Raw genomic sequence first — 60,948 nt, 5'->3', positions numbered from 1 at the left:
CTTCGTATACTTTCTGGTTTCAAATGTTATGATTTGGGAACTTTATCAAGTGCACGCAACATTAGAGAAGCACCGAAGTGTGTGGTGAATGCACTGGCATATCCTTCCACCCCTAAAAAATGCAGCAATGCACACAGCAGTAATAAATAGATTCCTGGAAGAACTCAGTGGCATTGAAACCTGCTTGTGGCACTCAAGGAAAACTGCAAATTAATCACTTAAGATCATACCGAGGATGATTAGGCTCAGGCCATTCCCTTCACCAGCTTGGATACATGCACCACTGTTGGAAGACACGTTTTTGGTACTCGAGGACCGGATCTAAAAAGCCCTTTAGCAACACTCATAAAAACCAGCTCTTAGCATAAATACACAAATATTAACTCATGATGTCTCACTGATTCTTGGTATAAACCCACGCAGACAACTGTAGCTCTCCTGGGAGAGGACTTTGAACAACATGTTTAAATCATGGGAGTGATATCCACAGCTGCCAAAGGCTTTAAGACCGTTTTCATCATTAATCAGGCATAACAGAAGGATCCATAATGTCCTTGCAAATTGTCTCCTGGTGTTGGTTTCAATATGAAATCATCGGATGGGCTGCATTCTCCAGTGGGTCCATAGCTGTTCCTTGCCTTCAAAAGGCTGCATTGCCTCCAAGGACAACGAGAACTCTTACTAATGGGAGAGAGCTTAATCAGTATATTCATAACAAATACGGCATTGTGGCTTTCACTTCTTGTTTCTTGTTGATTTTTAATTAATTTTGACATTTATACATAAAATAGTTGGTTTTCAAAAGGCCACTTGGAAACCCTCTTGTGGATTACCTCATCTAAGCACATATTTTTTGTGTGCATATTTGTAATTGCTTGAAGGTTTTCCAAACATGTCCTAAAGTCTCGCTACAGTTTTAAAACACAATTTGAAGGGATTTTGGTTATGACATTTAAAAGAGAAAAAAAGAATTTTGCACAATAACGGTGCTTGGACTTTGTGATGGACACAAGAGATTGGAAAAATACTTAGGCCTGCATTCCATGAAAGGTCACATGGATTTAAGGATAGAAATGCACCTCGTGGACTTAGAGACATGTGTGTACAGTATATGTGTTTTTGGGGGATTGATGTGATCTCCTCAAAAGCTGATTGCTTTTTATAGTTTCAAATGTGACTTTCCATAAGGAAAGCAGAATTTCTAATGGTTTTAAAGCATCAATCCTTCCCTGAGAGGTTAGACAAAAAGAAAAGCATTTAAGAAATCAGGAGACCAAGCCTGCTCACAAAGAAACCAAGGTCAGAAATGGTCTCATTTCAACGGAACAGAATCTAGCAGTAAAATTTCTACTTTCCTCTTCAATATTACTCTTCCTTTCCTTTTCTTCTCATGTGTCTACCATAGCTCTCGTCTCCCCAGAAGCTGTGATCTGCTGCCAAGATTTGTTCTGCTCTCTGTGTTATTTATGACCCTGTCGTGCAGCTTATCCATCCACGCTTTCCCAGTGGCCGGGCTGAGGATACTGATGTACTGAAGTGCTGCTCACAGAGTGCAGGGGGGCGGGCTCTGGAGGGACAAAGCACAGCCCTAGTGCTATTCAGGTGACAGCTGAGGTTAATCAAACAGTGGAATTATGGCAGTGAGTAAAGCAAGAGGCTTTAATTAATCTTTGAAAGATCGGGATTAGAATTTCTTTGTCTTAAACATTTTTTTTGCTCTGCACAGATGCTCCATCTTCTGAAAAAATATCCTATCAAAGTTATGTTCCCCTCCTTACCTTCTTGTTTTCTCCTTCAGGTCTTTCCATATGAGAAACGTCTCAGGCTGTTATATTTGCCAGAGGAAAAAAGAGTAATTTTTAGAAGCTACGTTCCAGAAGAGACTGTCCAAAACATTATCCAAAGACAGCAAATGTACATACATCCTTTACAGTCTCCATTTCCACATCCCTAACCACCTATGAAACAACATAAGAAGAGTGAAGAGTCAGCCAGGAGAGAAATGCTCTGTGTAGGATTTACTTTCAGTGTTACACGTGACGTCTCTGATTACAAACTAATTGAAGAGACATTCTGTCAAAAACTTGCCCTTTATTTAATGGGGATATAATCTGCATTTGATACTAACGCACTGTATGGAAAATATGAATGCTGTTCCTGGAAAGTAAGTTATGATCTCTCTCCAAATTGTGAGTAAATTTAGAGAGTATAATCAAATGCAGAAGTAATGTGTATCTGCAGACTCTGAAGATTCTACCTGCTTCTACAGACAGACAAGTGTGTTTAAACGAATTTAGCCACAATACCCCAATTAGATGATGCGTATTTAAGTGATGTTTGTTTTAATTTCTGCATGATCTGGCTAAGGAAGAATGTGTCTTCAATAAATATGGCTGGCTTGGGACAAATTCAATGAGAACAAATGCCAGATGCATCATCAAGAGCTTTGGGATATTTGTTTTTAGCATATGACCACAAGATGTGATGCATCTTAGCAAAACTTCCTACTTCACTCAACAATTATGCTCAGCTCTTTTGGTGTTGAAAAAAGCCATTCTGGACAGCATAATGGGAAACTTTCCTCCTTAGACTTGTGTCAAGCTACTTCAGGTTTTCTTTCTTCTGAAACCCCCTTTTTGCTTCTGTTTCTGTTAATATTTATCCCACTCAGAACATAGAATAATGGAATCATAGAATCCTGGAATGGCCTGGGTTGAAAAGGACCACAGTGCTCAACTAGTTCCAACCCCCTGCTGTGTGCAGGTCACCAACCAGCAGCCCAGGCTGCCCAGAGTCACATCCAGCCTGGCCTTGAATGCCTCCAGGGATGGGGCATCCACAAGCTCTTTGGGCAAAAACCATCCTTAGATCAACGTGCTAACAAGCCCAGATGCTGCTCCTTTCACCTGCCTAAGTGTCTATCCAGTGACTGCTTCTGTGCCTGTCCAGGAGACGTGGAGGCAGGAGAGTGTGGGTTAAATTATGAGACCATCCCATCCCAACACACCAGTCAGAGGTGCTTCCTGGCCTTAGGAAGAGACTTCTGTAGGGACATGTCAGAATTGCTGCCTTTCTGAGCTATGATGGACAATCTGGAAAACACACTGACGCTTTGAAGTAGTACCTAAGCACTTGTAGGAGGTGAGAGGAGTTTCCGAAGCACTGGATGTCACTCCTTGTTCTGGGCAAAGCAATTCATTTTTACTTGTGAGATCCTAGCAGTTCTGTTGTAACGTATCTGCTAAACCAGCTGTATACATATCAGTGGCTAAATGCTACCAGCAACAAAACTTTTGCTTGCATATAGAAGCGCCTGTGCCTTGGCAGTATGAGCTCGATGCAGATGGCAGAAATATATAAAACAGTTCATGGGACAATTATCTACTTACTGTTACTGCAATAATTCATCATTTCAAGAGTGAGGAACACTTTAAATTCCACACATAGCGTTAGAAAGGTAAAAGAAATAAGTGGCGACTGTTGGAAAGCATCAGCTGCAAATCTGTATGACTTCATGGATATATAGTTCAGTACAGGCTAAAAATATGAATTCCAAGGCAGTCCAAAATGCAAAGCAACCCCAAAACCAGAACAAGGACTATAATCAAAAAACACATGCAGACCATTAACAGTTTTGAATGCCAGCAAAAATAAAAAATAAAAAAGTCCAGCTCACTGTAATCAACATTTGGAAGAAAGGAGTTGCTTGGAGGATTAATGACAGAGCAGAAATTGTGTGAGTCAGTACAGAAAGTCCTATACATGAGATCCAGCATTCAAACAGAGAAAATGGAGAAACGAACTGGATCCAGTACCATAAGTCACCATGCTTGTTCAAGAAAGCCAGAGAAGTAGCTTGACTTGGAGACTTATTTTGCAAAGCCTCTGAGACAAGGTCGGCTAAGCTTAGGTTAGCATGCCTCTAATAGAAGATATAGATTAACGAGGCAGAAGTCACAACAAATTGGGCAGGAGCAACCTTCTGGCTCCCTTTATGTGCAAGCAAATCAGCAGTTGTAAAATAAAAAAATAATCTAAGCACACTTAGGTTTTAACACAGAGCTGCACCAGAAACAGCCAAGCAGTGACTCCTTGGCTCTGAGTGAGCTCTGAATTCCTTGCACCGACCTGAAGTTAGCCACACACCAATCCACTGTGAGTGAGTGGAACTGACTGACAATGACACTCCAGTCCTGCTTCACTAACATTTCTTGTTAGAAGCAAGATAATGCAGCTTTGTCTTCCAGAAAGCGTTTGAGTAAGTCAGAAAGAGCCCTTCTTCCTCATTCTGGGCCTCTCTCTGGGCTGGATTCCCACCTACAGAAGAGCAATAGTTGGGAAGTCCCACAGGAGAAGTGACACTATTGCTGGGCCACAGGAAACGACCAAGTTAAAACAAATAAACCAGAACCAGGGAGCATCTTGCTATCCAGGAGATCTGGAATAGCAGAGGGGAGAGGGTGGAAGAATAGGGAAAAAGAAAATGACAATGAAGGCAGGGAGCGGACCCAAGATCTTCCCCAGAAGCTGGAAAGTAGAAAAAGCAGCCAACAAGAACTCCTGGTTAGGGCTGAAAAACAAGTGAAAGTGAGAGCTTTTCTCATCCTAGACTGCAGCCAAAACACCAGGTTACCAACAGTAAAAGAAAAAATTAAAAAACAAAACAAAACACTCAAAACCCTTCAAAATTGGCAGCAGAGAACTATCCACGCTCCTTGGCTCCATGTATGGCTGGGTGGAAGGGGTAAGAAGGAAACAGGGGACAAAGTGCAGCTTGGAGCCAAAATATTTTCCTTCTGAAAGCTGCTAGCTCAGTGCCTCTGTGACTCTCAAATTCAACCCGTTACGCACTCCCCCATATAATCATCATAATAAATAGCTGTTTGCTTGCTCAGTGTATTCAACTTCCTTGCAACAGGCCAAGCTCAACCCAGCACTAGCATTTCTTTCTGGGTTTTAACCAGGCTTGCCTAAAACCAAAGAAGCGTTGGTGTGATTTGTTGAGAAAGAATAAAAGCAAATGCACTCAAACCCCACAGTTTGTGGCTAAGTTCACCTCATGTTGCTGGTGGTGATATCACCATTACTTAACTTTTTTTAGGGCTTTCAAGATTGCTGTGGAAAAAGGATTTCAATTCTTCTGCTGGGCTTTAAGGGAGACACAAGTTATTCCAATAACATTGTCCTTCCATTAAAAGAGAAAATCCTTTGTTATTCAAAGATGAAATTGTTGTTAGAGTTCTGTAATGGCAAAGTAAAGGCAGCCACCATAATTAGGAGCCTTCCCCCGTTGCCAAAAACAGTGGGATTTTGGCCAAAACACAAAGATTACAAAGAAAATAACAGCCATGAGAAACTATGCTTTTCCAGCTGTCGTAACTTCTTTCCCTCCTTCATCCATGCCTTGCATGTATAGGTTTGCACAAGATCGTGGCCTCTCAGCAATCCTCTCTTTGGTGCGTTTTGTCCCAGTAGCCCCACTTCTGAGCCTTTTCAAGTTCTCTCATTTTTGATCTGGGAAAAAGCTGCAAGATCCCATTTCCTTCCACGTGAGGAGCATGACAAGTTGGAGGAAGATAGGAGGAGTGTCACTCATACTCTACAGCAGTCTTTGGGGACATCTTACCTCTAAAAGCAGGAAAATAAGTGAGACAAGCAGCCAATTAGAGGAGGATTTCCTTCAAGTGGAGTAGACATCAGCTGGAGAGATGGAACATCCCTCATAAAAACAAGACTGTTCCAGTGCTGCCGAAAATAACATCTCTTTCAAGAGATGGCAACACCACACTTCCTTTCCCAAGCCACATTCAGCAGTACTCATAGCTCATCCTGAAAGTGCAATCATATTTCCCGAGATGCTCTGAGAAGTTCCCCAGAAGTGCTACAGAAAATCCCCAGCAGGGGTTGACACTGGGATTTTCAAAGATTTAGGCAACTTGAATAGGATTTGAGTATCTTTGAAAATGTCTTCTTAGCATCTGAAAGCATTATTGGGACTCTCAAATGATCAAGTACCTGGAGTACTGTGTCTAGATGTGGAGTCCTCAGGAGACACAAGGACCTGTTGGATACTGTCCAGAGGAGGGCCAGTAGGATGATCCGAGGGCAGGCTGAGAGCTGGAGCTGTTCAGCATGGAGAAGACAAGGCTCTGTGGGGACCTGAGAGAAGCCTTTCAGTATCTAAATGGAGGCTACAAGAACTCTTTAGTGGGGTCTGATGTGACAGAACAAGGGGAAATGGTTTCAGACAAAAAGAGGGGAGATTTAGCCTGGATACAAGAAAGAAGTATTTTATGGTAAGAGCACTGGCACAGGTTGCTCAGGGAGGTGGTAGATACCTCCTCCCCAGAGAGACATTTGAGGTCAAGCTGAACGGGGCTCTGAGCACCTGACGGAGCTGTAGGGGTCCCTGTTCATTGCAGGGGAGTTGGACTAGATGGCCTTTAAGGGTCCCTTCCAATTCAGATGATTCTATAGAGAAGAAAAAGCACGGGAGAGCCTTTTCAGAAAGAGTGTTAATGCACTGGTACAGGATGCCCAGGGAAGTGGTAGAGTCACCACCCCTGGAGGTGTTCAAGAAACATGGGCACGCGACACTAGGATTTGGTGGGTATGGTGGGTACGGGTTGACAATGAGCTAGATGATCTCAGACATCTTTTCCAACCTTGATGATTCTGTGATGCTACAGTAAGTATTCAGCTCTTCTAAAGCTGGTATGAGCCAGCATAAGCTTGCTCTGTGGATGAGGGTCTGTCGTGTGCTGCTCGTCTGCCACATGGTCACAGGCCTCACAGAAGTTCTCATTTTCCTTGAAGTGCTGGCATCGGGAAGCACATCAGGCTCTCAGCTACCATTCTTGTATTGCTTCATATGTGATGTAAATCCTCCTTGCAGAATCAGAAAAACAAACTGAAACTTCAAAAGAAGCCTTGTAACTGAAAGAGAATGAAAATCTTGAATCCTGCCCCCGGGCTCCTCACCTGATTTTCCAGGGACAGAGTCGTGAATGGTTAAATGCCTGGAGCTGACTGTTCTGCAGAACCAGCTGCAAAGCAAGAGCCGTAGCTATGAACTTCTCACCACTGGTAAGCTACAGTAGTTCAGGTGACCAAGCAGAGTAACATAATCCACAGACAGCTACAGGAAGGAAACGCGTTTTTTGTGTTGATGACACCGAACGTTTAGTTATGAAAGACTGGGGAGGAGGGAGAAGAGCAGGGAATTTCCATCGAGAGTGCCAAGATGTAATGAATGCCATGTTAGGGACCATTTATACACGATGAAATTCATTCCTACACTGAGAGCTGGCATAAAGTTACATACCACTGAGTTTGCTGGTAAGCAGCAGAAGGAATGAATTTCATTTAAGGAGTGATGTTCCAGATTCCTGGATGCGACTCGCAGGACGGCTGCACTCAGGAGTGAATGAAGCACTGTGCAGCAGAACCTCAGCAAGCCTTGAAATGAATTCTGCTCTGACCTAACTCAAACCACAGACTTGAAATTCTGATGATTCAGAAATTTTCAGCTCGCACCAGGAGTTCTTGCAAAATATTTGGAAACTGCAGGAAGCGTTTAATGGTCTCCCTATGTGAAGGAAAGGAATCCTGACCTGTTGTCTTTATGATTCCTGTTCTTATGAGTGATAATTTTAGAAGGAGAGAATTAAGCCCATGTGGCCATTATTCTAAGGTTGCTAAAAGAATAATAAGTGACCTGGCTTGGTGCTTTCTGCGCTATCAGGACTTGCAGGAGAATGCTTTCAGGGCCAGACTGTCCTCCCAGGCATATCCACAGCCCCCCAAGCCTTGTGTGCAGTAGAGGAAATGAAGCCAACCCACTGGAGAAGCTTATCTGCAGAGCAATACATGGAACAAGAGAAGTCAGGACCTTATAAGGACATGTGCCTTTTCTAGCCAAGAGTGAAAAGTTAGGATTTCAAAAAAGACCAAGAACATGAATCAGAATTGAATCAGAATATCCATGGCTAAAGCAGAGGTTTAGAACGTCCCTGCTCCTTATTGGGATGCAAAAAGCATGGAAAGGTTGTTATAAATTCAGGGTGATCTCATCCTAAGAAAGACTTCAGGTGAATCTTTCTTTCATTGCTGTTAGCTCAAGGGATGAACGAACAGAAGGACAGACAAAAGAGTCACATCCATTTCCCAAAATAACTTAAGAGACATCTCAGAAAGTCTAACAGCATGCAATATAATGACTACTGCATGGTTGTGTCATAATTACTGTCAGAGATTCCTTTAGAAGTGAAACCAGACTGTTTCAAATTTTGTTGAAATACGACTCCTTGGATTATTTCTGGCTGCTAATAAATGATGGCTGTGCAAGAAACTAATTTGAGAATCACTGAAAATTATTACTTTGTTTTGTACGCTTCCAGTAATGTTTTCTTAAATAAGATTCTTACATTTGTTCCTCTATTTGTGTAAGCAGTGCTGTGGTAAGCATTAGACACAGTCACACACTTGTTAACACTATTTCTCAGTCTTCAGACTGAATAGCGTTTTCATTTTTGTGTAAGCACTCACATTGTCCTGGAAGACTTAGGTGCAATGCAGGATGACAAAAGACATAAATGAGGTCAACGCTTGACCATGCAGAGTGTCTCCAGTATATACACATTATGAATGCCATTATAAAAATAGTTTCTAAAAGCAGCAGGCTGGAAATTGGGTCATTAAAAGCAGCATGCTGGAAATGGATCTAGAAGTCGCATCTCTTTGGAACAGTGACTCTTTCCTTGTGCTTGAGGAGAGCTGGTAGGTGGCACGTACCTGGATCTTCAGAGGTCAGAAACACCCCAAAGTGCCCTTTGGTTCTGTTTGTACAGATCCTAGCACCAAGGGGGAGTCTTCCTCCACAGGGAAGACAGCTGGTTGCACCCACATGTTTGTTTGTTCCACCACAGCCAGTTCATTCTGGGTTACCTTCCACTTTAAGAGTATCTCCTGGAGTGAATTTTCTTCACCATAATCCTCCTGGGCTTGAAGGCTCCTCATCACCTTTTCCTCCATCACATCAGTTGTGCTTAATTAGCAGCTCTCAGCAATGGGACTTGCTCACACATCCTGTCCGTAAGAAGCACATCCCAGTTAGAAATGATCACAGCTTCTCACAGCGTTCTCCTCAGGGTGGGTTCATCAAGAATTCCAGAGCTGCTTTAAGCTGTCATTACAGGACAACACTTCCTATCTCCAGTCTCAAAAAAGCAGGAAAAACCTCTGAAAGCAGGTTCTCATTATGATGATGCGTTCCATTTCTAAAGCTCTCCCTTGCTATGGTGGCACTGGTTATGTGATTATTTTGAGGGGTAATGTGTCTCTGACAGCTAACAAAAATGCAACACGGTAGATTTAAAAATAAAAATTAGACAAGATGGGAACTGGCTCACCACAGCTCACCTCAATCACCACGTCAGGTTTCAATTTCCAGGAAGCTTTCAGCAGGGAAGCTTGTGTTAAAGAACCTGTGGACATTTGTCATGGAGAGGAATAGAAATTTCTTTGAGAACACACAACCTGCCATTCCAACTGAGGGCTTTCTGGGAACAAAGCACATGCTGGGGATGTGCTGCCTATTGAACATCTTCATCCCTATTGAACATCTTCATCCCAAGCAGATTATGACTTGCTTTTCAGTGCAGGTCATACAATCAGCATGCTTTAAGAGGAAGCTATTTCGAGCTCGGTGCCCATTGTGGTGAAGAACTTTCATGGAGATTCAGGAATGTTCAGTGCAAGACAGTACTTCATGTCCACGTTTGTCAGAGTTGTTTCAATAGGTTGGGAACCAGAGGAATATTCAGTGCAAGACATGTTTGTCAGAGTTGTTTCATTAGGTTGGGAACCAGAGCGGACTATTAGATCAGTAACCCCTTTGCAAAGACAGAGGGCATCACGAAAACAGTCAGCAGCACAATCTTTGTATATGATCTGAGCTTGAGCTCTGGTCCAAGCAGCGCACCAGGACAGGGTGTGTTGTAGTAGTGCCATGTGGTGCTCTCCCCACCAGCAGCTTCCTGCCTTTAGGGCCACAGTTGCACACTCTGCTTTGGGACTTCCCTTCGAAGCAGGGAAAAGAGACACTCCTTAACGCAGGAGAGATGGCAGTGGGAACGAGACGGGCAAAAGAGCGTGACAAAGTTTGTATGCGACTTGCTCAAGTGAGATTGTAACGGCGAAGACCCCGTGTAGTTCAAAGGGGTGTAAAACCTGGCTCTAACAAAAGAAAGGCTCTCAAAAAGAGGGGGGGGGGAAGCCATTTTGTCAGCGCAAACGCCCCGCAAAACGGCACGGCCGCTCCCCCTCTCCGCACCCCGACCCTTTGTGGCTGCCGGCGGGGCAGCGCCTCGTTCTGCTCGGCGGGGCGGTGGCGGTCCCCGTCCGTCCCCCGGCTGCTGCGAGGGCCAATGGGCTCCGGGGCGGCGGCGGCCGCTCACCCCCCCGCGCCGCCCGTCCTATATAGCGCCCGGGCGGCGGCGCTGCCCCGACCGTCGGGCTGCCTGCGAGCGGTCCCGTTCCCCACTCAGATCTCGGCGCCGATCCCCGCGCCGTTCTCCGAGCCGTGCCGAGGATGCCGGGCCGCGGCGGTTTGCGGCTGGCGCTGCTCGCCCTCTGCCTGGGGGCGGCGGCGGCGGCGGCTGCGGGAGGGGGCGAAAGGCAGCGGCGCGGAGGGAAGAACCGGCGGCAGGCGCAGACCGCCTCGGTGCCGCAAGCCACCCCCGCGCAGGGCAAGCGTGAGTACCGGCACGGGCTGCGGGGCTGGAGCGGGGGCTGGCCAGCTCCGTGTCCCCGACGCGGGTGGGGGTCCGCGGTGCTGCTTGGGCTGGTCGTGCCCTGCCCGCGCCCTCGGTGAGACCAAACTTTGCTTTCTTTCCCCTCCCTCCCCCCTCCGCAGAGACCTGCTTTGACAATGGACGGTACTACCAGATAAACCAGCAGTGGGAGCGCATTTACCTGGGGAACACGTTGGTCTGTACCTGCTACGGTGGAAGCAGAGGGTTTAACTGCGAAAGCAAACCCGAACGTAAGTTGGTGTTTTAGCTGCAGTGGCTTTTGGTGCAGATTGAGTTACAGCGAGCAGTCCGGGTTTGTAGCTGGAGTTTGGTCCTTAGGGTCAGCTAACGGATCTACTCTCAATTACACTGAAGATCTGGCTTGGGATTTTAAGAAATGCTTTTCATTAGAGATGGGCCTGCCACCAGAACCCCAAGCCAAACATCACTCATCTCTCTGGAGGATTGGATCTAAACATTAACTTTGGAGCCAACCTCTTCCTTATAATGAACTGAACCGACTCCGCTCGCACGGGGAAGCTCAAATCTGGAGTCGCTTTGCAGCTCTGGCTCCGTGCAGTTTGATCGCTTCACCCCAACTTCTCATAGCTGTGCGGTGTCGTCAGCCTGTTTAAAAATATTTCAGCTTACAACTTTCCACAGCCCCCCAGCCTGTGCTGTGAGAGCGTTCCATCATTGAGTGTAAAATGAGATTGTTTAGTCTTCTGCAGTAAAAGTTTAGGTAACTGAAAAAACTTTAAACGCGACGTCTGCTGGAAGATGCGTCTCTCTGGAATACAGCGTGGTTTAGGTAATCAGATGCGTGCTATCTGTATTTGGTCTCGAGCCATTGGTTTGCTGTAATTCCTTTATCTTGCTCTGGAGATGCAAGAGAGAAACTGGCTTCCTGGCTGATAACGTTCATGTAAGACAGATGGGAGCATCTCAGAGATCTGTTAGGCGAGACTTGAGCACTGCTAGGGTATTTCAAGGAGTGCTCAGTCCCCTTGCTCCTCCATAAAAAAAAGAGTTTATTCTACATTTTCTTCCTCCCCAGGTATTCCCAAGTTTTATGTTTCCAAAGTCCAGTAGCACACTTAGCTTTATTTGTCTGGTAGTGAGGTCCACAACATTGTTCTGTTGGAGACCTCAAGTTGTTTGACAGAGCTGCTACAACCCTTCGGTAATCACATAGGCTTGGGCAAGTGTGAACAGGTCACAAGCGGGCCCCTTTGACTTCCGCGGGGCTGCTGCAGAATTCAGGATTAATGCACTCAAAAGAAGTGGATTAGCATGTCAAAACCCACAGCTTCTGGGGAATACTTGCTCCCCTCTGAGTTCTGTACTGTTGCACTTCAAACAGTTGGGGTTGATCCTTTAGGGCGTGCCAGCCCAGGTGCCATGCTCAACCCCTGGCTCACTGTGGGAGGGAAGCTGTGGTTGTTCAGCAGCATGGAGACCCTGAGGGGGTTAATTTTGCCCCAGTTCCTTTCTGTTGTTCCACCACAAGAAGGAAGAGGAGGCTGATACTCCCCCAGCAAAAGAGAGCGTCCATGTGAGGAGGTGAAGAACATGCATTTTTGTTGACAGTACATGTTACTAGAGTGGTTTCATGAAGTTCATTTTACTTCTTTTATAGCTGAAGAGACTTGCTTTGACAAATACACTGGATCCACTTACCGAGTAGGGGAGACTTATGAGCGCCCCAAGGACTCCATGATCTGGGACTGTACTTGCATTGGAGCTGGACGTGGGAGAATCAGCTGCACCATTGCCAGTATGTAACCAAGAGCCTGTTACTAGAGCTCATTCCTTTTTGTCACATTTTCCAGAGCCATTTTCACAATTCTTCCAGTGCCTATTAGCTAGAGTTAGGGGGATTTGATCCAAAGCGCATTAAAATCTTGTAAGTGAAAGTCCTTGCCCCATGTATGTACACTTTAAAAACCAAACTCCTCTTCTGCTTAAGAGGTGTAAAGTCCTATGTATAAAAACATAGGCCAGGATGACTGCTAGTGTCCAGCCATACATGTTAGTACATTTAATATACACAGGAATGTCTTGCATCTTCACAGACACATTTTTCCAGTCAAAATATACTTGCATAAACATCAGGGTTTAGCCTGCTATCGAGTCGAAATTACCCTGTAAACATTAATAGGGATATTCAAAATATTGAGCACTTGGAAGCCATTCCCTTTAGCCTCTAAAAACATCATGCCAACCCTGGTCTCAAAGGGAACAAGGGTTTGATATCCATTGAGTCAGCTCTGTGCTTCTGCAATTTCATTTTTACCTGTCTGCCCCATGCTTGTTTCTTTCTGCACAGCTTTCCCTTTCACATCTGTCTCTGTCTGGAAATCCTTTCCGTATTGAGTCACTGAATTGTTCACAATTTCCCTTCAGTTCATAATTAGACTTTCTCTGAGCGCAGATGAAGTTTTCTGTGTGTCAGGTCCTTTAGTCTGAGATTTCAAAGTCCCTTAGGCACCTTTGGAAAAAGTCTTTCTTACAGCTATTCAGTTTCTTGTTTAAGACACGGTGCTGAGCCCAACAGCATTGCCACAGAGGGCTCAAAAGTCAGCCATCATCATAGCATGGAAAGAAATGCATCAAATATAGCTGGAGCCCTTTGGAATCTACTGGCATTTTATTGAGCAGGGATGATAAGTGTTGTAAGAAAAGAAAGAGTCAGTAAGGAAATTGCAGACATAAGGGCAGTCTCATTTCTTCATCATCAGCCTGGTTTAGGGCTCACTGGAGAGTCTCATTGACTGCGACTGGATTGGAATCAATCTTTACAACTCTTAGATTGCCTGCTTTCATAAATGAGCCAATGAAACATTTTAGTGGCTCCTAATAAATGACCAGACGTGTGCTTCTTTCCTTGGAAGAGGATCTGGTTTGCTAACTGCTGTTCACTGCATTTCCCTTCCGGGGCCTAAGCTGAGCAGTGGGACCCAAACACCTCAGGCCCACGAGGTGTGAGTAGACTGGGAATTGGCCTTTTGGGGGCAGGATTTTTAAACCCAGGAGAAGCAATGTCACCAGGGCCTTTCCTCCACCTTTTCCTCCGCACGCTGGCCTGGCTGCCGCATGCCTCATGCTGTGTGGGGATAGTTGTCAGTGTGCATCTCCCTGTCTGTACAAGATGGAGGCGAACCCTCATGAGAATGAGGCGTCTCCTCAGGCCCTGCTAGCCCTGTTTCAGCAGTCAGTCTTGTCTGTGGTTTGAAACCTGGCAGTGCTTACCTGAGGAGAGAGGACAGGGCTTGGATGGGCTGAGGTGGCGCCAAAGGAAAAATGGCGCCCTCTGAGGAAAAGGGCGGCCGCCATTTTGCAGCATGAACGAGGCAGCTGTGGTCGGCCCTTCTCCTCACCTTCTTCCTCCTTCCTTCACCTCTGCCGTGATCGAACCTTTTCCTACTCCCTGTGAAGGCCCCACATCCCCGTGGTGCTGGCTGTGGTGGTGCTCCTCACCTCAGCTCCCCTCTCTCCCACCCTCAGATCGCTGCCATGAAGGCGGCAAGTCCTACAAGATCGGCGATACCTGGCGTCGGCCTCATGAGACGGGCGGCTATTTGCTGGAGTGTGTGTGCCTGGGCAACGGCAAGGGCGAGTGGACCTGCAAGCCCTTGGGTACGTGATGGCTTTGTCCTCCCTCAGCTGGGCTGTCTCTGGTTCCATAGGGGGCACAAACACTGACCTTTTTGTCTCCCTCAGCCGAGAGGTGCTATGATAACACGGCCGGGACGTCCTATGTGGTGGGTGAGACCTGGGAGAAGCCCTACCAGGGCTGGATGATGGTGGACTGCACCTGCCTGGGGGAGGGCAGCGGCCGCATCACCTGCACCTCCAGAAGTAAGATGAACCACGTTACTGTCAATATGCTGTTGCTTTAGCACTTGCAAAGAGGACTGGCCTTGTAAAATCCAAAATCTCGCTGCTTTGCCTGGCTTCTGCTTGAATTTTGCCTGGAACGGGCTCTGCTGTGGAGCTGTCAGTTTACAGCAGTCTCCTCAAGAGAAGTTGAACTTTGTACCTTCCACCTCTGTTGGGCAAGTTTTGAGGAGCTCTTTAAATTGCCTCCCATTCAGCTGCCTTGGGAAACACAGATAATAGCTTTCTGCTGATGTAAACAGCAGACCTGTAAGGAACTAAAACTCTGAGGAGGCCTGGGATTAAAACTGAGTATCTGGAGAGGCTTGGTTGAGAAACAAGCCATAAAAACCAGACCAGCCTTCCCAATATCAAGTCTGTTAGAACACATGGGGAAATATCATTAGCTGTCAAACAGGAATGAATAAAACAGAATGCGTTGTTTGTGAATTTGAGGAGATACTATTACTAATAAAAATGATTTGGCGGTATCTTTCCTCCCATAACTCAGATCTGCATTGCTGTGTTGTAGGGAAATTGTAATATAATGACCTGTTCATTTTTCATTTTATTTCTCGAATGTAATTAAATATATGAATTTGAATCTGCGTATGTTAGATGATAGCTGCAGCCCAGAAAGTGTCATTATGCTTCAGAATACATGCTGTTAGGTATCTTTTATGGCCAGAGTTTTCTAGAATCACTGCTGAATTCTGAGGGGACATTTCAGCTTTTCATTGCCTAATTGGAAAATCTGGATATCTGTAAGACAGGTTGCATCCCCAGCCCCTTTCCCACACACACATTTGCTGAATTACTTTCTGAATACTTGACACCAATTTTGTGATAAATTACTCCGTTTTTGGTCATTTTAAGCAATGAATTAGTAACGTGTTCTCCACATTGATATTTTATTCTGAGTGCTGTTTTAGTGGCAGGCTGGGGTGATGCATACATCCTTCCACAGTTCTTCATAAATCCATGTGCATTGATCCGTGATTATATTTGAGCCACTGTATCAAGTTCTCCTTGAATGAGAGCATAAAACACGGTAATGGAAGAACTAGTTGATCCTTGTGTATCTGGCATCCAGACAAAAGTAGTTTGTTACATTGTCCTTTGAACCTGTTTATTCAATTCAGTGGGGGCTGCGAGTTAATAAAGACAACGGGGAGATTTAGGAAGTCTGATATTGTTGTTCTGATGTGAGCAGCTGGTATTAACTTTACTGACAGCTTTCCAACACTTCTTCTGGAAAAAGTGATATTTAACATGTTGCCCTCCAATAGGTTCTGGTTTATTCCTGCTGAGCAAGGCATTGAAACAAGTTGATTTATTTTTACCATCAGGATTTTTGTGGTCTCTCAGCCTATGCAGTTTAACACAGGTTTTAGAGTGTATAGGGCTTGTAATAGTGGGCTGCAAGAAAGGTTGGCTCTCAATAAAGGCTTTAAACTATCAGCACGTTCGATGGTGTTGATGTTTCAGTACTATCAATGGCACAGTGAAGCCATCCAATGCAGAAATATCTAATAATCATGTTCCTTGTACAGATAGGTGCAATGACCAAGACACCAAGACTTCCTACAGAATTGGAGACACTTGGAGCAAGAAGGACAACCGGGGGAACTTGCTTCAGTGCATCTGTACTGGTAACGGCAGAGGTGAATGGAAATGCGAAAGGCACACATCCCTGCATACAACTAGCACTGGTAAGTGGGACATGGAGCAAAGTAGGGTCAGGAGCAATGAATGGCATGCTTGAAGTGGCTAGGAGATGGTGCTGAATTGCACCGTCCTACCTTTGGCATGTAGCAAACTTGTCAGAGAAAGACCAGCAGCACAGAGGGTTAGAAATCAGGAGATGCTCCTTGTTTGTGCTTGTGTAGGTAAAATTAATTACGCTTGGCTTCCTTGCACAGCTGGGGCTTGCACATACAGATGTGATTGCCTGCACAATCACTGTGCAGTAAATCACATGTAGAACCGTGCATCTACAGGAAATATCTACTAGCTTTGTTTTAAAAACACGGCATTTTGAGTTAGTGTTTGAACTTCATGTATTTGCCTCAGGGTAACTGCCTTGAAATGCCCTTAATTTAAACTCCACTGAGACCATCTGGTTTCTTTGACAAGATAAATGCATCTACTAATGGTTAGGCTTTAAAAAACAGAAATGCCAAAGTATGTATACAGTGCAGTTTAGTGCACATAGATAGTTTGTAATTTTGGTATGAAATATTACCTGCTTTATAGATAATCTATTTCCTGCCCAAGGCTTAACAAAGTCTTTACCTTCTAAGTTCTTTTTGCCATTTTCTTCTGGTGTCTGCAGTAAAGCTTCTGTTTTTCTACAGAAACGACACTGACATTTTCTTGATTAATGACTTTTAACTCATTAGCACCAGCAGGTTAGCTTCAAACTCTCAGAAGGTATGAACTTCAAAAGGCGTATCACTTCAATGGTGTCAGTGTTCTGCTTACTGCACCTCAGCAGACCTGAATTTGTGAAGACTGCTGTGGGAATCTTTAGCAAAAACATCCATAGTGTAGGCAGACAGCCAGAGTTACTTTTCTTCTTCAGTGAAAAAATCAAAATGAATCCTACCCTTGTTTGTTTGGCTTTTTTTGTGTTCTCTCTCTGCTGTATCAGTAGTTCTTTGTTGTCTGAGCAGTTGGCCATCTTAATCCTTTCTAAAGCAACTCAAAGGTGGTAGAAACCAGAGGCTATCGTTAGCAGGAGAGAGGGTTGTTCTTTTAATTTTGAAGTTTACCAAATGGAATAATTAAAATGTGTCTAGGGAGGTCAAGAGTGATGTCTTCAATCTGATGCAGTGTGTAGGAGTTTGTCTCAGCATTTAATTGAAGCATTCTGTTCTTCAGCTCTGCATGCGACGTCTCACTTCTCTCCCATGTTCTACTGCAGGATCTGGCTCTCCCAGCTTCACAAATGTACAGACAGCATTGTACCAGCCTCAGCCTCAACAGCCCCAACCTCAGCCACATGGCCACTGTGTAACTGATAACGGAGTGGTGTATTCTGTGGGTATGCAGTGGCTGAAGACGCAGGGCAGCCAACAAATGCTTTGTACTTGTCTGGGCAATGGAGTCAGCTGCCAGGAAATAGGTATGAGTTTTTGTTCAGTGCCTGCTCTGTCCAGTGAGATCTGTGGTTTTGTTTTGATGGGGAGTCTCTTTGTATGTGTATCATAGGTCTGCTAAAAAGGACATACTGGAAAAAGATGGGAGAGGTGAAGAAATAAATAGTTGCTTTGGTTACTTGCAGCCTGATTCTGTAGGGCAGAAATATTTCCCAGTGAGTTATATATATAACACTGCTGAGGCCCATGGGGAACAGCATTCATAATTTTATTCAAACCAAGCTGCAGTAATATATGTTTAGAAAAGAATGTAGAGGAATGACACAGCTGTGGGACTAAGTCTTCTCTTGGTGTGTATTGGCCCAAGTCCATGGCAGTCATTGTGGGTTCATAGCAGCCAGTGATTTGACCCAGAGGGGCTGTTGCTGTTTTAGAGCCCTAAGATTTGGGGATCGCTTTAAGCTGGAGTCTAATCCTGTACTTTGTTTATTTCAAAGCTGTGACCCAAACATATGGTGGCAATTCTGATGGAGAACCCTGTGTTCTGCCTTTCACCTACAACGGGAGGACTTTCTACTCCTGCACCACTGAAGGCCGCACAGATGGGCACCTCTGGTGCAGCACCACTTCCAACTTTGAGCAGGACAGGAGATACTCCTTCTGTACTGAGCAGAATGGTGAGTCCTTCTCAGAGGGTCTTCGCATGCACGTGGCCTTCGTGGAGGAAAGAACAAAAGCATGTAGCTGTCTGAACAGTCCCGGCAGTTTGGAGGGACTCGAGGCATGCCTTAACAGCAAGGCAGTTACATGAATGGAGGGCTGTCTGGAGGCAGAGCGTTTTTACACTCTTGGCATCGTTGGAGGGTGCTCAGGATGACACAGGTGTAACCTTTGAGTCATGTCCTCTGTTCTTCAGGCTGGCCGTAGAGCATGAATACTTAGTCAAGACAGAGCTTTGGCTCGAAGGATATGTGGACTTTGTCTCTACTTGGCTGAATTGCTACAGCATTGCCCATATTAGGTTGCAGAGAAGAGGGTATCCATAGAGTACAACTTGTGCAGTTCTCTGTCACTGCCTCGCTAGTGACTATCTGGCCAGGTTGCCATATATAGCAGCAATCTTAATGTGATTTGTGATTGCTGTGATCAAAAGCTGGTGTGTGACTAACGCAGCAGCATTCCTGCATCTGTGGATGGTCAGCGTTCCCTTCACAGCGCACATCTACCTGTGTGGTTGTACTTCCTGGACAGCCCATCAGGCATCTGTGGAGCAGTATCCAGGCAGGCTTCTCTGCAGTCTGACCTTAGAGAGAATTTTTCACATTCCAGCACAAAATTACTGCTTCTTACACTGTACAGACTTTTAAACTGCTCTTCTACCTCATTTCTTTTTTAATGACAAGCCTTTCTGCACAGCACATACAATACTCTTTCTTTTTGAAGAACAAAACAAACCCAACAAATACAGAGCTAAAAAACCTGGTCCCTTGTCCACATATGGACATGCACACACATTCTTGCTTTAACGAGGCTTCTTGTGGTATTCTGTGGGGATTAAGAAATATTGATATAGCTAAAAACCTCAGCAAATGCCTCCTTGTTCTCTATTATTTATAAACCAGAGTTGTACAACAGATGAATAGTTTACATAGATTAGAGCCCTCTTTCCACTGATGGTTGCAAAACACGAAGCTTTCAACCTGCTGAGAGTTTCTGACTTGTCCTGTTGCTCATAAATGAATTGTAACCCTTTCCTGACATCCAGGATTTTTCTTTAAGCCAAAGGGCACAGTTGAGTAATAGTCTCAGTGAGATAATACAGATATGCTGAGAACTGTGGGGTTATTTGATTCTCTAGACTTTGGTACAAAGGGTCTGCAAAGCCACTTCCCAAACACTGTGAGCTTTAGTTTTCCATATTCCCCAGGAAATCCCATGGCTGAGTCCAGCAACTCTTTCCAAAGCAATGTTTGAACTGAACTGACCTCGTGCAAGGCTTATATTTCCAGATTTGAATTAATTAAATCCAATAAAAGAGGCTAGTGAAGAATACCATACAGAGTACACATGGGAAAAACAGTGCTAGCGGTTTGTTTTTAAAGCTGTTCTCTGCATGCTATGGGAGAGCGTAGGTTTGATTTGCATCTGTTTCCTTTTCATCTCCAGTTTTGGTCCAGACACGTGGTGGCAATTCCAATGGTGCTCTGTGCCACTTCCCTTTCCTGTACAACAACCGCAACTATACCGACTGTACTTCTGAGGGACGGAGAGACAACATGAAGTGGTGTGGAACCACTGAGAACTATGATGCTGACCAGAAATTTGGCTTCTGCCCTATGGCTGGTAAGAATGAGAACCGTAAAGGGATTATAATTGCTTGCACGTAGCTCTTTGAGCTGGAAAGTAAGGAGCTGTCTGTCGTTGGTCAGTTATTGATGACTTCCAGTTTGAGCTTGCATCCAGGCCCAAAAACCTTGAAGGAATTTCTGAAGCTTTTTGTCCTGTTTTCCTCCCAGCTAATCACTTCTAGTGAGGACTCAGGAAAAGGCTATTTTTGTTCTTCATTTGCTGCAAGCTAGGCATGTTTTTCAGCTGGTACAGAGTGTTGTAGGTACATTAAGAAACATTGAACTATGTTGCTTGATAGCAAGTGATTTTTTTTTGTCTTGCATCTGCCAAAGCTTCTCCTTCATGGCTCATCACTTCCTCTTACCTGATGTGTGGTTAGGAATATGTCTGCACTATGTCGTGGTCCATTTCTCCAGTCCATGCACATCTCTGATCTCCAACTCGTGGGAGTTCTGAAATGAAAGGTGTTGTGATTAACGGCAGTGCAGCATCTGAGCTCTTAAACAGCTTGATGAACACTCAGCTCTTCCAATGGCTATGTTCATATAACAGCAGACCCATAATGAGAGCTGATCGTTTCACACAGCACCCTTTGAATGCCACACAGAATCTCTGTTGACTTTCAAGTGGAAATTAAATGAATGAACCCCTGCAAGGGAATCTACACTCACCATCCTGCAAAAATGATATTTGAAATTCCATAGATGCCTACGACGCTCTTGTTAAGATGCAGAAACCAATACATGGCATGCAAATGATATAAGCCCTCAGTGCCTTGTTAACTATGACCTCATGAAGTGTTTTCTTGCTTTCTTCCCAACCAGCCCATGAGGAAATCTGCACCACCAATGATGGTATCATGTATCGTGTTGGGGACCAGTGGGATAAACAACACGACATGGGCCACATGATGAGGTGTACCTGCGTAGGAAATGGCCGTGGAGAGTGGACTTGCATTGCATACTCCCAACTCAGAGGTACTGCTTTTCGTGTTGGTGTCACTGCTTTGGTCTAAGCATTGGGGATACAGAAGAAATAGGTTTTCTTTCCCATCACGGGGAATTCAAGCCCAGACTCAGTTTTATATTACTCATCTTTTCTGTGGAATCCAAAGGGAATCAGAGGGGATGTGTAAAGCTCTTGTCTTGATTCCATGCTGTGAAAGTACCATTTCAGCCTTTGTAGACTAGCAAGCCAGGAAAAACGTTGACTAGCTGGATCAGTATCTAGCTCTACCTATTGTCTATTGTTAGCAGTGAGTGACACTGAGACTTTAAAGGGATCTCAGCAGAAACCTCTCAAGAACAGACACAACCCCAGATTAGTCTAAAGTTTGAATGCAGAACCATCCTGTATTATCGTTCTGCAGTGAAATGCTTGGTTGCTCTGCTGGATGAATCCCTTTACGAGCTAATCTATATGAAAAGTTGGCAGGACAGCACTGACATTACTCTTATTTACTTGTTTAAATAAGAGGCCCGAGTGGAGAAGTGCTGAAGCAATACCAAAAAAAGACTTAAAAGCACAGATATTTGATCATCCTTCAGCTAGCTCACGGCATTGGCTTGGTATCTGGAAAAGGCAGGGGGGTTGCTGACAAGCAGCCAAGAAATAACTCTTAATACCACTGCTGAAATGGGATGTAATTTATAGGGAAAGGTCCATTCAAGGGCTTTAGGAGGGTTTTTTATATGTCTCCTTCAGAACGATGAGAAATGCGCTGCTAGAAGTTTTTCTGGTCTGTGAAACTCCTTTTCTAGAAGCACAGCTAGTTCTGTGCTGTTTGCTTCTCAAGTTTAACGGGTCTTTCTTGTTGACGATGACATGGATATTGGTTTTTTTTCAAAAGGCAAAGGTTATCTAAGTAGAACTTTTAAAACATAGCAACTGGAGGAGGTCCTTAGCCCCCATTGGTGGATGTGACCCGTGTTTGGTTTATCCTGACGCCATGCTTGTGTTGTGGGAAAGTATGACGGGGAAAGAAGGCCTGGGATTAACTGAGTCACTTCCCCAAGGACAGATGGTCTGTGACTGAATCCAGAACTGAACTTGGGTCTCTTGGGTCCTGCTTAACAAAACAACGTGCTTCTGGGGTGGTTTTATCATTTGTTTTGTCTTTGTGCTCCTTGCTGTGATTAGGCTGGCTTCAGGAATTCTGGGCCGTGTCACAGGTTGACATATCTCCATTAAACCTAATAATTAGCATGGAGTCTGGTTACTGTGCTTTGAGGGAGTAGTAGATTAGTAGGCACCATTAGCATCTTGTATATATAATAGTCTTTCAAGCTTCAGTCTTCAGCTAAATACGAGGTATAGCAGAGATGCTTATGATGTTTTCGTGTTGCATATTTGTAGCTCAGCTTGACATTTTCATGAATTTGGAGTAGCCCTTTCCTTCTTGTGCAGTTCTAATGATTTCAGACAGTACTTAACAAAGTATTCCAATCTAGACTTCCCCAAGAGATAGTAGTGAAGGAGTGTGATGCTTTACATTCTTTCACGCGTGGAATCTGTTGTAAGGCAGTTTCATAGTGAGTAATGGATTCTGCTTTGGACTGGATCCTATGGACCTTTTTTTCTGCAAGTGGTACTTGTTTGCACGCCGCTGATAAATGAACTCAGGAGCAGTGAGGTGTATGCAGCACTAATCTGCCATGATCACAGATACCAGAAGGGCTCCGTTTTGCATGGATGAAGCTTGTCAGGGTTACTCTCTGCAAGCTGATCAAGAGGAGGGAAATACGTGCCAAGCAGAAGGATTTTGTCTTACTGCTTAAAGCTGTTGCTGACAAAACATCTCTGCTCTTTCTCAAACAGATCAGTGCATCGTGGATGGTATCACCTATGATGTGAACCAGACGTTCCACAAGCGTCACGATGAGGGGCACATGCTGAACTGCACGTGCTTTGGCCAAGGCCGCGGGAGATGGAAGTGCGATCCCGTTGGTAAGTCACAGCTGTCCCCACGTGCACAGCCCGTGTTTGACAAGAACTGACTGCAGTGTGGTGAAACTGGTGTGTGAACGTGGACTCGGCCTTTGCCAGTTTCCTGCCTTCTGTTGCACAACTGTGAAAGTAGGAGTAATGCTGTGTTTGTTGGAGGCATGTGAGATGGCATTCGTGGTTTTTGGGAAGTAAGCTTGGGTTATCAGACATGCCCTACAAGAATTCCATCATGCAGCATGTCTTTTAAAATATATCACTCTTCAAGCTGAGGTAACAGGGCGCCTGAACCCCAGACTGGGCTGAATTGGCTGGAGTCTGGTACCTTGTGCTGTTAACAGGCAGGGTGCTCACATTGAGTACTGATAAATCAATGTGCAGGGAGCTGGTGATGCTAGGTGTGGTTTTTCTCTATCTTGAAGTCTTTAGGTCTCCTTATTGAACTGAGAGAAGAACATGACCGGCGTATATTCACTTACCTCAGACTGAATTGATTTTTTTTTTTTTTGGATGCCCTTTGTTCTGGCAAAGAAAGCAAGCTCAGGATGAGAACATGTGCTAATAGCACTCTGGAGGTTAGCTAAAACCATCATGGCTCTGTGCAGGAATGAAGAGATTTAATCTTTTCTGCCTCTCCTCTTCTCTAGTGAATCAGGGTTGGAAGATAAGACATGACTGTTTGACTTGCAATTACTGGATCTAGGGAACCCGGGGCTATTGCCAGGAAAATCTGTTAGCAAGTAGCAGTGGTTAAATTCTGCTTTATTTACAGTAATATCTATACAGTTTTACTGGAAGAATTTGGATTGTCAAGTCCCTGAAAATCAGTACTTTGAAAGAAGGGGAGATGATTTCAGTTCTCTGTAAAGGTGAAATTGGTTTAATTTTGATGGTTTTCTCTAAACAAGACTCCTGTTAACTAAAGAAGAATAACATTAGTTCTCACTGAAAACTTGCATGGAGCCAGAGACACGGGCAGAGGTCAGACTAGAAAGAGTACTGAAGCATTGCTACAACATGGTATTCCCACTAGCTTAAGCAGATTTCAGATTTGTTTTGTCCTTCTTCAGTTTACAAGATGATAAATCTAGAATGACTTGTGAATATTAATGGATCACTTCGGACGTACATATGACTGAATGGTGCTTAAGCTAGTGGAGATTTTGCCACTGATTTCCTGGAGAGCAGCACTGTTTAGCTTTGGATTAAAGATGAACTCAGTTGACTGAAGCCGCCTGGTATTTGTCTTCAAGCATGCAGATACGTATCAGGAACCTTGATTCCAGATTCAGTTTGTTGCCATTTACTCTTCATGCAGCAATATTTGTAAATAAACGTGGTTGCATTTTCTGTCAGAAGATTTCTTCTGACCTACTCTTCTGTTTGATGTAGGTTTTTCACAATAGTTTTGATATCATGCAGTGGTTACCTGTCTATTTTGTGTCTTTAGATCAGTGCCAGGATTCTGAAACCCGTACCTTCTACCAAATTGGAGATTCCTGGGAGAAGTACGTCCATGGTGTCAGATACCAGTGCTATTGCTATGGTCGTGGTATTGGAGAGTGGCACTGCCAGCCTCTGCAAGCCTATGCTGGTAAGAAACCCAACAGATGGCTCTTCTGCTAAGACATAAGGAGAGCAATCTCTCTATTCCCTGACCTGTTCAGGTTCCTGCACATTATTGTACATAGTTGTCAAGTCCTATTAAGTGGAAGTGATATTCACTGTGTATCAAAGAAACCAAAATTTTATTTCTGTAGTTTTCCAGGCCTGCTTATGGTTTATAATCTGCAGGTACTTCCAACCTTAGGGAGGTATTCTTTAACTGCTCAAGAGATCCTTTTGGTTTCCTTTTTAAACAGAACGTTTTCCCCCCACCTTCTTGGCAGACACAAATAGGTGTTATGATTATAAAGAGAGTGCCAGATTGTTAACAGCTTTTCCTGAGGCCAGGCTTAGCTGAAAGCATGACTATCACACAACAGCTTTGCTTTTCATCACCTCTTAGTGCTTAGCAGTGTCACATCTGTAACCTTCAGATTCTGCTGCTTAAAACTTGCATCTACAGCCTTTCCTTTTACACTCACTACAGTAGCAAAATCCACCAAACAATGGAGCGTTTTCCCTGATCAGTGCCCTGAAGAAATCAAATACTTGAACTTTGTTTGCCTGCTCAGTTCCAGGAGGTCTTCATATAGATGGGCAATGCCTCTGTCAGTTGGGCTGTTCTTTTCCAGTTCTCTGAAACAAGGGGAACCTCTTCGCCTGCCTGTTTCAAGTTGCACCTGTCGTTGCCTCCATCTGAAAAAGATGGAATATTAATGTTGCATTGCTCCTACTCTGTTGGGAGGAAGCTGTGCTCATGTCATGGGTTCCCTAACACATTTCTAAGCTTATGTGTGGAGGAACTGCTTAAGAATTGCATGTACCAGCTTCAGTGCGAGCTGATTCTCTGTTCTTATGCCATGATAGATTTAGAAGTATCTGTCCACTCAGTAACTGCCATGTTTTTATCCTGTAAGTGCCCTATAGTATCAGAAAGGGAATTTGAACCTCAAGAGAAGGGACTACCCCTTTTCCTATTGCCTTGTTTCTGGCTTACTGGCTGTATGGCAGTAAGACACCTGGCAGGCAGACCTAGGAGCTGCTTTTCTTTGGGGCAGTGAGCTAAGAATGGCACGAATAGGATGCAGGCTGCTTCTACTCTTATTTTCCCTCCTCCCCCCCCCCCTCAGTTTCTTATTCAGGATTGCTGAGCTTCATTGACTCTTGTCAGACTGCTTAAACAAACATCCCCTTGAGCTATGTGAAATATGCATGCCTCCAGACTGGAGACCGGGGATTTAGGCTTTCTATAGACACAAGAGTGACTGCAAATGTGTAAATAAACCAAATCTAATGTTTCTGAATGTAGCTTTGGGGTTAGGGGAGCTTTGAAATTCTGTGTGGGCACAGGTTTATTTGCCTGGAAGTCCTGTTAAATATGTAGCAGGTATATATGTCACACAGTTGTCCAAATAAATTATAAATAGAAATGCTGGGAGTGAGGGAAGGCTGTAGGTATTTAATGGCTGAAACAACACACTTTGTTGCAGATTCCATGCTGCTCTGTGATGGGATTTTCTGAGAACTAACACAAGTGCAGTGTTGCTGAGTGTTCAGTGAAACCTCCCCAGCAGGGCAGGGAGGTACTGAAAAGAGAACCAACAAATCCTAAAACCTTTTCTTCTCAGTTAGAGAGCCTTGTGAAGAGGTTTGTGTTAATGAGAAGTTGGCAGCCTTAAGTGTTAGAGCCCTGCTGAACTTGTATCTTCATGAGCTTATGGACCTGATCCTTTTTGTATGTTGAGTCGTTCCAATTTACTACTTCATGACACAGGAAATGAACCCAAACAGCACATGCTGACTTCTCCACAGAATGTATTCTAATTCATCCATTTTCTAGCTGAAGCCATTAGAGAGAACCAAAGAGAGAAATACAGTCTGGCTGGTTTTCCATGTATTAAGTAGTATGCAGCCCATGCCTTTTTAATGACTCAACAACAAATGTGGAAGAAAACCATCTCCATTATGTTAAGAATGGCAAATTTGTGTTTCAGGAGCAACTGGACCTGTTCAGGTGATCATTACAGAGAGTACAAATCAGCCAAACTCCCACCCCATCCAGTGGAACGCTCCCAAAACGTCTCACATCAGCAAGTACATTCTGCGCTGGAGACCGGTGAGTGCTCCATTCAGCTGGACCTGTAGATACATTCAGAGCTCCAGGAATCCACAGCTCCAGGCTTTTACTTGCAGAGTGCTCTTACTGTAGAGTGCTAATTCACTGTCCTTGTCCTGCTGAGGTCAACTGTTAACAGCCTGTGCTGTATAAACACTTGATGTTTTCCTGCCCAAACATTACTACTGGTCACCGTGCTTGTGTAGTATCATATTAACAAGAGCACTTGTTAAGACAACTTTATGTCCTTCCTCACTTTAAGCAATGTAAACCCTTGCAAAAGATTTCTCAGTGTGTTGGTGCAGAGATGAGAGCTACAATATGTTACGTGCAGTTAATGAGCAGGTAATGAGTAGGATACAAAGATAATAACAGCTAGGAGAGAATTAAATAATTAGTCATCTCCCATCTTCTGCAGTGTCTAAGCAAAGCCGGTTAACCACTGCTTGTTGGCTCGTTCATCCCTCAGGAATAATTTGTTCTGATGAATGATACAGTTAATATTACAGTTCCCCAGAGTATAGCTTCACAAAAGACCACTTAATGATTAAGTACACTAGTACCTCAGTGCTGCCTGTGATTAAGAGAACAATAAAGGCCTTGATCCAAAGCCATTAAAAGCACTCGAGTATTTTACTAACTTCAGTGTATCTTGGATCAAGGCCTGAAAGAAATGGACTTTAATGCACTGGAATACAAACCTCAGAGGATGAAGCATTATTATAGGGCTTCCCATAAAGATCAAGCATAGGGAAGAAGGGACAAACTTTTTGGTATATTCTTTTCAGACGATGGCTTGGAGTTCTCTTGGGAACAAATTTCAGATAAGGATTTCTCAGCCATTCCCTCATGCCTTCCTGTCTTTTTGATAGAAAAATAATTTTAGTTTATATGTTACAAAGTTCATTTTAAAGGAAAAAAAGTTCAAAGCTAGATTGCTTTTTGATTTACCCCAGTAGAATTTATAATCACCCAAGAAGTTACTGTCTCTGCTTCCTGGCGCACCTTTCTGCTTTCTCTCTGTTCATGAGGCATTCAAGTCATACAGACCTTGAGTCACTAGATAGGCCTGCTTGCAGGCCATGGAGTCTTTCACTGTATATCAACAGGTATCCTTGTTCTTGCAGAAAAACTCTGGAAGGCACTGGAAGGAAGCTACTATCCCTGGTCACCTGAACTCCTACACCATCTCTGGCCTGAAGCCTGGTGTGGTGTATGAAGGACAGCTTATCAGTGTTCAGCAGCATGGACCCAAAGAAGTCACACGCTTTGATTTTACCACAACTAGCACTACTGCAGTGACAAGTGAGTTGAATAGTGGGACTGGACTGACATCCAGAGAAACCTGCCATCCTTCTGCAAGAACTATAGGCTACTTCCTGCATCCCAGTTAACACAGTGACAACAGTTAACCAGACCTCTTTCTTCTCTTTTCAGGCAACACTGTTTCAGGAGAGACAACTCTTCTTCCTCCCATGGTTGCTACTTCAGAGTCAGTCACCGAAATCACAGCCAGCAGCTTTGTTGTCTCTTGGGTTTCTGCTTCTGACACAGTTTCTGGATTCCGTGTTGAGTATGAACTGAGCGAGGAGGGTGATGAGCCACAATATCTTGGTGAGACAGTATTTGAGTCTATTAGATCCGAGCATCACTCACAGCATCACTGTTTTCTGTAACAGTCAATATAGCTGGTGTAAATAGTGAGGATCTTGCTGTCCTTCAGTTAAGGTGTGACAGTGGAGGGCTAGCATGGGTTACAAACTCACCTACTTGACTGTTCTTTGTCCACCGATGGCCATAAGGTCAAGTCCAAAGAAAAGTGGAAGAAGGCATGTATATAGCTACACTCCCTCAGAATACTCTTGTGGGACTCACTGAGCCAGAGGTGGTACATTTGTAAAAGCTATATGTAGATGTATTTTCAGCATTTTTTATTTATCTATTAATTTTTTCTAAACTTACTAGCTTCCACAGTGTAGTGAAGGCAGATGAGGAGAGACCCAAATCTTTGAGCTTACCACCTGGCTAACTTCCTTGTTGTTTTTTTTGTCCGTGCATCAAAACTGAAAACAATCTTTCCCAAATCCCCTCTTGGTTACTCATGATCTCAGGGATGGCTGTCCCAGACCACTCTGTTGTTTAGTTTGGATCAGATCTTACTAGGCTTTGATAATGTGATAACTTAGCTAAGCCAGGAAGCTTGTTAAAAGCACTGGACTTAGACCTGGGAAGTGGATTCATTTTTACTACATCTGATAGGAAGCCTCTCTCACCATACGTAACTTCATCTTAACCTCTTTTTCCTAATTTCCTGTCTTAACAATCATAATAGTAGCATCTCACAAGGATTTGATGTTACTGTAGCTACTAGGACATGTGCATGTGGTGGAAGAACAGCATGAGAAAAAGAAGAGTACTCCTCTGACCTTAGTAATTCTCCCTTGCCTGCTGCCTTCTGAACTCAAAGATTTGGACTCGTGAGCTTACACTAGGGCTGCCAGTGCCATCACCACCCTTCTTGTCTGTACACTCCAGCTGCCCAGACAGCTGAGCTATGTTATGAAGTGGTTCCTGAGCATATCTGTCTACAGATAGAGGCCTTCAGGCAAATGGAAGCACTTCCCAGTTTCCCATCAGATGTTTTCCACGTAACTTCCCTGCTGTGAACTGAGGCTACAGCGCAGAGCAATTTTTTTACTGCAGGAAGATGATTCAGCCCAGATTAGAACGGAATTCTCTGTCATTTGATAAGAAAGCAACAAGGCAACATTTCTAAGTCAGTGTTTATTTCCTACCTCTTTTAGATCTTCCAAGCACAGCCACTTCTGTCAACATCCCTGACTTGCTTCCTGGTCGCAAGTATATCGTTAATGTCTATCAGATCTCTGAAGAAGGCGAGCAGAATCTGATCCTGTCTACTTCACAGACAACAGGTATGTGTGGGTGGGTGTAACTCCACTTCAGGAGCTGTTTTTGTTTGCTCTGGTCATTTGGTACGTTGCATCCTTACTCTTGTTGCCCTCCTGTCTTTTAAACAGCTCCTGATGCACCTCCTGAGCACAATGTGGAAAGCGTCGATGACACGTCAATTGTCATTAGCTGGAGCAGACCACAGGCTCCAATCACAGGTATGTCTAATTGGAGCCTGCCTATTTCACAGTGCTGATAGAATCTGAAACCTAAGTAGAAAGGAAAATGAACTCCAAAACAACAGGTTAGTGCCTTCTGCCCAGGCTCAGAGGCCAGCTGGAAGGCATGCAGAAAATTTAGCTTTTGTATTCAAGCAATTAAAGGATGTGAAATCATTCCTCTTGCATCTGTGTTGGGGGAAAGAAAAATCAAACCTTGTTACTTTCTGTAACTGTCATACAGACCATGCCATAATAAACATGAACAATATGGACCGTAAGTCCATACATCAAGAGTTACAAATTTTGATACAGGTCAGATGATGTGATGTGGGTCATGATCCCATGATCTGTAGGTGGGACTCAGCAAAAGCAAGCCATGGGTGCTAAAGAAGTTCAGCACCCATGGCTTTGTGAAATCTCTGTAAAGACATTTGTTTTGTTCTCTTTTCTGTCATTTCTTGCGCTGGCTTACTGATTACACCTGACAACTATATGCATACTTCTTTTTATTCTTTTTTTAGGCTACAGAATTGTCTACACACCCTCTGTGGAAGGCAGCAGCACAGAGCTCAACTTGCCTGACACTGCTACCTCTGTAACACTCAGTGACCTGATGCCAGGTGTTCAGTACAACATCAGCATCTATGCAGTGGAGGAACATCAGGAGAGTACTCCTGTCTTCATCCAGCAGGAAACCACAGGCGTCCCACGCACAGGTAGTGGCCAGAAGACCAGTCAGTACCCTAACCCAAATGGCAGTGCAAGCTCTCATTACTCTAACTGAATGAGTGTTGCTGCTCAGTCCTTATGTGGACTTTTAATTTTGCTTTTGTTGTGTTGGTTTTTTTAATTGCAAATGTCAGACACTGAAGTTCCGTGGTAAAGTCATACTTATGAATTGGCACAGTCAAACCACTGCTCTGCATTAGGAGTGTTAGATTTCTTCAAGGTGAAGCTGTGGGCAGGTCAAAAGGTTGGTCTTGCATTGTGTCTATAGGAAAAACTGATCTCTCTTTTCTAAGTTGTCTATGGGGATTCTGCTGAGAGATCTTATGACTCTGGTAAATCATTTTGCCTCAGTACTTGGCCTACAGATGTTTAAGGTTACGTACTCAGACACAACAACACAAATTAAATAGTTCACCTGACTTCTCCATCTCCTTTCCAGTCCTAACAGTTATTTTCCATCACAGCCTGTGGAGATTGCTCAGCATTGGTTGATGTGCCAAAATAACACCGTACAATCTAAAATTGAGGGAGCCACATTAAAACAGTGGTTTCAGAGTTCTTAACTATCAATTGGGTTGAATAGCCAAACCAAAAGAAAAGGCAGTGAAAAAATTGGGATCTGATGTGGTAACAGTGGAATGTGATGGTCCTGCAAGTTGCAAGCATATGTGTTGGCAGATGGGAGCTTACCAGGAAGGAACTCAGCTCATTGGCTGTGGTTTGGCATCTGTGTCTTCTCAAAATGTGTGTTGGTTAACCTTAGGGTATTATCACTCCTAATCTAAAGAAACTTAATTTGAATGTAGGAATTCAGGGGTGCAGTACTGTTGGCCAATGCAGAGGGAACTGAATTTTGTCTTTGACTACAGTAAAGCCAGATCAGCCCCTGTACTAGTTTAATTATAAAAGATAGGTTTATAAGTTAATTGTAGACATTCAGAACATGCTGCAGATTTTCAGAACTGTCTCCTAATTTTAAAAGGAGGGTCTTGTGTCCAGCCTCTGGAGTTGGTCTGTTGTTGCTCTTGTTAGTTTATTGTTTCTCAAGCTTCTGCTTCTGCATATATTTGACATGCTAGCACATTACATTTGGTTTCCAGTTCTTTTGATGACAGCAAGATTCTTTCTGCGACTGAGGACATTAAGTAGTTAAAGCTATGAGGTGACATTCTGAATTATAATCTGCTTGAATGTTGACAGGGAACGTGTGTGCATATGTTCAAAGGAAGGTTACCATGACATCTTTTTGTTTGGTAAATACTCTTGGGCTATCCATTGTTCAGTCAGAATGCACTTCTTTTCCCGTGTGAACCCCATTTGCTAAGGATCGCCTCTAACGTCGTTCTGCCTCTTTCTTTTCAGATGAAGTTCCTTCTCCCAAAGATCTGCAATTTGTGGAGGTTACCGACGTCAAGGTCACCATCATGTGGACCCCACCCCAGAGCCAAGTGTCTGGCTATAGGGTGGAAGCAATCCCTGTCAATCGCCCTGGCCAGCACGGCCAGAGATTGCCCATTACTAGAAGCTCTTTTGCTGAAGTCGTTGACCTGCTCCCAGGAACGACCTATCTCTTCAAGATCTTTGCTGTGAGCCAGGGCAGGGAGAGCAAACCTTTGACTGGAGAGCAAACCACCAGTAAGTTCCTTTCGTCGGTGCTTTTCTCAACCTTTTGAGATGCTTATACCTCTGTCGCTTAGAGAAATAATATAAACAGAGCATTTAAATTGCAACAGTTGTAGCCCAGGAGGTATACCGTAACTAGGATGACAGGGCAGGGAATTCATTCAGTCAAACAGTGATCTTTTTAGCAGATTTATCCTCCTCCAGGGCTTTCCAATGGGAGTTTAACTCTCGTGGCACTTGAAAACAATTTCGAATGGCTGGAATTCAACTTTTTTATTACTGGCTGAGAATTGATGGGCCCTGCAGTTCTTTTACTGTGCAGATCACAGCCTGTGATTTTTTTTTTTTTTTTGGAGAATACCTTAGGGCAGATTTCAGCATGACACAGGAGCCTTGCTGAGACTGCTCTGAAAAATCCCTCTCTCCTTTCTGACAGCTGCTTGCCTATTCTGCCTATTAAGCTCCACTGTCTTCGGAAGGAATTCTTCATACACATGTGAGGGCAGGTCATGTAATTGAAAGGACTGCATCTTAGCTTTGCCAGGTCAGGTCTGGCTTTCCATAGCCTGTCTCAGCACCCCAGAGATTCTGCTGTCATCCCAGTGGAGCCTAGTGAACTGGCTTATAAGGATCTCAGCAGGCAGCTCAGATAGAATCTGGGACCTGGTTTGAAAAGATCCTGTTTACTGGGCAGTATAAGGGGTAACCTGGTGATTGTGCTGTTCTGCAGCTGGGTCACATTATTCCAAGGGCCAGAATTCAGCTATGCACATTGGCTGCTGTTCTGACACTTTTTGGTAATGAGAGCAGCTTTTGAGAATCCAGCCTGACTCCTCTGAAGAAGTAAGGAAAGGAAATGAAGTTATCTGAACATAGTCATACTTTAGGGGAAATATTATTTACTTACATTCATGAAGTTAGGAACCATGAACGGTGCCTCTCCCTTTTACCATCTCCCTTGGCTATGCAGGGAGAATAGAATCCTTATGTTTGTCCTTTGATGTAGGTATGTGACTGTAGTGTCACACAGATGGTGGGAACAGCTTCTCTCCTCTTTAAAACAAGTCTTTCAAAAGCAAGGATACAACTTAGGAGTCCGAGCTCTCTTGTAAGCACATGGAATCATAGAATCACTAGGACTGGTAAAGACCTCCAAGATCATCCAGTCCAACAGTCCATCTGCCACCAATATTTCTCACTAACCCTCAGCACAACATCTAAACATTGTAGAACAAGAAGAGCTCAGTTCCCATTTAGATCTGTGAACTTTTTGTCGTTGCTCTCAGGAGCCTTGGTTAGGTGTAGAGCCTCTGTTAGAGGTGTACATCAGAGCGTAGACATGAGATTCAGACAGCACAGGGCTAGTAACACGTGTGGAATCCTTTTCCATAGGCCACGATCATCCACTTAACTGTTTTGCCTAAACCACATTTCAGAAAGTATTCATGTAAATTGCATCCTGTAATCACGAGTCCTGGGAAACATTGGGAGTTCCCAAGGAAAACCCTGCAGCAAAAGTCTCTTCCCACAGTATAAATGTGATTCTTTTCTTGGCCTTCTGGCAAAGAGCAGCCTGCAAACAAACTCAAGTGTGTGTGTGGCTTTTTACTTCAATATGGGGAGAGGAAATGATAGAAGCCTAACAGAGCTGGCAAATTAAAGTCTGCAGGAAGAAACTGAGTGTAGATGACAAATGGATAAAGATACAATCCCTGTCAGATGGGACAGAACACATGTCTAGATACTAAGATAAGGCTGAATCTTCACCTGTTGGTTGGAGGTGGGTCTAGAGAGGGTCACACTCATTCTTTCTCCATTTGAAATATTTTCCCCATCTTTGGAAGAAGGGAGTCCTGGCTTCCTTTTCTCTCCCTTTTCAAGAAAAAGAGAAAAAAAAGAGAAAATAAGCAGGTAGAGAAACAAAAAGGCAAAAACTGCTTTTCACTGAATCAACAGGAAGGTGGGGAAAACATCAATTTTATCACAAAAATGTTGTCTACTTAAGGACTGGTGGGGGTGGGAAGCTTCTGCCATCAAAAAAAAGAGCACTGATGGAGCCTCTCTTTATTGGCCTCAGTTTCAACCTGGGACTAGGAAAAGTGTGGAAGCTTGCTGCCTAGCTCCCCATAACTCTTTGCCACATTGCCTGCTAAGCCAATGAATTGCTTAAGTATGATTCCTCCCCTGGGTCTCATTCTGTCCCAAGAGCTGCTCAGCCCGAGGTAGGGACATCTTTGCCACTCACTGGGGACTCTCATGCAGTGCTTAAGAAGCTATGGCACTTCAAGCTTGTTTATGTAGTTCTCTGGGTTAGCAGTCTCAGCAGCTTCCCAGAGGTAGTGATAAAATAGTGGAGGAAGCCTGATAAGAGCTATTGCACAAGCCCCATGGGAGTGATGAGCATGCTTAAAATTGTTGTGTGGTCAGTTCCACAGCATGATTAGTTTTAAGGAGAGCTAGGAACTGGTTTTCTCCAGAAAGTTGCTGACTTGATTATTTTATCATCAAAATGACAAGGCAGGGGTGCTGCTTAGTTTTGGGAAGGGCTTTTGAGCAGGGCAGGGAGTAGGACTGGGCAAAGATTTGAAAACATAAATCTTTTTGAACCAAAAAAAAACCCAAAAAGAGTTGAAGTTAGGTTTCTGTGCTAATGCTGGTGTTTCTAAATTGAACTGATTTGTTTAAAAAATGCTCAGCATTCGTGAGAAACTATGGAAATTCCTGAGAGCTGCTGGGTTCATCTGTCTCGCCTCAGCTATGAGCCTGATTTCCCCCGTGGGATGGCATGAATGGCAGCAGCCCAAATCAGGGCAGCCAGGAGCAGAATAGGTGCAGATTACTGGCTGGTATCGAAGCATGGATATAGTTGTCAGTTCTACTTCCAGCTCCCTCCTTCTCTCTTCCTTGCTGCTAACACACACCCCAAGTGAGAATTATAGGCTCAACAGCTTCACTTTACAGCCATGCCTCAACGCAAGGTGATGAATGTGCTTTGGGGTGAAGTAGGGGAAAGCTGGAAAACTGATGCATGTTGTGCTTTTTCCTCCCCAGAGCTCGATGCCCCCACCAACCTGAGGTTCATCAACACCACAGAGCATTCCGTGCTGGTGTTGTGGACGCGGCCCCGTGCCATCATCTCAGGATACAGACTGACTGCAGGTCCCACGAGGGGAGGTCAGCCACGGACATACAACGTGGGCCCTTCTGCCACTAAGTACCTCCTCAGGAACCTGCAGCCTGGCACTGAGTACACGGTGTACCTCGTGGCAGTTAAAGAAGACTTGCAGAGTGCCAGAGAGACTGGAGTCTTCACGACGTGTAAGTATAACGGGCACATATTCCTCTTCACTAATGCCCTGGCCCTTCTTCAGATCTGAAGCCTTGTGCTGGAAGTGGCTGTTGTGAATTGGTTTACAGAGGAACCCTTTTGAAGTAGCATTCCAGCAGAACTGCTTGGGAAGTATTCCCTGTTCTTCTCACTGAACTATTTGGCAGTAAGAGAGTTATTGGCATCAAAAAGCTTCCAGTAAAACATATTCCAGCACAAGCGAAAACTTACTATTGGTACCTCAGTTAACTGAATGACAAAGGAGTGTAATTTTAGGTGCTCCTTCCAGTTGTTTGGGTTTGGCATGGCTAATCAAGGAAAGCAAAATGCTCCCTTAGAATGGGCAAGGAATAATTAATATGTGATTTGTGTGAAGCTGAAGGCAATCATTTCTCAAGACAACGGTGCTGTCTAAGGCAGCTCAAGAGCAGTTACATAACTGACATAACATAAAGAGTTCATGCTGTTGATACATAGTTATTTCATTGCAGTCTCTTATGCTTGTGCTGCTTGCATGGAAAAAAAACTCAGCAAATGTTGGATGTTGAGGCAGTTGTATAGGAACTCACATGTGCTTCTAGAATGAACAAGTAGATTTATTTTTAAATAATGAAAAAGTAGTCGTACAGACTAACAAAATTCAGTCATCCAAGCCCAGAACCACATCCTCTTTTCAAAAGGGAATGTGGTTTCTTTTATAACAACGTGAAGTTAAGACAAGGGTTTAAACTTATCACCACAGCAACACTGTTGACCTTGGCAGTGTGTTTTTTTGCTGACAGACAGTTTTATCTATAAATATTTCTCAATTACATCGTCTTTCTTAGATGAACGCTCCCTTTGAGTCCTAGCTGATGTGAATGAAACCATTCCAGTTTCAGACCATGGGTGAATAAACCAAGTCTCTTTGTTATTAATGAGGTCAGTTCAGATTAAACTCATTGGAGTTATTTAGACTGACTCTGAGGTGGGCGAAGCTTTGGCTTCTGTGTGAAGCTCCTGACAGATATTGATGAGACCACAGAATCCTCTAATTGGCTTTGTGCTTCCTATTACTTGAAAAGGACTGAAGATGTTGGTGAGGGATGAGAAGGTCCTTGCTGGGACAGCTGGAGGGCAGACAAGAGTGTAGTGTGGTGCTGAGTGAACGATGTATGGTGGCTAAAGGGAAGAAACCTGCTTTCTGAAGAACACTTCAGATATCATGCCAACCAGTATTCACTAAACTGGGGTTGGATGGACAGAAGGAGGACTTACAGAGGTCATCTCCCAGATCCCTCCCAAACCACTGGCTTTTCCAAATAATGCAGTTCAGCATCTTATTAGATAGATATAGCTATTTGGACTGCCATAGGTCAGGTTTTCTAACTATTCATCACTGCAGCAGCTAGATTTCATCTCTTAATTCTCTTCACAGATCAGCCTGTTGGCTCCGTTCCTCCTTTTAACACAGAAGTGACTGAGACTTCAATCGTCATCACCTGGACACCTGCCCCAAGAATTGGTTTCAAGGTAGGAGAAACCAAAGTGCCATGTTCCTTTTCCTCTTTCTTCATTATGACTGGGAGGACTGATTACGGCTAGGGGTACAAAGCAACTCAGCTTGAGCTCTGGGTATCTAAAACAAGTGACAGGATTAGTGGTTGGGATGGAGGATACGGACCCATGCTGGGTGCCAAGACAAAATGATGGTAACTCCATGGGATAGGAGTGCTTAAGACTGAAAAGAAAGCTTTGCTTCTTCCCTGCAGCTTGGTGTGCGCCCAAGCCAAGGTGGAGAGGCTCCCCGTGAGGTCATCTCTGATTCTGGCAGCATTGTGATATCTGGCCTGACCCCTGGTGTGGAGTATACCTACAGCCTCACAGTCCTGATGGACGGCCAGGAGAGAGAGACCCCAATCATCAGGAGAGTGACCACACGTAAGACACGCTTGCTTTTCTGCAGCTATTTCTTCTTCCACTTGCTTCTTCTGCACTCCTCAGATGAATATCTGTCTTCAGGAAGTCTCTTGTGGGTTTTTTTGATGCACAGGAGACTGTAGAGCTAGCTTATAGGGTCACAACTTCAGAAGTCTTAGCTAGTTGTGAAGAATGAGAATAGAATCTGGGAAGAAGGGATGCTGAGGGAGCTAGCATGATTCTCAAAGCCAGAAATAACTCATTGATCTGAATGCTTACAGCACTGTCTCCACCAACCAACCTGCGCCTGGAGCCCAATCCTGATACTGGAATCCTGATAGTCTCCTGGGATAGAAGCACAACTCCAGGTAACTGTATGACCTCATGCTGATCTTGAAACCTCTGTTGTACCAGGATGGTAACACTTATCCTATGGTGCCTTGCAGTTCACTGAGGAGATGTTCATGGGAGGCTTGGTACCAAGACATTTTGGGGGGAAAAAAATCTGGTTATATTCAAAGATATAATTCACAGTTAAGTATAGGTTGCTATAGGACCTATATTCATGACTTGTGTTCTATATAAAATGGTATTTGGGAGTATAAAAACATTTAAATACTTCAGCTGTTTAAGGGATTTGAAGGATTTGGTCGAATACCTCAACTGGTGTGAAAACAGGAAAGCAAACTAGACCTAAAAAAATACTTCTGACAGTGGAGAATGAGCTCATGTCACTGAGAATGTGCATGGGATTTCTGAAAGTGTTCAAGATGAATTCTTTTCCCACAGAAGCTGATGGGAGCTGTGCAGTTGTTTTCCACAAAATAAGGGTTGAAAGGCTTTTGAAAACTCTCAGATGCATCTCTTCTTGATGTGTCGTGAGATTTTCAGCTCGGGAAGGTCTCAGAGGGACCTGAAATAATGCTGGATATCTGTATTTCAGGCATCAGCGGCTACCGAGTGACCACTGCTCCTACAGATGGGCAGCAGGGCTCTACCTTGGAGGAAGTAGTAGGTGCAGATCAGACCTCCTGCACCTTTGAGAACCTAAACCCTGGTGTGGAGTACAATGTCAGCGTTTACGCAGTCAAAGATGACCAGGAGAGCATCCCCATCTCCAAAACAGTCACTCAAGGTAATGAAGGCATTGTTAGCCACTCGGAGTTGAGCCACAGAGCTCTACACTGTAGGACTCCCAGCTAATATCATGGCATAGGGCAGTAGGAGAAGTTTAATGCCCATCTCCCTAGGTGGTCTCGTTTCGTTTTTGTTTGTGAGGGCTCTGTTTGTGTGTTTTTGTTTCTGTTCAGCCCTGCAGTGATGCCAGCTGCTGTGTTTGCTTGCTCTTACAACGCTGCTTTAAGATGTCTGTTCTTCACTGAAGTACTGTTTGCAATCTTGAAGTGAACTAATACTGCAATACTGCATAATGAAAGCAGTGATGGCTTAAGCCCTTTGCCATCTTCTGGTGCAAGAAAGAGCTAAGAATGTATGTCTCTGGCTTTCAGCACTCTTTAAAGGTGATATGGTACATGTATTCTGTGCAGATTAACGATGATTTTACAGAAAATTGGCTTTTTTTGGCACCTATCCTGTAAAATAAGTTGTTCTTTTTTCAGAACGTTAAAATAGAATGTAACCACTGTTATGGCATAGGCCAATATAGTCCCTTCAGATGGGTTGATGCCTTTATGATCCCAATGACAAAAGTCAGACTTAACATTTGAACGAGGCAAAAAATCTGTCAATCAGTAATATTTCAGAGGAGCTTGTTTTATGTTTTAATAGACTTTATTATCCTGTTTTAACTTGGGAAAAAAAAAGGGTATGTTCTATGTTTCAATTCATTCGAAGGATGGTTCTTTGTCTCTTCATTGTTTGAAGTAAACTTGGTGGAAGTTAAGTGCCCAGCCTGTTCCAGGCCTTTTTGGAAATAGTATGTCTGCAATGCACTGTCCTGGTGGATCTGGGTCCAGGTTCCAGCTTCTGTCTGCTCAGAGAGGCAGCTGAAGACTGTGTGGAAGTACAATATAAAGAGCAAAAAATACCTTATCCCCAAAATTCTGCTTCTCCACCCAAGAGAAACTTTTCATATCACCACAATTGCTTCTACATTTCTGTCGATGTTAATTGTGATGAACACTGCTTTTTTCTCCCTTGTCTTTCTTTTGCCTCCGTGTGTCTTCGCCCTTCCTGTTTGCTCTTTAACTCATTAGAGGTGCCCCAACTCACTGACCTAAGCTTTGTTGACATAACTGACTCGAGCATCGGCCTGAGGTGGACCCCGTTAAATGCCTCCACCATTATTGGGTACCGCATCACAGTAGTTGCGGCAGGAGAAAGTGTCCCTATTTTTGAAGACTTTGTGGACTCCTCAGTAGGATACTACACAGTGACAGGCCTGGAGCCGGGCATTGATTACGACATCAGTGTAATCACACTCATTAATGGCGGAGAGAGCGCCCCTACCACTCTGACACAGCAAACGGGTGAATGTTGATCATTTCTGTGTTTCGTGGCACGGACGGTGTGTCATGCTGTCAGTAGCTGTGGGGACTGTGGGGCTTTGTCCAAAGAGGAGTCGAGCTGCACGCTGAGGGAAAGGCAAAAGGCAAGCAGACCCAGCTCATTCCTTTTTCTAAACGGCTGCTGGGATGGATATGCACCGGTCAGCTTTCTGATTTGAAGGCTTGCCAGGCTCAGTCAGGTTCTGCTATTCAGATTTCTGGCATGCAGGTGGAACTGAGAGATTCATATTCACCAGACTTCTAAGCTGCGCTTCCCCAAAATAGAAGTGCCAAAGCATGGAGCAGTTCAACAGGCACCCTCCACTTTATCTCTAGCCTATTGGAGCTTCAGCAGCCCGTTTCAGTGGCAGCCTCACTCTTTCCACAATGCCCCAAAAGGATGCAGGTGAAACACCGCTCCCTGAGCACATGCCATTGACAGCCATGTCACACCGTCGAGGGTCTCTGTAGTGCATGGGCAGAAGGCGAGCTGGAAACTGGTTCTTGCATGAAATCCTATTGTGTTGGAAAATCCTGAGGCTGTAAATCCCTCAACGCAAGTAGAAGTAGAGTTGTAAGAAATTAGTGGTATACCCTCTTCTCTCCTACGTGTGCATGTATGAATTCTAGATGAGATGATTTTTCCATCTGTAAGCTGCTGTATGGCAACTTTAAACCTTTCTTGGCTCTACGTCTGTAATATGAAATCCAGCTGCAAGAAGCACGTTACTGAAACTTGCTATCTTGTTTTCAAATTAGTCCCACGAGGTATATTGAAAGTATTGGGAAATGCCAGGAGGCTAAAGGAGCCTGACAGCAGTACAGGCATACTTTCCTCTTAACTGTAGTGGAACCAACTGTAGTTTAGAAGTCCGTTTGCATGGGTCTGACACAGTAGTTTGTTATGCATGAGATTCTTTCTCTGGTTTCCTTGTCTCGATCAGCTTTTACGTACTGTAGAAGATTGAGATCTATTTGTTCTTTCCCGTGTAGCTGTGCCTCCTCCCACTGATCTCCGCTTCACTAATGTGGGGCCTGATACCATGAGGGTGACATGGACTGCACCAACTTCCATCGTGCTGAGCAGTTTCTTGGTGCGCTACTCACCTGTGAAGAAGGAGGAGGACGTTGCAGAGCTGACAATTTCACCCTCAGACAACGTGGTGGTCTTAACAAGTAAGAAGGTTACATTCAGAAGACAAGTATAGGAGACCCCTTATATGTAGAATTGGCATAAGGGAAGGCAAAAGGAACTGCTCCAAGTAGAGCTGGCTGGATTCTCAGCTCATTTAAACAGATGTCAGAGTAGCCTCATGCAAACTTACAGCGAGTGAATTTTGGCCACTAGCTTTAACCAGGTTAAAACCAAACCACAGGAGCGTTTTCCCATCAGTCCAAGGACAGTCATGAATCAGAGTATGAGGCAATTGCTTTGATTTACAGCCTGGTTAGGTATTAAGAGTAAATACCTATTGCTCTCCTAGTTTGCCAAAGATGTCAAGGGCTTGTAGTGCGGGAGGCCCAGGGGGATGACCAGAATGTGCAAAAGGTCATTGCTCCTTGGGCTCTGTGTGTCAGAAAAATAAATACTGTTTGGGAACTTTACAGAACATGACAAAAAATCCTGGCCAGTTTTCAAAAAGTGGACATTAGTTTTGGTGTTTGTGTTTGCTTTTTTGTGTTTTGTTGTTGTTTGTTTGTTTTTGCTGGTGCAGAAGCTAGGTTTTATTTGAAGTTTTTCCCCATCCTGCAAACAGGTTTGTTGAGTGAAAGACAATACGTGCTTTCAGAATACAGGACCAGGTGGGAACCTTGTGTGAGTTAAAATAGCTGTGTTAGAAATCCTTGGCCCTCTCCCAGTTTGTATCAGATAGAACTTTGCTGTGGCACGTGATTAGATACCAGGAAGGACCCCGATGAAAACACATTGCTTCAAGCCAGTGCCCACAGAAAGATAACATTTCTAGTAACTGTAATGCCACAAAAAAAGCTGATTTAAGTTTATCCTGGAGGCTCAGATCTTCCACCAGTTAAAACCTGAATACCTCCCTTAAGAAACACTGTTAAAATTGCACCAGTTTGTTAAGTGACTACTGCCATTAGTAAAGAAGTTTGTCTGAATCCCTTTATTTAAACTCCACAGATCTGCTTCCTGGTACTGAGTATCTGGTGAGAGTCTACAGTGTTTCTGAGCAACATGAGAGTGCGCCTTTGTCTGGAATCCAGAAAACAGGTACTAGACAAAACCTGAGATACACATGTAATTAGTGTGGTCCATCAAGTGTCCATTCACTTCATCTTGCTGCTCTTGTTTGTCCATGCTCATCTTACTAACAAATCATCAGCTATACATTAAAGAGCAATGCGGATCTATATTCTGGGAAGCACTAGGAAATCTAACATCCAATGCCTGAGAGCCAGGTCTGCTGGTCATAAATAAAGCTTTGTAGGCCCTGGTGTGAGCGTACCAATCGTGTGTGGATGACGGTGAGCTTAGGCAGAGCCTATTGCATCTGTCACTGAGCCTCTCTTGTTTGCTAAGTGTAACAGAGCTTGCTGGTCATGTGTGCTGCCTGTGTAAGAGCAAATGTTCAGACATATCTCAACACGTCTCTTTGAAACACCTAGGGCTCGATTCCCCCACTGGCCTTGACTTCTCGGATATAACCGCTAACTCCTTCACCGTCCACTGGATCGCTCCTCGCGCCACCATTACGGGCTATAAGATTCGGCATCACCCAGAGCACGGCGTTGGCAGACCCAAGGAGGACCGTGTGCCCCCATCACGGAACTCCATCACCCTCACCAACTTGCTCCCAGGGACAGAATACGTGGTCAGCATCATCGCCGTCAACGGCAGGGAGGAGAGCGTGCCCTTGGTTGGCCAGCAAACAACCGGTAAGCCTTGAGGGATGGGTCAGCTGACTTAGTGTTATCATGAGGATTCTGGTGTCCTCTAATGGATAGAGCAGATCTTCTCTGCCAGCTGGTGAAACTGTGCTCGTGAGTAAAGGCTCTGTGGTACTGAGGTAAAGCATTAGCTGTATCTAAACTCTCATCTCTGTTTTTCCAGTGTCAGATGTTCCAAGGGACCTGGAAGTCAACCCCACCAGCCCAACCAGCCTCGAGATCTCTTGGGATGCTCCTGCAGTGACAGTCAGATACTACCGGATCACTTATGGTGAAACAGGTGAGGGCAGGTGGCCATGGCAGTTGTGGACCAGCAGCTGTAGTTTGAGGCCATTGGAAAGCTACAACAAATAGCAAAGGCAGGTTTGACTGCAGCAGACAAAAAATTCCATTCTTATCTCTGAGATTCTTTCATCATGTCTAGAGAATATTGTCAAACATAAAGTTTGTTTTTACAGGGTAGTAAATAACCTTTGTCTTCCTCTGAAAAAAAAAAAAGAACATCTTAGAGGTGGTGCTCTATGCACATTTCATGTTTTTACCTTGGGTTGGACTGAAAAACAATTTGACCCCAAACTCCCCAAAATCAATCAATCAATATCCTCTCTTCCCTTGGATGCATATACAATAGTCCTGTATTTTTATAATGATGTATATTTGAAGAGATCCAAAGATTGCATTTCTCTTTCCACCCCATCTTCTTCAGGTGGAAATAGCCCTGTGCAGGAGTTCACAGTGCCTGGCACCATGTCTCGTGCTACCATCACTGGCCTCAAACCCGGTGTGGACTACACCATCACTGTGTATGCTGTAACTGGTCGTGGAGACAGCCCTGCCAGCAGCAAGCCTGTTACTGTCACCTACAAAACAGGTGAGGTCTCCTTATACAACAAAAAAGCACACACCAAAAAACCCTACAACTTTAATATAGCTAACCCCCATAAAATTGCATTAATAAACCCCAGTTTCTTTTCCAAGTCACGGGCTGTGTTCTAAGCTTGTCATTTTCAGCAGAGCTGCGTGTTGTGGTGGCCCAGCATGATAATGAGGTGATGCAAAAGGGCACCATGGACTTGGACTTTTGAGGGAGGGAGACCAAATGGAATCCAGATGGGGATGCAAGCAGTATGTAACTGCTCGCTGTGGAGTTGGGCTCTCATATCAAGAGTGCCTGTTGGCTCAGCTCTGGTGCTTCTGGTGCTCTGCGATCCCAGTAAGCCCTGGATTTCTTACTCCAGGACTTCTCACTCTTGGTGTGGACCTAGCCTACTATAGCTGTTCATGTTTTCTGCTTTAAGAAATGCAGCCTAGAAAAGGAAAAGCAGAACACAGTTCAGCGAGGAAGTAACCATGGATGGAAGGTTTCCTGTAGCAGTGTACTCAAAACCTATTTTTCTTGCCCAGAAATAGACACACCATCCCAGATGCAAGTTACTGATGTCCAGGACAACAGCATCAGCATCAGATGGCTCCCTTCATCATCCCCAGTCACAGGGTATCGGGTGACAGCTGTCCCCAAGAAAGGGCATGGACCCACAAAAACCAAGAATGTTCCTCCAGGTAAGAGTACACAAAATCTCTTTCCACAGATCTGTAAGGAACGCAAGACTTGGGGATTACTATCAGGCATTGGACATAAACTCCAAAGCAGACTTATCCTGCTTGAACCTTTGTTGCTTTCCTGCTGGCTTCAATTGAGTCTCATAAAGGGGAAGCTAGGATACATTTTTGCCCTGAAAGCTTTACACTTCTGTGATGCTGCTCTGCTGCAAAGGTTTGTTCTTGGCAACCTCTGTACCCCTGAGAAGCACCTGGATTTCAAGGAAATGCTACTGAATTTTCTAGCATCCTGCAAAACATCATCCAAAGTCCTGCTCAGGGTCATATTATGGGGCACTTACTTACAGTGTGTGACTGAGTCCATGCTTCAGGTTTGACCTCATGTAAAGAGGGCCAGGCAGCTCTCAGGTTGCTCTCATGAAAACAAGCAGTGGGTTTGATGGGATTGGCAGAGATTAGCTCTGAGGGTTGCTTGTGAAGCATTTGGTCAGTCCTACCTCAGAAAACAGAGAAAACAGCTCTGCTCTTGCTTTTTCTACAGTGTTAATCTTTTAGCTGTGGGGCCTTTGGGCAGGAGCAAATTGCAGGTACCTTGTCCTGAACAGCTGGAGAACTGTACTGCTAGAAGTTAAACCTGATGCATCAAACTTACCTCATTTTAGTGATGTTCAGTCACGAAATGGCCAATACAGACCCTTCATTTGCAAGCGCTTAGAGGGAAATGCTCTGCAGCTTTGTGTGGGTGCAGAAGTTCTAACACTGTTCTTTCCTGCCAGATCAAACACAAGTCACTATTGAAGGCCTGCAGCCCACGGTTGAGTATATGGTCAGTGTCTACGCTCAGAATCAGAACGGAGAGAGCCTCCCCTTGGTCGAGACAGCTGTCACCAGTATGTATTTCACTTGGGGGTAACACAACCAATGTTACCTTGTGATGTCTGAATTCACTGAGCCGTGTCACGTCCCCGGTGAAACCAGGTGGCAGGTCCTCAGTTCCCAGGAGGAGGCAAGGTGGCCTGCCCTGTGTTAAGTACCACGCATCTAATAGCAGATGCTGGCAGACATGCAGTCCTTCTCCCCACCTCCACAAAATGCTGCGCTTCTGATTTTCTTTCACTAAAGCTGCAGTCTTTCTGGGCTTTGTTTGCCTTCAGCCAATCAGTGGGAAAAATGTGCAAAGATTTCTTGCGTTGAGCTAGGTGGCAGAGGTGATTGCTGTTAAGGGACTGGGCAGGTTTTGGAAGCATTTGCCTCCAGTGTAAATCCCTGTGCCTCTGGGGTAGGGATTTCCACGTCCACTATTCCTTTGCTCAGGTTCGTGTTCAAAACCACAGCTCAACCCCAAATAGTTACAGAGCTGTCCTAAAGACAGCAGACATTCTCTGAAACTTCTCAGAGGTGGGAAAGGAGCTCACATCAATTTCATGCTCAAAAGTTCCTGGAAAACACATCATCTTTGCCAACTAGAAAGCACAGGAAATTCAGAACTAGCGTAACACAGCAAATGAAAAAATTGGAATCCTGTAGGAAAGGGTAATTTAGGTCTGATGTAAAAGTTTTCCAAATCCTCCCATAATGAATGGGCATTGCTCTGCAGTAGACTTCTGTGGAGCACGGCTCTCTCACTATGCAGTCTAGCACTGAGCTCTGATCTTGATAGCAAAATCCAATGAACTGGTCTTGCTGGGAAGCGTGAGTATCACGCAGTTGCACCTGTGGACATTCCCTGTGCACGCAGTGCAAAGCTGAGAAGTTTGCTTTTTTGTTTGTAATTGATTTAAAAATATGATTTACTGGGTAATTTGCTTTCTTGATTGTGTGTTAATTGGACATTAATTTATGAAAGAGAAGAGTGGGACTGATTCTCCTCGGTCTGGTGCTTTGCACAGCAGCTTAGAATAGTGAAAAGCAAATGCAGCATGAATCCCAGCTTTTCAAGCTGGGTGGCTTGTCTGCCTGCTTCAAGCATGAGGTACTGCTTGCTGGCTCTGGTAGAAACAGGTCTAATGGCCATACGTTTTGTTCTCTTGATCACTTTCAGCTTGCTGAATGCTGCTGGAGTTGTCTAAAAGGGGTAGATCCAGGTACAGAACGTGTCCTGCCTGCTTTGAAGGTGGTGATGCAAGTTCTTGTGGATTCAACAAGGCTGAGACTGCCATCCTGCTGTCTGGCACTAGCAAATTGTCAGCCTTGTTCTGCACAGCTCTAAGCACATGTGCAAGGTGCAGCACAAAGGAGAATCAAGTGCCCTCTGCCCCGTGCAAAACCAAAAACTGCTTTGCATGTAATAGAGATGCTTTTTATTTTCCTCACCCACGACCTGCTTTTTATCACTTAACCTCTTACCATTAATTTGCCTAACAGACATTGACCGCCCTAAAGGACTAACATTCACTGAGGTGGATGTTGATTCCATCAAAATTGCTTGGGAAAGCCCGCAGGGGCAAGTCACCAGGTACAGGGTGACCTACTCAAGCCCTGAGGATGGAATCCATGAGCTATTGCCGGCCCCAGGTGGCGAAGAAGACACTGCTGAGCTGCATGGCCTCAGGCCAGGTTCTGAGTACACTATCAATATCGTTGCCATATACGATGACATGGAGAGCCTGCCCCTCACTGGGACCCAGTCCACAGGTACACCTTTAACTACACTGCCCAGCGGGCCACGGCAGCAGCAGCTTCTGCCCTGCTGGGTAAAGCAGCTGGTGCTCCGCGCTGGGGAAGCAGCCAGCGGGATGCGAGTGCCCCCGAGAGGTGGCTTGGTTGGTGCTGGAGAGCTGGCTGCCTGCACAGTCAGCCTGTGTGTGCCCTGGACAAGGCAGAGAGGCTCCTCCACTCTAAGGTCTCACAGAGCCTCTGGGTCATTCATTGGCACTGCCCTAAAGCCCGCGGCGCACATGGGTGCGCACACCATGCAGCCACATCACCTCTGCAAGAAAAGGGCTTGCATTCCCTTATATGCCAGTCTGGTTTAACTCTATGTAGAATACGTTTTAAAAAGGAAAAGGAAACTATTTCTTGAGATGAAGTGACATCCAGCAATAAGGAATTCAGTTTAAAGCTGGCAGCACTGCCTGATGTGTCTTGGTAGCACCTTTGTAATAAAGGTGTCCCATTCATTTGTGGGTGAAAAGTTGGCACAAATAATTTCAGAGGTGTAATGAAGGCAGTGTTAGCTAGCGTACAAATGGCTGTACTAAACTGAAGGAAAGTGCTGTAAGGATTGAAGCAGCTGGCTGACTACCTGCCAAAAATGCAAATAGGGTCATTTTTAAAGCCCACTCTGTGGTTTAAGTTTTGTGGGCTGTTCAGAAGCATATATGAAGTCATTAAAGACTTTCCATTGGCTCTTATGGCCTTGAGATCGAGGTCTGTTTCAGCAAAGCAGCAAGGGAGAATCATCTTTTATTTCCAGTCCATAAAACTAGGAAAAACTTCACAGCAACATGCTAATAGCAGGCACTATTGTAAGGTCTATTTTTACCTGTTTACAGCCTGAGGATTACAAACAGTAAGGCAAGAAAATGTTGCAGTGGATGTGCTTCTGTTATGCAGGCATTTGTTTTTAAAGGTAACAGATACATTAGCTCACAAACTGCCTCTGTCGTGATGAGCCTTATGGCCATCACAGCTCTGCTTTTCCATTGCCTTGCTCTCTGTGTAGTAATTTACACTTGTGTAAGTGGCTGTGAAATGCTTCCCCTCTGCATTTGGCAGTATTTTTTGTCCTCTTTGCAATCCCTGAGCCTGCTTCCTACCTACTTGTGAAAATCATCAGTCACATTGTAGAAATGGACAGGGATGGGCAAGTGAAGCAGGACTAAACCGTTAGCTGTGTGATGAAAAGCAGAGATGGGCAGAAGAATGAAAACAAACAGGCCTGCTACAGATGTAAGCACCTCCCAGAGCGTTCACCTTATATCACAGCTGGTGCTGTTGCTCACCTAACTTCAGGGTTGAAGCAACGAGATCTCCTTATTTTTCCAGAAGAGAAACCTACACACCTAACCCCTTCCACAGTGCTCTGCGCCCGTGCTTGCAAAAGGCACGCTGCTTTCCCACTGCCGTATTTCAGGCCTAAAACAGCCTCGTGTTCAGGAGAGAATGCAGTTTTGTCTGAGGCTGCCACCTTCTTCAAGCTAACCACGTGCCAATCCTGCTTTCTGCAGCAATTCCACCTCCGACCAACCTCAAGTTCACTCAGGTGACTCCTACCAGTCTTACCGTCAACTGGAACGCGCCAAACGTTCGTCTCACTGGCTACAGGGTCAGAGTGAACCCCAAAGAGAAGACTGGCCCGATGAAAGAGATCAACCTTTCTCCAGACAGCACATCTGCTGTCGTGTCAGGATTAATGGTAACTCTTTTTCTTGGCATGATGCACACTGGGTTGTAGGAAGGAAACGTTAGAAGCCAAAGCGATTTCAAATTCCTGGGTTCCTCATTACAGCTCCTAAGGGTCTGACTCTGTTTGAAGTCTGACCAGCCGTCAGCTGTAACTGCTTGTTAGCATAGGTCTTAAAATGCAAGGAATTGGCCCGCTGGATCTGCACTCTTTCCCCTGCCTCATTTTGCACAGAGGGTGGACGCTTTAATCAAATGCAGATAATCAGGTTCGCAATCGAACAGTGACCCACTCAGATGCCTTTACTCATCTTTCACAAAAGCAGTCAGATAAAAGTGATTTTCAAGCTGTGATACAGGAGCTCCAGCCACCCTGTCTATTTCTAAGATATCTGCAAAGTGTGAGTAAGGAATGAGAGTCTTTTATGGGTATGCTTAAATGTGCTATATAGCCATCTTCTCCACGGGAAATATTTCAGTAGTTTGTGTACTGGAAAGAGCTTGAAAATCACTGCTTCTGTGGTTCCTGCTATCTTAAAAAGCTACTCGTCTGTTTTCAGGGAGTTTTATGAATCATTTTGAAAAGTGAGCCTTGAAATACATCCTAATTTAAGTGGTCTCCTGATCAGGTGCAGCTGAGGACTAAAGACTGTGCTTAAAGCTGTAACTCTCACCATTCTCCTTTCTTTACAGCAAGAGAGTTATCATAGCAAATGGCATTCATTAACCCCAGGAAAATGAGGATATGAATTCTCTTTTCCTGAAGAGGGAATTTTGAAGCTCAGAGATCCCAAAATGGGGGATGACAAACTTCTTTCTCAGCTCCTGGCTGCATGTGCACACTGCTCATACTCTCAGTAGCAATGTTAGCAGGATCCACATCTCTTATTACAGTTGGAAATCATTAGAATCATCCCACCAACCCTCACTGATTTATTTTAAGGTTTCATACTTTAATTGGCTTCGCAGAATGAAGATGTTTCCCAGTGTCCTTGCTGTAACACGGTGTAACTGTGTCTCTTCCAGGTGGCAACCAAGTATGAAGTGAGTGTGTATGCCCTGAAGGACTCTCTGACCAGCCGACCTGCCCAGGGGGTGGTGACCACTCTTGAAAGTAAGTGGTGATCCTCCCCAAGTGACCATTTCATTTTGTGATGGGCAAAGAGGCCCAGAGACAGAGATTTTGACTTGTCAGAAGCAGAGCTCTATGCTAAGCTCTAGCAAAAGCTTTCACAAAGATTTTGTTGGTAAATTCACAATCCCCATGGTACTGATGGTGACCCTTTCCTTCTGGTGCAGATGTCAGTCCCCCTCGCAGAGCCCGTGTGACAGATGCCACAGAGACGACCATCACCATTACCTGGAGAACCAAGACTGAGACAATCACTGGCTTCCAAATTGATGCCATCCCAGCAGCAAGTGGCCAGAACCCCATCCAGAGGACCATCAGCCCCGACGTTAGGGCTTACACTATCACTGGTAAGTGAGATGCTTCAGCAGACAGGGACTTCCAGGGTTGTCAGTGAGTATGCTGGCTTCTTATTTGGTAGTAGAACTGCCTTGATGGGAATAATAGAGGGGGAAAAAAAAAAAAAGATGGGAAAAAAAAAAATGGAGTCATGGCATCAAGTCTCCAAGAAGTTGTTGAAGGGAACTCTGGTGTCTGTTTTAGATGGTTTCCTCAGATGAGTGTTACAACAAATAAAATGCAGAATCATAGAATGGCCTGGGTTGAAAAGCACCACAATGCTCATCCAGTTTCAACCTCCCTGCTATGTGCAGGGTCACCAACCCCCAGACCAGGCTGCACAGAGCCACATCCTGCTTGGCCTTGAATGCCTCCAGGGATGGGGCATCCACAGCCTCCTCGGGCAACCTGTTCCAGTTCGGAGAACCCCCACCTTTGCCACTGTGGAGAACCTTCAGGACTAACCAGAGCAGCCCCTGGTGCATTGCAGTGTACTTCCTGCTTCTGCAAGAAAGTCTGACCCTTTGTTTCAACTCCATTCTAGGCTTGCAACCTGGCAATGACTACAAGATCTACCTTTACACCCTGAATGAGAATGCCCGCAGCTCTCCAGTAGTGATTGATGCTTCCACAGGTGATGATACTGTCTGATTCTCTGCACATGCTAACACACAGCAATTGCCTCGGGTCAGGCAGAAGTTGTGTATATCTGACTGCATGCAATCCTGTGTCTCATAGCAACGTGTTTTACAGCTGAGCGTGTAGAAGACCTTAGAATATACAACTTGCATAAAGATGTTTGCCTTTTACTGCATCTGACTCTCTTCCTTTGTTTCCACCTAGCCATCGATGCTCCTTCCAACCTGCACTTCCTTACAACAACGAGCAACTCCCTCCTGGCCACCTGGCAGCCTCCACGAGCCAAGATCACGGGCTACATCATCAGATATGAGAAACCTGGCTCACCAGCCAAGGAGCTTCTGCCTCGCCCTCGGCCCGGCGCCACTGAGGCTACTATTACAGGTTTGTGTCTCTGCTTTCTCTGGGAGCTCCTCATTTTAAATGCTTAAGATTTGCCTTCTTTTTGTGACTGGGTGGGATCTAAGGTGCAACAAGAGGTAGGTATGGCTGTAGTGTGGGTAGGTGTGTTCTGGATTGAGTGCTGGGGGGAGCAGATTGAACAGAACTTGAATTTCTCCCCCCATGTAGGTACAGGCAGATAGCTGGGAGCTGTTTAGTTCCATCCTCTCCAAATGTAATTAGACCAGCTCATGCAGCTGGGTGACCACAGTAAAGGACAGCATTACTGCACGAAAGGAACCAAAGAATTACTCCCTGTCCACAGCAGAAAGATCTCATCTTTGTTCCTGCTTGGTTTTTGGGGGCAGTACAAAGAGTCCAGGCTCCTGTTCCTCAGAATGAGTTGAAATGTGACCATGTCAGCAGGGACTGCAGTCACAAAACCTGAGCGTTCAGAATGACTGATGAGGTGCCAGAGCCTTGGCCTTTTTTCACTTGCGTGGATAACAGCTGTGGCACCAGGGGGAAGAAATGTCAGTCGTTTGTTCAGATCTGATTAGAGAATGGTATTGTATTTGTAGGACAGGTGTGCTCTTACGAAACACTATCTTGCATTAGAAAGTACAGTAAAAGAGCAAAGAATCGTAGTAAATACCCCAAGCTGGAAGAGACCAAGGATTGAGTGTAAGGATGGAGTCCAGCTCATCACTCCATGCAGGACTACCCAAAGATCAGACCACATGACTGCTCTTTTTCTTAGCTGACCACTATTGCATTTTATCATTAGGCTGTCAAACATAAAATTGTTTTTATGTCTTTTCCCTAGGCTTAGAACCAGGAACTGAATACACCATCTACATCATTGCTGTGAAGAACAATCAAAAGAGTGAACCGCTGGTTGGCCGAAAAAGGACAGGTAAAACAAAGCTGTGGATTGTTGAGTGCTAGCAGGACATGTTTTCCTTTTGGGGAGTACCCTCTTAAGACTGAAATAATGACAGTTTCTAAAATACCCTGCTCACACCTTTCAGCCATTCTTTTTGAGTCAAATAGGCTTTGTAAGGAGGATTTTCTTCTGAGGGTGCAAGAGGTAGGATTCCTAAGTTACCTGAAAGACATTCAAATGTGTTTGAATGTTAAGAATGGAACAACATGCTTGGCATCGGATTCTTGCCTGGGTACCTGATTGACAGTTAAGGTTAATGCTCATATTTCCTTCTAGTTTATCCTGCCATCAAAGGCAGAATCAATTAATTGGTTGCCTGTCGCATTTCTCTCACTCCAGCTCCTCCACCATGTGAGATGGAGACCTGCAGCAAAGCAAAATACTAGCTGGACATCTACATGTGATCTCAGGCCTAGCTTCTCACTGCATCTGGGTGGTTATCTTAACATGATAACAACAGAATCTCTCTTTTAATTGCATCTTCTCAATTTGATCATTGAGAGCTTCCGTGGGATGCGGTGTTGAAAACTGTTGCTCAGCTGAATGAAAAATTCATACCAACACACTTCTTAAGCCTCCTGTATGAAATAAATATATTTATACAACATATAAAAACATAGAGATAGATAAATCAGTACATTCATAATAGAACGAGATCCTAAAAAGTGGTTTTCATCTTGGGACAATTGCTAATCTTTGCCTGGATCAGTGTACAGCCTCCACTCTAGCTGCTGAATTTGCTACTGTTAATTTGCCAGGCTTTGCTTTATGGCTTCTAACCTTTCTTTGGCTAGATGATCTGCCCACGTTGATTACTGGACCTCACCCCAACCAGCCCGACATTCTGGACGTGCCTTCTGTTGATGAGGGGACCCCTTACCTCACAAACAATCGGTACGACAATGGAAACGGCATCCAACTTCCAGGCACTTCAGGGCACCCGCAGACAATAGGACACCAAGGTCAGCAAGTCTTCTTGGAGGAGCATGGCTACAGGCGGCCTGTACCCACCACGGCGACTCCCCTTAGGCCTGGGTCGAGACGGCAGCCACCAAATGTAGATGAAGCCATTGAAATCCCAGGCTACCAAGTGCCAATCATAGTGGAGCCTTTGTACCCCCACTCCCGTGGGCCCAGGCGCAACGACACCACTGGCCAAGAAGCTCTTTCCCAGACAACCATCTCCTGGAGGCCTTTGCTGGAGAGCACTGAGTACATCATCTCGTGCCAACCGGTCAGCCAGGACGAAGATACTTTGCAGGTAACTGAACCGTCCTTCCCTGGGTCTCCAGCTTTTTGTTGTGTTAAAGAGGTGGCAGTCTGAGTTGGCTCAGTCTTAGTAATGTGTAGCAGAGAGCAGGAAGGATGAACACCTCTCTAGTAATTCACAGAGAAAAGTGAAATACAAACTGCAGGAGAAAAGTCCCAGAAAAGTCCCAGCCTTTGAAAAGCTTAGTTAGCATCAACTTTTTGCCAGGGAAGGGAGTATGCAGGGAGACAACTGGGAGTTTGCTCCAGAGTTACAAAGGCATTAGTGCTGCTACTCCATGACAGAGATTTCCTTAGCCCATCTCAGTTCTTTCTTGGTTTGTCTCCTTGAAATGGCAATAACAATATAACAGTCCATAGCAGTGAAGTTTAACTCGGTGTTCGAATGTCCAAGGGGAGCGAGCTGGCTGCATCGCAGCACAGAGCACAGCAGTCAATCTAGGCACCATGTCTTTCCTGTGAGTGGGTTGACACCTGAAGAGTGATCATTTCTTCGTGTGACGTGACGTGGCATTGCCTGTTCTTGCAGTTCAGGGTTCCTGGCACTTCCTCCAGCGCCACGCTCACCGGCCTCACCAGAGGGGCCACCTACAACATCATAGTGGAAGCCCTGAAGGATCACCGGAGACAAAAGGTGTTGGAAGAGGTGGTCACAGTTGGCAACACTGGTAAGTGAAAGTTTTGCAGAGTTCAGGTGAACCTTTGCTGTACTTGCCTTGCTTTCTTTACTCCAGCTTGGGTGCCATGTGGGTTGCCCTGAGGATAGGGAAACTTGTGCAGACGTGGAGAATTTGTAGCAGGATGGTGGGACAAGTGATTTGCGAGTCCCATCAGTTGTGGCTAACCAGCTCACACTGATTGTGTGACTTAGAGCTGTTCTGACCTGTTGTCTAATCATCAACAATGTGCTTTGAGGCTCTAGACCCTCCTCAAAGTCCTGTGGTGGAGAGAAAGCAAGAGATCTGGTGTCTGCTGCTCTCACAGGAAGCCAGGGATCATGCTGGCATTGCAGATTCCTGCCCACCAGGGAAAACTTGCTATCACAAGGACAAGGCATGCTGAAGGGAAGATGCTGGAAGATAATTGCTCTAACAGTCATTCGCCACTGCTTCTGTGCTGGTTATTCAGCAGCACCAGCAGGCAGTCCTGAAGGTCTGGCAGTGGGGCAGACTGCCTGCAGAGATGCTGATTAAGCACAGACAGGCAGCACTTAGACCAACCACAAGTACGTGTGGGCAGAGGCAGCCCTTGCCACAGCTGGGAAGCCTGGAGCCCACACACACCCTGCGGGACCCAGGCTTTGCTTTTAGCCACACAGGGATCTGGTCAACAGCCCTCCCTCCTTTGTTCTCGTTCTGTGGGTACTTTAAGGTCAAAAAGAAGAGGGTAAGATGGGGAAAAAAAGGAAATGAAGAATTAAGGATTTATGCTGTTCACCTCATAAAGTTCTCCATGCATCTCCCTGCTGTCCCCATTTCCTTGGGAAATAAGGCTGTTTTTCCCCTTCCAGCAGCCCAGCTGCCTTCAGTCTGTCACTGACTGAATCTTGCCTCTGATCTTGACTCTTGTCTCTGTACCAATGGTTGTAAAACACCTTTTTGATCAAGGCACACATGTAGGGTGGAGATCTGTCTATCCAGCGGCGTGGCTGTAAGTCTCTTTCCACCCTCCAACCCTGCCATGAAATACAGCCTGAAACACCTCCAGAAAGCAACCGTGCAGCCACCAACCTCCTGCCTTTTTCCCCCAGCCTCTCACAGCACATTTCTCATAAACAGACTAAGTCAGGTTGCAGCTCTTCACCAGCCGACACAAAATCTCACATGTGCTTGAAACCTGGCAAATCAAAATGAAAATAGCCTTCATGTCAGCTTTTTATTTAATTTTTTTTTATCATTCCACTGCTCTGACACATGCAAATGGAAAATAAACGCCAGGGAGGCTGAACTGCTGACAGAGCCATCAAATGCCCATGGGGTAGTTCCATTACTAGCAGGATATTCAATGGGCAAAAAACACCCACAAGTATTCAGTGAAAATCGTTCTGCCTTTCAGTGGCTGTGATTGCTGTGTGTGATGCCTGTTTCTTCCCTTTTCGTTCCAGTGTCTGAAGGACTAAACCAGCCGACTGACGACACCTGCTATGATACTTACACTGGCTCCTTCTATTCCATCGGCGAGGAGTGGGAGCGATTATCTGAAACGGGCTTTAAACTCTGGTGCCAGTGCTTGGGCTTTGGCAGTGGTCACTTCAGATGCGATTCCTCTAGTGAGTAGCTTTGCTTCTCACCCCCACCCCCCATCCCATGACAACCAGAGCACTAAAGGCATGTTTGACTGCACCCACCTGATCCAAACATGATGCAAACGGAACAAAAGCCTGGTGGAGTGCTTCAACACAGCACATACCAAATTCATTTAAACTGTGCTCTCACACTGCAAACAGGGCATTTCTGTGACGTGCATAGATGCATGACTGCATGAGATGTTTGTTTTATAGGAGTAACATTTATATTTAATTACCTGATACACGTGATTGAATTTCTGCAGTCTCTGTCATAGTTCTGCTCAGTGTTTGCTCAAAAAAAAACCAAACCAACCCAAAGTGCATTTAAAACATTTTTCTCTCTACCCTGAATCTGTTAAATTCCCTTTCATTTCTTTTCCTTTCCGACTGCCATCACCACCAATCTTTGTCACATCCTACCTACAGTAGGACATCTCCCTCTTGAGATTTAGATGAGCTGAAGAGATGCTCTCCTGCCCCTCCTCTGAGCCAGCATCAAGCTGTTCTCCTCCCACTCTGTCACTGCACCTGTGGGATAATACCTGCCTCTCTTGTTCCCTCTTGCCTTTTCAGAGTGGTGCCATGATAATGGTGTGAACTACAAGATTGGGGAGAAGTGGGACCGGCAGGGGGAGAATGGCCAGATGATGAGCTGCACCTGCCTTGGGAATGGAAAAGGAGAATTCAAGTGTGAACCTCGTAAGTCTCTTGATTTGAGAAGCTTTATCATTCATCTCAGGGCTCTTCCATTCACTTTTGGCACTGCCATGGTGGCATGCAGAGTATCAGTACGTCTGATTTGGGTTTTGGAGGTATTCTACCTGCATGGTGACTGATTGAATCTACTCTCACAGGAACTGAAAGCACGGGCCTCACAGTCTCATGCTTGAAAAAATAGTTCTCTTCTGTTAGATGCTGTGTGCACTAACCTGAACTGCCCTCAGCCCTGCAGCCATGCAAGAGGTCTGTCAGCACACTAAATGGCATAGGTTACTCACAGGATGTTTTTGCAGGGCTTGGCACCTGAAGATCCTTTAGACAAGGCAGCATGCATTAACTAAATTGCTTTTGTCAAGCAGATACTCTCATGGTCTAGTTGACAGTGTCTGGAGAGCTATAGAAATGATGGATTTTCCCTGTGCCAGCCTGTGAGCCCCTGGTCAAACAAACAAGGGCAGTGCGCTGGCTGGAGGCTCCTGCTCCGATTGCCACGCCGAGCTCAGGCCACGCAGCTGAGCTCTGCCTGTTTCTCCACAGATGAGACCACGTGCTACGACGATGGGAAGATGTACCAAGTTGGAGAGCAGTGGCAGAAGGAATATTTTGGGGCCATCTGCTCCTGCACTTGTTATGGAGGACAGCAGGTAGGCGGGAGGGCCTTGGCACCCTGGGGATGAGGAAAGGGGAGGCTGCGCTGCGGTGCAATCTTAGGAGTGTTGGGTTTGGGGTCGGGTGGTGGCTTAATGCCCAGGGCAAAACAGGCCTGTGTAAGAAGAAGACTCATCAGTAGGGCTGTTCAAGGGGCTTGGACTTGCTGGAGCTGTACGAATGCCGGCAGCTCCATCGTATCGGTGTCACCTCACCACACATGCTCTCCCCATAGGGCTGGCGTTGTGACAACTGCCGCAGGCCCAGCGTGGAAGTGGCCCCCGAAGGCTCAGCTGGCCACACCTACCCCCAGTTCACACAGAGATACCACCAGGCCACCAACACCGTGAGTACACCTTCCTTACCACCTCCCTTCCTGCGGGGCTGGGCTGGGGCGCTGGCAGAGGGGCTCTGGGCAGGGCGTGAGGGGTGAGAGTAGCACACAGCTTTGTGCCTGGTTGAGAGCCGTGGCACAGCTGTGATGAGCAAAGCACCACTCTGCGCACGCTCGAGCTCACACTTTCACACCAGTGGGACTCACCCAGTGGCACTGGGAGGTGCCTGCATGCTCTGGCTGAGGCGTAGTGCACGTAGTTCTTAGTTGTCACCTAATGCTGCAAGCCAGCTTTGTGCTGGGAGCACCTCCAACAGTGTCTGCCCTGACGGGACAAGGCTAACTGCTTTCCTTCCCTCCCGACAGAACGTCAACTGCCCCATTGAGTGTTTCATGCCCCTAGATGTACAGGCAGACACACAACATCCACGGGGAAAGTAACATCCAGCAAGACTTCTTGCGGCAATGGCAACAGACAAACCAAAGCATAAATACCTATCTGCCACGATTACCATCCAAACTGGAGTGATGCTAGCAAAACTGCATCTTTGAGAATGGCCCTTTTGCTCCGGAGCCATTTTCCCAGCTTAAGCTCAACTCACAGCTTCTCCAAGCGCCACTCTTGGAGTGTTTCAGACTTTTCTCACGATTGGTAGCAATGGTCTCGTTCTTGCTCAAAGTGTTGAATGCCAGTCAGTATTTACAAATTGAAAGGGGGTAAAAAAAAAAAGCAAAAAAAAAAAAAGGGGAGGGTGGTGGGGGGAGATACTGAATCACAAAGTGGTGGGGGATCAGAACGTCAAGGGGGAGGGAGAGAGTTAGAAGTGGAAGGTTCCCATTCTATGCAAACAACATTTGAGTCCAACATTCCCAACCTTTAGAGATAGGAAAGTCCACCAAACACTTCTGCTTTCACATAAGCGTGCAGCCAGCAGTAAGATAGGAACAGCAAATCCAATCACTGTGATATTTAAAATATGCACAGTCCTGATTCTTTCTCCATGATCCTAGTATTTTTCTAGCTGTATCTTTGTATCTCATGCTGTTATTTATCAGTTTTGTTCCCCTGACCTTCAAGTGTTTTTATACGGGAATAAAATGGATTGAAGACACTTAGTAGGCAGTTGACAAAGAGGAATTTGGTGTAATTATGATCAGTGATTATTTTTATACTGTAAGTGCCAAAGCTTTACTACTGTGGAAAAGAAAAAAAACAACTCTTTTAATAAAAAGATCTACAAACCAGGCATGCAGTTGAAGCGCTTCTCTTTGCTGCCGTGGAATCTAGGAAGAAGACCAATATTCTGATCTGGAGTAACATTGCCTTGAAACAAGATGGAGCAAACACCTCAGTGAAATGTAACGTATACCTCGAGAGAATACTTGCAGAGCAGCTTGTTAACTAAAGGCTTCCAGCTGCACCCCTGCCCCATAGGGTGAGAGCCCCACTCACTATGCATGCCTTGTGGGAACAGGTGGAGGAGAGAAAAAGCTGGGGGGGGGAAAGGAAAGGCAGTGCTGCTTTGGGCATGAAGGAGGCGAAAGAGAGGGTCCTCGCTCCAGCCAGACACTTTCAAGACCTAAACATCAAAATAGCTGAAATCAAGCATGGTCTCAGTATTTGAGGTGCCAAAATGGATGAGTTCACATGGAGTTCACATCTGTGAAGTTTGTTCTTGGCCACATCACTGCCCCTGCAGCACTTCTTCCCCTAGAGATGGGAAAGACCACAACTCCCTGCTCTCTGCAATGGAGGATGACTTGTGACTGTCTAAAGGGCTTCTTTGGGGGCTGTCACACTGTTCTTTCAAATCTCAACTATTCCATTACATGTGCAATGTGGTAAATAGCAAAACTCCTTACCAGTTTACATACCAGCGACATACCACCACGTCCCCTTGGGCAGTGCTGTAAAGAAAGTCATAGAAATCCTTTTGTTACCTCTGCAGAAAGCCTCAAAGCCAGACAGCACCTTGCTCTGTGCAGATCTCAAGTCTACCATGCTTAAACTTTGGGGTGAGGGCTATAAAAACTCTTGTTAAAGCACTTTATAAAAAAAAAACAACAAAACAAACAACCAAACATCTTGATGGACAAAATGAGCACTAAGTCGCTTTAGCTTTTGCTGCTATCCCTGCAAAAACTTTGTACAGCCATTGCAATGCAGAACATTAAAGGCTCTTGCCATGATTCCTCGGCCACGTTCCTCACTTGGCTCCAGCGACGCTGTATTGCTCAAGTCATGCATTTCTCTGGATTGAATAAAGCATAGCATGGAAACAGAATCTGGCTTCCTGACACGAGAAACACACACGGCAGTTGCTTTCACAGATTGCTATCTCTAGAGCAGCCAAAACGTTTGCAAATAGGAAGATGAATGCAGGAGAAATCAGTGCTATCCCAGTAATCAATTTTCAAGGGTTAAATGATGATCTAAAACACATGCAAAGTAGAAGTGGCATAGGGAGACGCAGAAGAACACTTTTATGTTGAACCAGACCTCTTTCAATTTGTCCTTCTCAATAGAGAGTTATGTATTTTGGACCAGAGGTGAGTTGCCAGAATCCCTGCTCACTGTGCCATGAAGAAATGCATTCCAGAGGCACGCAGGAGCCATGCTGAAGTTGCAGCCCTTTTGATCTCCTCACTGTAATGGCAAAACAGCACAGAGTAAATATTACAGCATGAAATGCTTTAAAAAATGCATTTGCCCAACCCCTCCATAGAGGTTTGTACTTTGAAAAACACGAGGGTTCACACTGCTAGTAGAATTTAACATCGATAGCCACCAGCAGAGCACAGAGACAGCAGAAACTTGTGAGATCCCAAACATCAGCCCTGCTTCCTTTATTCTCCAAAGGATCAGCCACAGAACCAACTGCAGATTCTGAAGGTTCTCATGCTTCAGCCAAGTCGTAGTGCATCAAGTGACTGGAGCACCCTGCACCTGCAAGGAGCCCCAGCAGGCTGAAGGGAAAGGTTGAGCCCCTGCTGCTCCCCCAGCTGAGAATGCTTCCTCCCTGCTGTTTGCTTCAATGCTTCTAGGAGCTGTTCTGGCTGCCAGCACGGACCTGCCAAGGGCAAGGTGCCATATGGCAATGGTGTGAAGCAGAGCTGTCAGCAGCCTGCTCTTCAAATATCAAGTGCAGGGACCAGACCCATCTCCTGTGAGAACAGACGTGCTCTCTGCTGTGGGAAATGGATGCGAAGCAGAGCTGGGGAGGTAGCTTAGAATCACTGCAGGTATCCATTCAGCTAGCAGATGAGCACAGCTCATAAGGAATACAGCAGAAGGGGAGCTGGCTAGATGCTCATTATCAGCCTCAGTACTTCAGAAGGTCGGGATAAAGAACAGGCCAGTGGATTCTGAGGGACACTCGTGGCACGGTCTGCACCGGCTGCGATCCAAACAGTGACAGAAAAGGCACATTGGAAGTGG

At 45.1% G+C, this 60,948-nt stretch overlaps 1 protein-coding gene across 3 annotated transcripts; it reads left to right on the top strand.

The window, feature by feature from the left end:
* The first annotated feature begins 10,510 nt into the window (after positions 1-10,510).
* On the top strand, positions 10,511-58,755 carry FN1 (fibronectin 1). 3 transcript variants are annotated; one of them, XM_048952432.1, is made up of 46 exons: positions 10,511-10,754; positions 10,916-11,044; positions 12,433-12,570; positions 14,301-14,432; positions 14,517-14,654; positions 16,226-16,384; positions 17,599-17,799; positions 18,271-18,450; positions 19,940-20,116; positions 20,947-21,099; positions 22,940-23,068; positions 24,516-24,659; positions 26,665-26,786; positions 27,914-28,091; positions 28,224-28,400; positions 29,591-29,719; positions 29,825-29,914; positions 30,439-30,633; positions 32,009-32,281; positions 35,321-35,587; positions 37,015-37,109; positions 37,349-37,517; positions 37,778-37,864; positions 38,440-38,631; positions 39,713-39,985; positions 40,997-41,179; positions 42,147-42,236; positions 42,632-42,901; positions 43,077-43,193; positions 43,620-43,784; positions 44,318-44,473; positions 45,250-45,363; positions 46,838-47,107; positions 48,643-48,830; positions 49,844-49,931; positions 50,117-50,296; positions 50,830-50,919; positions 51,129-51,308; positions 52,132-52,221; positions 53,046-53,512; positions 54,050-54,188; positions 55,625-55,789; positions 56,381-56,506; positions 57,065-57,171; positions 57,411-57,521; positions 57,876-58,755. In XM_048952432.1, the coding sequence occupies exons 1-46, from the start codon at positions 10,592-10,594 to the stop codon at positions 57,948-57,950; spliced, it is 7,461 nt and encodes a 2,486-aa protein (XP_048808389.1). In that variant the 5' UTR covers positions 10,511-10,591; the 3' UTR covers positions 57,951-58,755. The 3 variants fall into 3 exon arrangements, with proteins under 3 accessions (XP_048808389.1, XP_048808387.1, XP_048808388.1); XM_048952430.1 differs by lacking the exon at positions 39,713-39,985; XM_048952431.1 differs by lacking the exons at positions 39,713-39,985; positions 46,838-47,107.
* Positions 58,756-60,948: the final 2,193 nt, after the last annotated feature.

This window comes from Lagopus muta, chromosome 8 (genome assembly GCF_023343835.1).
Source record: "Lagopus muta isolate bLagMut1 chromosome 8, bLagMut1 primary, whole genome shotgun sequence".
Lineage (NCBI taxonomy): Eukaryota > Metazoa > Chordata > Aves > Galliformes > Phasianidae > Lagopus > Lagopus muta.
The sequence above is the reverse complement of the archived record's forward strand: the minus strand, read 5'-3'. Positions and strand labels throughout refer to the sequence as shown.

Excerpts from the sequence above, each read along its gene's own strand:
- FN1 (XM_048952432.1), top strand. The coding sequence starts at position 10,592 with ATGCCGGGCCGCGGCGGTTTGCGGCTGGCGCTGCTCGCCCTCTGCCTG. Across the intron at positions 16,385-17,598 it reads CCTGCATACAACTAGCACTG|GATCTGGCTCTCCCAGCTTC; the intron begins GTAAGTGGGACA and ends GTTCTACTGCAG. Across the intron at positions 21,100-22,939 it reads TGCATACTCCCAACTCAGAG|ATCAGTGCATCGTGGATGGT; the intron begins GTACTGCTTTTC and ends TTTCTCAAACAG.